Genomic DNA, 72,089 nt, shown 5'->3' with positions numbered 1-72,089 from the left:
ATAAACATTTATAAGCTTACGATAAATCTGCTTCATTGTGTGATGAATTTGGTGCTATTCGTTTGTTTGTTGACTATACAGCGGTTTGGAAGGTCATTCAGGAAGTTAACAAATCCTTTCCGTATGAAGTGATTCCTTTCAGCAAAACATCAAGCTTTGAGAAGGACTTATGCTAGCCTGTTGAGCATGTCAGGTCTACCCCCTGGAGTAAACACTTAAAGCTTGCAGGTTATATCCATTGTAATACGTAGCTTCTCGTAACTGGATCTAATACGTAGCTTCTCGTAACTGGATCTAATGCGTAGCTTCTCGTAACTGGATCTAATGCGTAGCTTCTGGTAACGTAGGCGAGAAGTATAATTTAATATATATTGTACATCTCTGATGCTGAATTTAGTGTCGCTGACTACTTTCATTCACACGTCCAAAGGTTGGAATGATGCATAAATAACTAGTGATTGAAATGAATATTTGTCTTACCCGCTTCATCGAGTCGCAAGTCAAGAAAAAAAATTTGGAAATGCGAATTGCTTTTTTGGCTCAATTTGTTATACAAACAAATTAATTTATTTAAATTTATTTGATTCGTTGTGGGAACATTAGTAAGTAAGTATACCAAGGAATGCATTTTTTATGTATGTCCGTATACCGAAAATTTTTTTCCTAACATAAAACACCTCCGTCACTAATACCAGCACAGAGCAGTGGCTGAACTGACTCCAGTGCAGTGCAGTGGCTGAACGACTCCAGTGCAGTGCAGTGGCTGAACCGATTCCAGTACAGAGCAGTGGCTTAACTGACTCCAGTGCAGTGTAGTGGCTGAACGACTCCAGTGCAGCGCAGTGGCTGAACCGATTCCAGTACAGAGCAGTAGCTGAACTAACTCCAGCACAGAGCAGTAGCTGAACTGACTCCAGTACAGAGCAGTGGCTTAACTGACTCCAGTGCAGTGTAGTGGCTGAACGACTCCAGTGCAGTGCAGTGGCTGAACCGATTCCAGTACAGAGCAGTGGATGAACTGACTCCAGTACAGAGCAGTAGCTGAACTGACTCCAGTACAGAGCAGTGGCTTAACTGACTCCAGTGCAGTGCTGTGGCTGAACTGACTCCAGTAGAGAGCAGTGGCTGAACTGACTCCAGTACAGAGCAATGGCTGAACTGACTCCAGTACAGAGCAGTGGCTGAACTGACTCCAGCACAGAGCAGTGGCAAAACTGGCTCCAGTACAGAGCAGTAGCTGAACTGACTCCAGTACAGAGCATTGGCTGAACTGACTCCAGTACAGAGCAGTAGCTGAACTGACTCCAGTACAGAGCATTGGCTGAACTGACTCCAGCACAGAGCAGTGGCTGAACTGACTCCAGTACAGAGCAGTGTCAAATTCAGTCAAATGTACAGAGGATGTGCCGTTGCGTGTTTACCGGCGCAGTTCTTTAGAGCTCGTCTGCCGGCGTAAAATGTTTAACGAAATAACACGCCAAGCATGCGACTTTGCGTGTGTAAAAAAACTTTATATTATGTACGCATTCCAGAGATTCGTTTACTGCTTTGCAGCCACTCAATAGGCTACATTGAACAACCTAATGACAAAAAATATAACTCAGTACTCACTGCAGTGAGTGACAGAGAGCGCATTTTCTCGTCGACGAAAACTTGAGGTCACGGACGGACGGACAGACGGACAGACGGACGGACAGACAGACAGACGGACATGGCGAGCACAATAGTGCATTTTTTCCATAAATGAGAAAATGCGCTAAAAATAGTCGTTTCTGCTTAATTATGTAATTTTCTCGTACGAAGACACTTGGATATTTTGCGTGGGCCGTCAACAAGCGTGAACGATTACGTCAAATTTCGAGAATTAAATTGATTTAAAACTTCATAAAGTTTTAGTGCTATAAAAATTGTCTAGATTGTCAGGTAATCGTTTCCTCCCAATTCAATTGCTAATGAAAATAGCTAGAAATTTCATCGTAAATGCATTAAAAGCGTTAATTAATTCTCGCATATTTGATTTCCGCGTTAATTCATTGGCCTTCAGAGAAGCCACTCAATTATTCAGGAATTCACACGTGGTTTCCGAAAATACGAGAAAATCCGGCTAATTATTTGAAAGCAACAAGATTCGACAGACTTTAATTATTTTATTATTATTGTTGGTTGATCATTCAACTGTGAGTGGAAAAAACGGCGAATTGATGCACGTTGCGTGAAAAAATTTAAGCATTTTACTGCGGATTAGACGTGCATATTAAGGATAGTTTCTGAATTAATGTGACTTCTTATAAAACGGTGTTTTCAATTAATTGCTTCACAATTTTTATCATCAATACCCACCCATAGTTCAGCCCAGAAGTTTCTGTTAATTTCCCACTTACTTTCTTTTTTTCTTTTTAATTACTTTCTTCATTGAGAGCACATTTACAGTTCTTCACATTAATTCAGTGGGCTCAATCAATTTAAACTTAAATCCTTGTCACTAATTTGAGACAAAACGCAATCAGTTTAATTCTAACCAGCTTTACGCAGCACTTGGCTTCATTGGCGCTCTTCCTTTTCTATTCTCACCATGAACAGTCCAGTGAGAAGCTCCAACTTCTTTCATTGGATGAACTTCCGCCCAGACTTCTTCTATCCAGCCGCTCATTTCGCATATATTTCCTCGATAATGGGATAACTGCGGCAATCACGAGTTGTTATCGATAGCGTCTTACTCGGGGTTCTTTAGATTGGGTTTTTACGACTTGCTGCTATGATATATGTCGGCTGGGTAACTCCACGGCGAGTCGGTATTTTCTTTTGCGAAGAGTGCTTCTTTGCCAGGCTCTAACCACAATTATTTTTTAGGTCTCAAGAACATTTTGTTCTTTTCACATATGCCAGTGTATTTATTTGAAATGACCATTCTTTGCCAGGCTCTAACCACAATTATTTTTTAGGTTCAAAGAATAGTTTATTATTTCACATTTGCCAATGTATTCGTTTGAAATAGCCAACTGGCCTTTACCGTGTCACGTGTCGAAGGCTGAGTTTTTAGACGGTCGTATTTCAGGCGCGTAAACTACAAGCGATTCACGGTGGTATTTCAGGCGCGTAAACTACAAGCGGCCGCTGACAGGCTTCGCCCTTCACACGCTCATGCCACGCGCGTAAAATACAATAGACGGTAATTAAAAATATAATGAGCTCCTTTCCGTGCGTGGACGAGATTTTCAGAAGCTCTTATATGTATTTCTTATGCCATTACAGACTTGGCTTTAGAACGGCTATATCACTTTGAGGTCTTTACATCAATGGGCTTGCAGGGCACCATTAAATACAACGGAGGCATAAAATCATCAAACATATCATCGTCTATCAATTTTTATTTTTGAACAGGCATGTGAACGCTATTTTATTTTCATTAGTGTTATCCAAATCGTGATTAGTTCTCATAGAGGTAGGCAGCAATCTATAAACTGATATAATATATGGATTAATAGATATCATCGCAAAGGAGAATGGACGCTAAAATTATCAGAAATTAATCTTGTGTAAATGAAGAATTGAATTTTAAAAGTGGGGTACGAAGAAATGGTAAAAATCCTTGCATTTTTGATGTTAGAGATCGAAGATTTTCACTTGGATGTCTGAGCTCATTCTCAGTCTTCTTCCCCGTGAAGAAGATTGAAGTCTCGATGCCTTGAAACAACTTCAAGGCTTCCGAAATTCGAAGGCTGATGCAATATTAAGAACATCGAGATTGCCCGAGATGGTCGGGAGCTCTTGAGGAGAATTTTGTTATCAACGAAAGCAGGCCTCAGCTCAGATATCTTGTACATTTTTATGTAGGTGAAACTGTTACATTTTCTGGTGAGAGCGACAAAGGGTATGCCAAAAATTAGCCGAGTTCAAGTTATCAAAGTTATCAATGATAATTTCGAACTCATGAAAATTAAGAAGAACTTGAAAATAAATTTTTTTAACAAAAATACTATAACAGATATAGCGTTTGGGTCCTTCTAATTTGCAGTCGTCACATGAATAATATTTTAACCTAAGAACATTCGTTTCTAGAAAGCCGGAATTTCAAAGACCTCGGAAATAATTTTTTACATAGCGAAGTAGACGATCATGAACTTCAAGAGATCAAGCGCCCACTTCGTTAATTAATAATGCAAGGCCATTACTCATCTAAGGCAGTTGGTATTAAAAGCTAGAATGTTCGACGAGCTGAATTTACCTCTAACATCAGGAGAAAATATTTAGAGGAATTCAGGAATATTTGGTCGCAAGTATCACCCGGGGCCATACTTTCAAAACTCGCTAAGTGAACGTAAGTACTTACGCTCTATTTTCTTGTCTATGATTGGTGGATTTTACTTAAAAGGCCGTCAATGATTGGCTGATGAACTTACGATCTCTTAACTTATTTTGAAAGTATAGGCCCTGGCCGCGAGGGCGGTATGATTTACGCCCGTGGAAAGAAGGCCCTCAGGGACCAAGCTCCGCCGATATGCTCAACGTACCAGGACGCTTGCCGCCGACTGAATTTTTATTCAGTTTTATTTTATTTTTTCATTTGATTATGTATAAATAATCATAATTATTTTATTCCTAAAAAATACGAGTTAAAAAATTGAATTAAATGTATAAAATTTGATTAAATTATATGTATTAAATGGAATTAAATTAAATGAATTAAATTAATTATATATTAAATTATTAAATTTATGAACCGAAAATATTAATAACAATTTAAATATTATTATTTTCGGGGCGGAAAATTATTTTCAGTGTATGGAAGGCCAGTGATGGCGGCCCTTTTAAGCTCCGGGGAAGACTGGGGAGAGTTCATCGACGATACCGGCTCATGATTTTGGGAGAAGCGCAACTCGGGAAATATTCTTGCTATTTCATATACAGTGCATTTGTTCTGTCTTTAACATTATAACAAAAATTCATGGACGGAGAAAATATGTAATTGACAGTTCACATTAAATATATAACGTTACTAGTTTCAAGCTGCAGTAGATGTCTGGCATGAGAAAGAATAATAATTATAAGCGAGATCATTCATTAATTTACAATCGATAGTGTAAATTGGCTCGACCGATCAAGATTATGGTGCTCAAACTCATCACAAAATTGCCTGCTTCACATTATCAGACATTAGCCTTACGTGGCTGATGTCTGGCATGAGAAAGAATAATAATTATAAGCGAGATCATTCATTAATTTACAATCGATAGTGTAAATTGGCTCGACCGATCAAGATTATGGCGCTCAAACTCATCACAAAATTGCCTGCTTCACATTATCAGACATTAGCCTTACGTGGCAGGCGAAATTGCCTGCCTTACATTGTGTATTATGGCTAAATCTTCACATTATCAGCCATTAGCCTTACGTGGCAGTCAAAATTGATTTCCTTACATTGTGTATTATGGCTAAATCTTCACATAATCAGACATTAGCCTTACGTGGCAGCCAAAATTGATTTCCTTACATTGTGTATTATGGCTAAATCTTCACATAATCAGACATTAGCCTTACGTGGCAGCCGAAATTGATTTCCTTACATTACACATTATGGCTGAAACACATTCATGTAGAGCAACGACCTCGGTTAAAATACTTATTCGGTTTCATCACGACGCGCAGACGGACTCATCTTCTTTAACATTGCAGCTGCTGCACGAGCTGAGACTACCTGAGCAAATGAAGCCCTCGCTGTTTTTTATTGCGCTGTTCTCTGAAAATTTTGAGGTTTAGGATTACCTTTACTTCACGTACCTGTGTTGAGTACCGCTGGGGCTTTTAGTGTGTTTATTCAAATATGTAACGGCATTTATGCCTTGTTGTTCGCTTCTTGTAATGGGTTTGGAATTGCTAAATGTTTTTGGCACAATTTATTGAAGCACGAAAGAAATATTAATTGATTTTTCATTTAAGTTTCTCTTAAAATATTGGGACATTGATGTAAATTATGATGGATAATTGTAACTTTGAGTTTTCAAAAGGTGTAACCAGCCAGCAACTTGTTATAGTTTCAATTTAGAGAAGCAAATAATTTTCAATAGAATCGCGAACCTTAAGGCGAACAATAAAATTGTTAATTTTGACTCTGTACTTATATTCATGAATCGTTAAACAGTTCAATGAATCCAAATAATGAATATCTATAATCAGTATTTCAAGATCTCATAAGACAGCAGCTTTTTCAATCAGGAATATCGGCTCGGAAACTTGATGTGTTCAATCCGAGCGTAAGACAGCGCTCCGAGTTAAGAGGTTTCTGGAAAAAATGTCTGCATAATTTTCCGGTCGACAAGCTTGTCTTACTCGCTTAATAAAAGGAGATGGTCGGCTAGCTCAAGATTCTGAGAACAACGCCTCTCAATGAATGATTTTAAAAGATTTCATTACATTGAGTTGGATTAATGACCTAAACTTTGACGAAGTCGCTAGATAAGATAGCAAAGTACATTCGCGATAAAAAAAAATAAAAAAATAAATTAAAAATATAGGACTAATCAAGAAAATCTAGTTTTCAGTAAAAGAATATGCAGCTGTTGAGTGGCCTACGAATAGTTTTATCTAAGATGAATTAAAACATTACTAACAATATTATTGTTATCAATAATCAATATATACATAATCTAAAGTATTTATCATTAATATTTATTTATATCGTTATAGCACATCTAAAAAAATTTCAACTCAGCTAAACTCTGCATTAATACATAAAAATCTTTATTTCCCAGCTCATTTCTTTAATAAAGCACCCAAAACATCGAGAAGCGAGTTCATATTGACCGAATAGAAAATATCTGAACTGGCCTGGCAAAAGATTTTAGCGGCAGCAGACAGTTTGATCATTCCAACTACTTTAAAAGTCAAAGTCTATTTCGATAAAATAGGGAGCATTTGAACTGTCTGCACAAATAGATTTAAACTCCGTTGACTTCTCAACTTTAACAGTGGTCTTGAAGAATATCTTACTTCTTCCGATGAACTGCCGTGAATACTCTTTGTAAATACTCGCGTATTGTCTAATTGATATTCGCAATATCCGAAATATTTTATATTCATTCGATATTAGATAACGTCTATAGGAGAGCAAGCTAAATCTTTACGAGACGAGAAATCAAATTTACAGCGAGTAATTATTTCAAAATTGATTTACTTCTAGAATGACGTAGAGCCTCAAATTCAGAGAAAAATTCTTATCAAGAAGATTGGCAATCATCCATCATATACGTAAAAATTGCTGAATAGCAAGTTTAAAGGAAGCGTTGCTTAAAGGTTTTATTTATTGTCACTTTCAGCGATGGTTTTCCTCGGTTGCTAGCTCGAGTCAACGAGGACCGACATGTCTATTTATTTGCAGCACTTCCGTCTATACATTTCTTGTCTCATTAAAAATAATTGACAAGCAGACTACGAGCAAAATTATTTGCGCCACAATAAAAATCTCGAGAGTTTTTATTCACGCAAAAATAGGTTAATGTTAGTTAATCAATGGACGGCAGTAGGCAGTAGAAAAAGTTACTTAGAATGGCTGAAATATCGTAAAAAAAGCTGTGAATTAATCATAAAAATCTAGTGATAGGGTTTTTAATTAAGAAGAAACCTCGTAATTTGGTCAAAATGTCTTAATGATCCACGCACATAAAGTAATCAATTCCTAATTTGAAAACTTTGGAATGGAATTATTTGGAAACTTTTAAACAGAATTATTATAAAAATAATTCTGTGGAGAGTCCACACTGACACTCAAATTCGGCCTCCAAAATGGCATTATGTCTCAAGGGTTGTGAAAATGAGTCACTTCAATAACGATTTTATTGCCAATCTGTCATATTATCATTGCTTTGAAGTGTATCATCAGACTAGTGAATAATGAAGGAAGTCGGAATCCAACTCAAACATGCCATTAAATTTTCGACGATTTGGGGTATCGACAAATCACTTCCGTGACCACGTCATAGCAACACTGTATCATTATCATCTACTGACCACGTCACAGCAACACTGTATCATAATCATCTATTGCCCACGTCACAGCAACACTATATCATTATCATCTACTGACCACGTCACAGCAACACTGTAACATTATCATCTACTGACCACGTCACAGCAACACTGTAGCATTGTCATCTACTGTCCACGTCACAGCAACACTGTATCATTATCATCTACTGACCACGTCACAGCAACATTGTAACATTATCATCTACTGACCACGTCACAGCAACACTGTATCATTATCATCTACTGCCCACGTCACAGCAACACTGTAACATTATCATCTACTGCCCACGTCAGGTCAACACTGTATCATTATCATTTACTTTAATTATCAAAAGCCAAAGAAAATACGCACGTGCCGCGCAACAATCACTATTCTTTCCAAGCCGGTGGGTTGTGAGTTTTTGCTTCCTGGCTTCAGTTGCGAGACTCGAAACTTCCCTTCGCTGATAAAAAAAACAAAAGCACATAATTTATTTAGATTTATTTTAGTGAAACAAGTATAAAGTGAAGCGATGAAATATTTCAGCCTAATCATAATCACATTATTCATAATTATAGACCTTGTAGCTCTTAATTTAAAATCTTGGCATCGCAAGAATTATTTGTTCTTAATACGAGTCTTAGCAGTTTAGAGCTCAAAGCCAATAAAAATGAATTAATTACCGAGTAACTTGCATCTATCCAATAAAATTTCACCGCAATGAAATAAAATGAAATAGCAACAAAAACTACAAAAGTAAAGAAAATGACAAGAAAATATAAAAACTATATGACTATACATAAAACTATATGACTTGTATATGACTATACAAAAGTAAAGAAAATGACAAGAAAAGGACAAGAAAATATTACAGTTTCAAATCAAAAACTACGTCCTCCACATAGAAATCATGGAATTTCAGCATCGTGATATGCCACTCAATTTATCTTCAAAATTTAAAATGACGCTGTGCAAATTTAGGCATTTTTGTGATGACAATTTCTAGTTTAAACTGGATATAATAAATTTTAGTGAGGCAGCTGGAGTCGATAAAATAAACTTGGTTAAATTGCAAACATGACAAGCAATAAGTTTTATTCATTCGGCAAATGAGTTAAAAGTAAAGTCATAAAGCAATCTAATGATTCGTAGGTTTCCAAATTGTTTTGGTCGTTAGCGTTAGCAAAGAAAATAATTTGTTATAAATTTATCAATCTTTTAGGTTTTATCGGGCACGAGTGCTCGTAATATGATTTTTAAATTTAGTTGAGCAGGATATGTTGACAATGACAAAAAGTTAACGTCTTGAAGGCATTGCTGCTTCTAATTCGTTTCTTTTACAACCATCAGCATTAAATGGATGGAAAGTTTGAAGCAAAATATATTCAAGACATACTCCAGTTGTGTTAAAAAAATAGTTTTTCGTTTTAAGATACTAATTTGTTTGGTGTTGTGGATAAAAATATGTCTGGTGACATTTTATAAAAATGTCATCACTAGCATCGTATTGTGATGCTCACTGCATTATACGACAGGTGATTGCTAAGGCTTTTTAGACCGAGACTGCAGAACTTAAATGTACTGAGGTCATTATGATATGCAAATAATCTTCAGAATAATGTTAGCGACTACTTTTTAGGCCTTATCGAATATATCCATTTTGATTCATACGCCTATTTATAAATGAAATATTAGAAATGAAAACCTTGTTATGCACTTGTTGGTGAATGTTTTTTAATCGAATGGTAGTACTGGTAAAAGGAACTTTCTTTTTCATACATATGTATACCATGAGATCCTAATTATAATTTGAATGTATAGATCCGATTGCAATTCAAATTAATTTAAAAAATAATTAAAAATTTTTAATGATTTTTGAAAACGAAATATGCAATCAAAATTTAGGCGATGAGCTCTGAAATAATCAACGGATTTGTTGAGAATTACAAACTTTCGAGAAAAATTGATTACAAATGAAAGTTAAACACAATAAAAACATCAAAACATTCCCATAAGGTTAAAAATGTTACTCCGGAAAGTTGAATTTAAAACTACGGAACAGAAAAGCTAAACTTGAAATTCCAAAGAACCGAGAATTTCTATGAATTTTTTCGTAGATTGGGTCTTTGAAGAATACTTATAGCATCCAACAAAGTTCCGGTAAACAATACAATCCGGCAAGCTAAAGGATTTTCAGAAATAATAGATAATTCCAAGTTTTAGTGGCCAATCATAATTTTATTTTGTTTTATCTTGTATTACAAATACCGGCTTCATTTCCGCACAAAAAGTCATATTTACACAAAGTAATCGGAAGTTCGTGTTTGCTCTTCAATGTAATTTCCCAATAAATAACATCAATTTAATTCTTACAGGCCAGTTACTAAATAATCAAGTACCAAAGCTCCTTCAAAAAAGGTCATGTGATAAAATATTGCTGTCCGACAGATTTAATTCGCAATACCATGCATACAAAATCCTCGTAAGAAGTACCGTCCTGAATGCTGATCTTGCTCGAGATTCGTTCAGCTTGAAATGTCAGAGCAAGACTGACAAGATCGCACCGTTGAGTGTCTTCGGTGGCCCAATGTAGGAAGGGAAACGGCCATTGGAGACTTCAGCGGTTAGTTGAGCTGAGACTTGAGTGCCGTCCGCTTTAATGCAAGGCTGGTTCTTAACTGCCCCTAGGCTATCTTAAGGTTATGCGACCAAGGCGTCAGGAGCCCTTGAATAATGGAATAGCTGCGTCACAGCCACAATGGCATAAACTCAGGGCTTCAGTTATTGGAGATGTCGTCTTGTATGAAACAGAATGTGAAGACCATGAAGATATAAATGGAACAATAAAATTGTTAGGGCAGTTTCAGCAGCAATTAATCGGAGATGCGTTGAGGTCAAAAGAGCATAGAGCATATCTATCTATTTCGAGGACCCGGTTATAAATCGCTATAATTTCAACTATAATATACCATTTCGCCATTTCGGCTTTTTTCATTGCAACACAACTTTTATTAGCCGACGTACGATCCGTGGCAGCAATTGGACTTGAATTGTAAATATTCCTTATATTTAAATAAGCATCTCTACCGTCTTTCACTTAATTTAATGAAATTAAAACTTATTAGATCATCTAAATACACAAGCATGGCAGTACAAACAGATTTTGGAGTTCGCACCTCACAGTTTCTACGCGCCATGTGGACTTGACTTTAATTTTAGGTAGAAGAAATTCAACTTTCAATCCAGGGCTCGCATGCCCGACTGTCGACACTTCAATACTAGCCGAGCCATCGTTCTACCGCCACTAAAATTGTGCTTGCACAATATTTTAATGCATTTGCCTTAAATGTTAGTAACTACATTATGTTGCCATTATTAATTCACAACACTATCTACAAAACAAACGAAGATGCTTTTAATTGAGATAACAATAGAGAAAGCTATCAGCAATTCATGATGTTCTGTAGCTTGCATACAACTTCACTCAAATTAAACCATGGTAGTAGTATTTATAACTTTTCAATCACATATTTATGTCACAAATTTAGCCAAACTAGTTTTCCTTTGTCGATAAGTACAAATTTGGGCCAAAAACCAATTCATGTAATTTTATATTATAATTTGAAAGAAAAATACAACTCTGAAATACTTGCGCTTATTTATTCTCTCTTAACCTTGTAAATATCCCCTCAAATACTTCAAACACTCGGCCGTCCTGCCCCGAATGTATGTTCAACAATACAATTATACCAATGAAATTTCCAGTTGAACAACCTGTTAAAATTTGAACAATGTATCCGTACTTCTCTCACTTCAAACAGAGATGGTCAATTAAAAAGGCAGGCAAAGATCTGGAAGGCTATTCATCTTGAAATTCAAATTCTAATTAGTGATTTGCACTGAGAAGTAATTAAGTTCAATCTATTTCTGAGTTTTTGGATCTCATAAACATTGATAAGATTCATAAATCCTAGTGCTATTAAACAGGAACTTTGCTAGGCCGATGCATTTGGTCATTCATGAACGCGTTCAGTACAAACATTGTAGAATCAAAGGGACTCAGAGCAGCGGCCTTAGAACTCACTTAATTGGATCAACGTTGTTGAAAGCAGCGAATGTGTCGTTGTTTGCCATCAAAGGAAGAAAACGTTTTCCCGGTACCTGATTGACATTGATCATGTGCTATGAATAGTTGGTCTCAATATTTGATGAATGATGTTAGGTGGCCTAATATTCTATCTATGTCATACAATGGGAAATATTATCTCAAGCCGGACACTTTATTGCGATTCCGATATTTTGTTCTCTACTTCAAAATGCACGATACTATAAAACTAAAAAAACAGTGCTTTGCGTAATTTACTATTACGTTGCTGCATAATTAATCCATTATTTCGTTTTCAACTCCAATAACACACGATGTTTCTAAATATTCGCTCTCCGTAACATTTAAAGAAAAGTAAAATTCTTTATAAATAAATATAAGCAATTTTAACACGTTTCCACAATGCAGTAAATTTGTATCTAGATGTGTAAAAAAACTGTGGTGAGAACACAAGCCACTGATTTATGGAGCCCATTCTGTGCCATATATTTATTTGGTTGATGGTTGCAGGCGACATCATATAAGTTTATAAAGATGGCGTCACAGTAGGTAAGTCGATAGCACACTCAACGTCTATACTTATTAATTTCTGAAGTAGATAACATAAGTAGATAACATCATAACAATTTTCAAATGACACGAATTAAGAATTACATCGTACACCTACTCACCTGAAGCCTATAAATTGTACAAACTATACGAAAAGACGTCGAAACAAACAAGAACAAGAACAACAACAAACAAACAAGAACAACAGAAACAAACAAGAACAAACAAACAAGAAATTATTGCCACTCTGTATACTCTGAGCATTAGTAGCAACAATTTTTCAACTCTGATTATTTAACGTTAATAAAGTTTTTAGGTGCACCAACATCTCGTGAGCAATCGCTTGCTACATTTTTACCTCGTCCCTTGCCTTGCTAAAAAGTTCGTATGAGGACAATATCAGCCCACGAATTATTGATAGAATCTGAAGAAGTTGTCAACGGATCGATGGATAAGTAGCCTAATACGTGGTCGGTCTTTCTTACCCTGCTTCAACTTCTAATCTCTAATCGCGGCGGGCGAGATCGATTTCATCGATGATAGCTTCACTGTATACCTTAGAATTAATTATTGCAAGATTTCACGCTTAACATTTGAGTTAGCGATAAAAATTTATGAAACGAGTGGTATGATAAAGAATTAAACTCTCAGCTCCTTTGTAGTATTAATAAAATTAGTGCGAAAAAATTCGAATTTTTTCAGTTTAGTGATGGGTCTCGAAAGAACTTGATTCGGAAATAATATAAAAAGAAATATGTTCTAGGTAATGGAACCAGCTGAATAGCCAGACACTACTTGCATGGGAGTTTATGTATGCTAATTGGTAGAGTAATTCAGTAACACGCATGCGGTATCCAGACGCTGCATAACTGTCGATAGCTGAAGCTATCAACTCCAGCCAGCTACCGGATTTTGTCAGGATGTTTATATTATTTTTGATTTGAAATTTTTAATTCTTTCAATTATACAATATGTTTTATAAATGTCACTTCAAAATCTCAGTTTTATGTATTTTTCAATCTTCATTTACTTAATAATGTTTATTTAAAATATCGTTTGGAAACCTGCTTTTCGATTTGCTCTCGCCAGTATGGAACATAATTCGATTGAGTGAAGATCGAGCAAGAAAACTAGTCTTGTATTCACTTGTATAAAGAATAGTAGTAATGATACTTGCTATATTGAGTCATATGTATTCAAATATGAGGTTTAAGAAGCAAGCAAAAAGCGACTAGATGACCAAAATTGAATTACATATAGAGTTAGGCTAACGGAGCATTAAATTACACTGGTAATCTCTGGGCGATAAAAATATACTTAAGCAGTAGAAACTTTAAGCGTAACTGCAAAAGTTTGCTGCAAGAAAGGCTTCGACACTTTCGAGGTGCGTTTTCAAGGAGGGGTAAAAAGTATGCTTAACCTACGCTATAACCTTCAACACTAGTACAAGAACCCGGTAATGATAACCTATCACGCAAGTCTGAACTGAAGACATGCATTGTTCTAATGAGAGCACCGGGTACTTAATAATAATACACGGTTAACCGTGAACGTACGCCCTAAAATTAGACGGTGCTACGGAATCTAATTCCTAAGTAGCAGCAGTTACGGGAATTACTAAATGAGGATTGGACGTGGATAAACATTCACCAAAGAAAAGGCGGCCCTCATAACATATAATCTGATATGGAAGAACATTCGCGTCCATCTTCCATTTAGAAATAACAAATTTCTCGCAAGAAATTTGTGTCAAAAGTCGCCAATTGCTGTATTTGCTCAAATTTATTTATTATTTCGATAACACACAGCAGCAATCATATGACTAATTAAATTGTTATTGGATGCGCATGGCCCTCACAATACACTAGGTAGGTCATCAATATTGAGGAATCGGAGAGACAGCAATCCGAGATACTAATTATTTACCACTTCAACCGGAGAACAACGGGTGCGTGGAGCGCTCACAAAGCAGTATTGCTGCTGCCTTTGTTCTATGACACACAACAATTTGCTCGCTGCATCGATCTGCTAGGAGTAGACCTTAATGATCTGCTGGGTCCTGCGGACGAAAAATAATATTTCAGGGCCTAAAAACATTATTATTACTCTTGAAGGTACTAAACCAAGTTCAAAAAATTATTTTGTCAAATACTATCCTCGAACAAGTAAAAAAGAACACGTATGTACTTCAAGTTTAAAAAGTCCAGTGTTTACTTATAATGGGAGCCAGGAGCACTTGTCTTTCAGGTTAAAGCTAATTTTCCAAATGGCCCTTGGAGAATGCCTCAAAGGACTCAAATTACTCCCATTTGTCCACTTGTAACTTCTATGGAGCTCAACAAAGTTAAACATGTAACTAGCAAAGAAAAAATCTCTCGAAATGTTGCAGTGTGGAAAACATCTTTATGCCGACCTTTTGACATCAATAACAGTTTTTCGATTACAACCGGCCACGAAAACACGAATTGTAAAATACGCGTTCATAATAATTTGGATATGTTACGTCATGTTTTACGTTTTGGATATGATGACAAGACGCTTTCAACATGGCTTGTGAACATCGTTTAATTTTTAGTTCATTAAAGGCGGCGAATAAAGTCAAGATGAAATGCATTTGATTAAATACATAAGCCAATCGAAGTTTAAAATACGATATGCGAATTGAATCAGTTATTTTAATTAGTATTTCACCTGTTTTATTTACATGACTAAGTAGAATTATCATCTCTTTTTATTAGAAAAGCGGGAATTCCACCCATGCGACAGTTCACAAGGTTGTTTTAATCGTTGATTAGTCATACCTTCGAAATAAGAGTCCTGGAGTAATAAATAATACCTATTCCATTGCATATTCAGAGGATGAATTAATGTGTCGTTGTCAAAAGCATATAGGCTTGCGGTCACGCTTTTTTCATAAATCTCATATTACTAAAACGTATTGTACTTCAATTCCATTCAAAGTGACAAGTTTGTCGCACCGACGACAAAAACTTAGGTGAAGTTTTTCAATAAGCCGTCCGCTTGGCTACGGCGAGCAGAATGACTTCAATTCCGATGCACCTGATATTTATTTGCTGTCTATAGCATTTTTTAAATACAATTTTCGAATTTTAACTCCTATCCATTTCTGCTCAACACTTAAACTCGTTACCGAAATTTCTGCGAAACTACCATAGCCTTGAATAGTTTGTATATTTTTCAAGTTGTAGCAGGGCTGAGAAAAGTTTTTCGATTTCAGTCACTCTTTACGGTAGGCTTTATAGTCCCGATGGGCTTCTCTGAGCCTAGCTTTAGCAAACAGGGAAAATGCATTTAAATTTTGGTTAGTTCGGAATCTTGTTACAAGACACGAAATAAAAAAGAGGAACTGTAATTAAACTATTCAACAGATATTTAACTTAATGTTATTTTTAACAGATCCAACTGAAAACAATTAAAGTCGTCAACATCACAAAAAATATTCGCCACATTTTATTCGTAAAAAATCCGCTAGTTCGTTTCTCGACATGTATTATTCTTTGTTTCATAACAAACATACTTTTTGCATGTTCTCGATCAATCTTGTAAAGCAAAAGGTATTTTGGACAATTAATAACACATTAAGTTTTCTGAGCTCACGAATTAGATTCCTAATGACAAAAAGTTTTTTATTTTATGGATAATCAGCTCAACAACAAATTTATTTTAGTCACTTAAATTTCATGAAGGCTGTACATCCAATTCCAAAACTTTTTATTCTTACGGTGTTTATGACTAATTTGTCAATTTGTCTCTTTTTCAGAAAGCTTGCAAAATCTGCTGCGGCAATTCTACTTAGGTACCAAATTTGAACACTGTAGCTTAGCCGCCATGCAAGGTATGAGCTCACATCAAGCGCCTATCGTCAACCCTGATGTCAACAGTTCTGACGACACAGCCTGAAATATCACATTAGGCAATGGCGCACAGCTCTAAATGGACGGCGTAATCGCTGCCGAGAACACAACAACTCATCACCAATGGCTGAACCCACCGCCAATTTTGGGCCGGATGAGCATAAAAGTGTGCGTAAATTTGGGCGGGAGAATTCGAAGATTTTCCGGAACGTGCTCGTTTGGCTCTCAGTGTATTTTCTGAGAGTTGTAGGGTACTTGAAATGTGTACTAACCGGACTCTCACAATGTTTGCCTATCGAATATTCGGTAGTGGAGCGTTGGAGATGGATACTTGATAAAGAGAAAATCCCCATGCTCTATTTCTGGGTTACGATTGAAAAGTATTTCATGAAACTTTTGAGTGTTGTCATATGCCGATTTTCAATTTATTCTATCATGTGTGAAAATATACCTGGAAACAAAAATAGAGCCATACGGTCGAAAGAACCAAGTTCCATGCGTCATTGGTGTTGCAAATACAGTCTAAACAAGCAAGAATATCTTCAGTCACGCAAGTCAAGTTTTCTTGGAAAAAAATTGAATGAAGGGTGTTTGATAATACCAACCAAAATCGAAGAAATTAAAAACTTCCTGTCAAATATTGAGACTGATAGCCATCGCAAGTGTTTACAAACTTCAAATAGAATTGGGAGTTCAAAACTTCCCCCAAATGTCCAGGGATTCGCCGAAATAACAGGGAAGCTTCGAGCATCGACCGATACCGTTCAAAATATTTCCATTTCGGCTCGCCCTTGTGCCGCTAACAGCAAATGTTGGAATTCGAGGCTGTTGCTGCTGATGCTCTTCACCACCGCTGCTTTCAGTTTCTCTTCCGCCTCAGTCGTACCGAGGAGAGTTCCAAAAGGTGAGTAGTTTAGTAGAAGGATTTATTTCCCTGTTATTTGTACTGGTTAGTCGCTAGCTTCATCCTGTAAATAATTTTTTGGAAACGAAAGTAATTTGTTATTTTTTAACTCCTACACATATTGAATACTAGTGCCATGAATAATAAACAATAAATTAATAATATAATATAACACGTAATATGGAAAACCTCATCTAAGCAGTTTTTATGTCCCAGCTGTTAAATCTGTTGTTACGTCCCATGTAATTATTTTATCATTTTTAAGTTTGACTGAAATCTCATTATCTTGTGCCTCTGGTTTGAAAACCCTTTTTGGTTAAAATGATATATTCAGTAATAATCACTATTAAATCAGTATATAATAGCTTTAGCAAAATATACTAGGGTTTATGGTTTATTCTTATGTGCATAGATATAGTATTCATGCTCAAATACAAAAACTTATGTATAATTCTGGCCTTTGACCTTTCAACACGAGTTAAGATGTTCGCCAAGTTGGAGAGGAGAAGGTTATCAGTAAGTCTCGGTATTGACATGATGACGTACTTTGTTTACCGCGCAAGAAAATCGATCAACGGACGTTGAAAATGTGAATATATCTTCCATAACTTGACCGATACGGCCTCTTATTTGAGGATCTGATTTTACTTTTATTGGGTGCAAATAATAAATTATTATTTGCGCCGAATATATGAGGATGAAAAACTGGTAATTTCCCATTTACCAACAAGCTTTTAAACAAAAGTCAGAATCAAGGTTCTCATGTTATAACAAAGAAAAATGATTTTGAATTAGATTGCATAAGATCCCTGAAAAACTTGTTTCGACATTGATCTCAAACAATATACAAATTTGTGGAGAATTATAAAGGCGTGTAGCCAAACCGTCAAGCTGATATAAGAAAAAACTAATTTTGAAACAAATTTTGAATTTTGTATAAGAAACGAATTTTGGAAACATTTTATTTGAGTTACATTACCATTAATTTCACAAAACAAACTCTTCTACAACTAACTAACGGTTCTGTGGGTCCGAGTACACGAAATCTCATTCTGTTGGTGTTGTACAAACCAGCTCAAACTTTTTAAACATTTCACCAAAATTTAAAATTATTCTTAAAAATCGATAGTAATATTTAATTCCAGTTATGCCACAGGCAGTAAACGTGCTTGCACGTCTCAGTCAGGTTGAAGAGAATCGAGCGCCTAACTCACGTGCCATAGTGATGTCGTAAGCAAACATAGTGATGTTGTGAGAAAATATTGTGATGTTGTCGTAAGCAAACATAGTGATGTTGTCGTAAGCAAACATAGTGATGCTGTCGTAAGCAAACATAGTGATGTTGTCGTAAGTAAACATAGTGATCTTGTCGTAAGTAAACATAGTGATGTTGTCGTAAGTAAACATAGTGATGTTGTCGTAAGTAAACATAGTGATGTTGTAGTAAGCAAACATAGTGATGCTGTCGTAAGCAATCATGGTGCTGTTGACGTGAGAAAACATAGTAATGTTGTCGTAAGCAAACATAGTGATGTTGTCGTAATGAAGACAGCAATGTTGTCGTAAGCAAACATAGTGATGTTGTCGTAAGTAAAGATAGCAATGTTGTCGTAAGCAAACATAGTGATGTTGTCGTAAGTAAAGATAGCACTATTGCTGTAAGTAAAGATAGCAATGTTGTCGTAAGTAAAGATCGCAATGTTGTCGTAAGTAAAGATAGCACTATTGTCGTAAACAAGCATGCTCATTTATCTCGTCTGTGGTTCCTGTACGGATGCCGATAAATTGCACCGACTCGAGTCTTGGACTGGGACGGATAGGCTGTGTGCGGAAGATTCCATTTCGTGAGGGCAAACAATGAGATCTTTCCACCCTGGCCCGTCCGCGAAAAATCCGCTTTCGATATCGAAATGTTTCCTTTTTTCTCGTTCCGAGTGAAATTTCTGAGTAATATTGGTAGGCGAAGGTGTGAACTAGCAAGCTTTTCAGTGTTTGGAATGTTACGATGGAAATTTAATGATTAGGGCCTGAACTAACGTAGGTAACTATCCTACAAGATAACAATACTCAAATTCTAAGAGTAGCTCGGCATTACAGATTTTGTGAAATTAGCATCAAAATTTTTGGATGGGTAATGAAGGGATCTCCCAGCTTAATGTACCGTTACAGTTGTGATGTCAAGAACAACAACAAAAGATACATGTTGAATAACAAAATATATACACATTTGTAATCAGACTTGCTCTATAGAAGGTTTTCTTTCGCGTCTTTAATTACCAAAGAGCCTCCCAGGTGGCCTGGTGCTACATTTTCTCCGCGGCTTGACACTCGTCGCGCGCTGTGACTGGGCCAGGGCTGGAGAACCTTATACGTGCTATAAATATTGACCTTCGAGTCAATAATCACTATTGTATTGTTTGATATTCATTAGAGAAACTGAGCGCGAATGTCATTACAGGCTCAGCCTGACATTAATCGTGTTATTGATTAGCAATAAATAGCGAAAATTTATTTGCAAAAGCTATAAGACTCTGCAAACGCCGGTCAGTGTCAGATTACTGTAATAAATATAGCCGTAAAAAATAATATATTTTCCAATATGGGACGTTTCTTATCAATTACTTCACGCTGAATAAATATTTGAATCTAAATACCTAATGAAGCATATGAACATAATTTTGAGAAAATTAAACCCTTTTGCACAGGATTTAAACTAATAAATATTAAGTACAAACTTTCGTACAGCAAAAACGGAAATATCTCCTAATAAACAACCATAAAATTATTTTCTAATGTAACAAATATTAAATTGAAGCATTTATCGTTTAGTAAAATGGAAACATCTAATAATCAACCATCAAATTATTTTCTAATGTAACAAATAATAAATTAAAGCATTTATCGTTTAGTAAAATGAAAACATCTAATAATCAACCATTAAATTATTTTCTAATGTAAAAAATATTAAATTGAAGCATTTATCGTTTACTAAAATGGAAACATCTAATAATCAACCATTAAATAATTTTCTAATATAACAAATATTAAATTGAACCATTTATCGTTTAGTAAAATGAAAACAATTAATAAACAACCATCAAATTATTTTCTAATGTAACAAATATTAAATTGAAGCATTTATCATTTAGTAAAATTAAAATATCTAATAATCAACCATCAAATTATTTTCTAATTTAACAGATACTAAATTGAAGCATTTATCGTTTAGTAAAATGAAAACATCCAATAATCAACCATCAAATTATTTTATATTGTAACAAATATTAAATTGAAGCATTTATCGTTTAGTAAAATAGAAACATCTAATAATCAACCATCAAATTCCTCACCCACATAATGTCTTTGCAAGAATTGCATGAGGAGACACAAAGACTAAAATTTACATTAGACGCGGGCAAGCCTGGCTGCTGTCGTGTTGGACGTCTAATTAGGCTTAACGATCTGCTGTTGCTGCTGCTTCTGGTTGCATCACGACACAGACTGACAGTTCCGACCCTTCTTCACAACCATGTTTACTATTCCCTGTACAACTGACAGGAAGTGGTAGCAGAACTTGGTAGCGATGAATTGCGGACGAAATACAGTGATGTTACTAAAAATTGTTTAGATTGTAGTGCTGTTTGGTATTCACGAGCCTCGAATATTCTCATAATCCTGTTCACCATTTCCTGCATAACTGACAGTAAGTGGTAGCAGAACTTCATAACGATGAAGATTAGGCGAAACACAGTGATGTTAATAGACATTGTTTCGATTGTAGTGATGTTTGGTATTCACGAACCTCGCAATATGGTAGTGCTGTTTGGTATTCACGAGCCTCGAATATTCTCACAACCATGTTCACCATTTCCTGCATAACTGACAGGAAGTGGTAGCAGAACCTCATACCCTATCAAAATTTAGAGTCGCCCCAGCTTCTGGTACCCCAAATCAGAAGCTGGGGTGACTCTAAATTTTGTTAGGGTAGCGATGAATTGCGGTCGAAATACAGTGATGTTACTAAAAATTGTTTCGATTATAGTGATGTTTGGTATTCACGAACCTCGCAATATTCTCACAACCCTGTTCACACTTTCCTGCTGCACAAGTAACAGGAAGTGGTGGCTGATGTTCATAGTGAAGAAAAGTGAACAACACCCAATGATCAAGTGACTTATGATTTCTTTATAGCGCCTGAATGGTCAGCTCACTTCAAGAATACAATAAAAGAATTTGATTATTCTGTGGAGTTGTACTCAGTGTCACTGAGTTACTTTACGTACGTTAGCATTACATTAATACGTAAGTTAGCATTAATTTGTACGTTAGCATTACAAGAGCCCCAAAAGCCAGGAATGCTCGAGTTTTTTTTAATACATGAGAGAATCGTGGGTTTTACAGCTAAGTAATGAATAAAATGCGATTATGAACAAATTCATTCAAGCCCCACTAACCAGAAGGACAAAGTTATAACAATAATCGTAAAAATTACGAATTTGTAAGATGAGTTCCCAGTTGTACTTCGTTTAAATCTTTAATTGTGAACTTGAATTAATAAATGTCGTCAAATGTACATGCGTAATTGGTAGATGTGGCCTCTTGCAGGGCATGTTTTGGTCCACTCAAACTATCGGGCAGAAAATAAAGATAAATAAATTATATCGACCCTTGGCCCCAGCGGCTCACGTCATTACTTACAAAAGTAAAAATATTATTATGGTACATATGATAGATAAATTTAATGCTATGAATTAAAATACTTCATTATCGGTTAAATACATTAATGCTTTAAGCTAAATCGCTACATGATTTTTTTGCCGTAAAAACAAAAGTCATAGCAGTATGTAAATAATATTCCAAACAGGCGTTGAATCATTAAAAAATATAGTGTACTAAATTAAACTCTCTGACCAAGTTATTTGTTGCTTTGATGTTCCTTAAAGCACTATCACTGACAATACAGCATTCCCATGAGTAATGTAGACATCCATCATGCTGCGTGGAATTTTATATTCCATTAAAAATAAAATAAATTATATACAATTGTTTGAGTCGCGTTTTCATGGCTGTCGTCAAGTGCTATATCAACAGGAAAATTATTTTTCTTTTGGTTCAACTAGAATTTTTGAAACTTTGTGGACAGTTAATCTAGAACTTTTGAAACTTGGTTAAGAGTTCAACAAAAAAATTTCAAATTTTTCTCAAATTCCATCAATCGAGTATTAATTATAGCTTTGATTTCATGGATAACCCGGGACGGATAATTTACTTCTGACTTACCATACGTCATTTTGTGGTGCGAATTGCCAAATAAGTGATAATAGTAATGATTGTAAATAACAACGATATTAATTATTTGGACATATTCCTATGATAAAAACTGATATTTGAATGGAATTATTAAATACATTAATTAATTTCATTCATATTAAATACATTAATTTAGCCCGTACATAACTTAGGCCTAATGGGCTGATGCAACAACCAGCGTTGCAAATACATCTCACTGAAACTCCAACTCTCTCTCAACACAACTCATTCTCAACACAACTCACTCTCAACACAACTCACTCCCAACACAACTCACTCTCAACACAACTCACTCTCAACACAACTCACTCTCAACACAACTCACTCTCAACACAACTCACTCTCAACACAACTCACTCTGCAACTTGATTCAGTCCAATTTCCCCGATCTGATCAAGGGATGCTGGAGTGTGGCGCAGCAATTTGATCTTAATCGAGATTTAGTAGAACAAACAACACATACAACCTTATACCATCAGATGGTGTATGTGAGTTTTATTTTCTCTCTAAGAACAACACTTGGAACTTTGAAGCAACAACTTGAATCAATTGTATTTTGAAATTGAATTCATAGTTACATTTCATAGATTCCTTATTAGTAATCAGCCTATATATAATATGATTCTACATAGATAAAAGTACAAAATCTCTCTCACGAGATCACTGATAATTCAATACACACTAACTCTGTAGTTGGAAATGCTCTTCAGAAAACAATAAGTGGAATCTTCCTGCATTAATAAAAGTCGTAACCTTCTCTTTGATATTGCCGGGTCCCTAAAAAACAGAGTGCAAACAGAACTATAATTGCAATTCGCTTGATAAAGTTTTGCAAAGACGATCCGTTCTTTCCATCCCGAGTTAAAAACTCTCATAGTCTTTGTGAGCTCGAAGTTTGTAAATAATCTTTTATCAAGGTAAAATGTGTTGAAATTGTCAGTTTTAATCCCGTGGACTTTAGTCAATGCAAAATACTGATCAAAATGGCTTTTTAGTCTTTGATTTACTCGGCTCTTATTTCGGTCAAGTTCTCTCATATGGTTTATGTTGTAAAAAAATTACATTACCAATGTATTCTAATTTGTGAGCTGAAAAAATTATTGATCAACAAATAGACAACAGTAGTTGAAATATCTTCACTTGGTATTGAAAAGATTCGATATTTATCTTTATTTCATGTTAGAATTGAAGACATCGTCTATTCGGAAAAATGACTTTCAAAAATTATGAGTGGGTGCAGGAAGTCGGACAGATAGTCGTTGTAATTTAATGATGATTTGAAAATTTGAATACATATCTTCATATATCAAGGACTAATAGATATGACCTGTCAAAATCTTTACCCAAGTCCATTCTTCAATTTCACTATTGGTATCTTGCTTACTGGACTATTAATGATAAAATTATAAAAAATCAGTTTTTTAAGCTACTGAAAAAATTTCGTGATGAATAATGTTCCATTATGATTTTTTGGTCATGTTGTATAGAGATTTTATAAATCAGTTGTTCTATAAGTACAGAAAAGGAAATTTATTTTTATTTAATTTTATTAAAAACCTACGGATACTAAGCTCAATATTTAAGTTACTCGCACCAAAATAAGTGTAATTCTATCAGCATTCTCGAAATCCCTACGTTCCGCCAAACGTGCAAATTATTAAGCATAATTATTTCAGCTTTGACTTATGATCCATGATCAATTATTGCAATAAGGCAACTCAATCTTTGTTCAAAAAAACATATCACTTTTGTTTTTCGCGCTAATAACGCTGGAGCCTTGCCTTGAGCCACTGCCATAATTAATTTCTGTCGCTAAAAAACTAACGAGCTTTTTGATTGGCCAGACTGAACGAAAAAGTGACCAATCATGAGGACATTGTCACGAACGAAGCTTACAGTCTTCGAGGAATTAATGGTTTTCAATGAGATGGGAATTACTTTGTGCGTTAGAATTCAGTGGCGATAATAATTAAGTCATAAGACGCGCATATATATCATCGAAATTTCTATCCTGCGATTAAGGTTAACTCTGTTTTAATGAAGAAATCAATTATTAATGAGATCATTACATTTATTTACACCTAAAGAAGCCCCGACTAGATTAACTCAATGACCAATAAGGATTTTAATGACTTGGTAAAAAGAAAAATGGGTCAGAGGTTTAAATGTTTCCGTTAAGCACTTCTGCCTTCAGCTGAACTGGTGACCAAAATTTGTTTTATCTTTAATTTTAGCGGTAGAAATTGACATTATTTAAAGACTTGGACAGAGTAAGAATTAGTCACATAATATTTTTTGTGAGTATGCGTCCTCTGAAAAAGCCAAAAAACTTTTAAGAACAATTTCACAATTATTATCAGAAGAATAAAAAAAAATTCGTAAAAAGTTTCTTATTTGACTAAGTCCAATTTGAAAATAACTCAGCAAAATATCAAAGGGTATATAATATTCTTAAAATCCCTAGTTCCATATTTTCTCTATAATTCTTTGGTCACGAACAGGCCGTAAACTTCAAAACATTTGTGAATAGATTAGTTATTAAACCTGAAATGTTGAGTTATGATTTTGTGTACAAGAAAGTCACAAGGCAATATTTTCAGGCACGCCAACCGCGTCAGTGCGATTGCGAATCGGAATTGAACAATTTCTGCAAGTTACGCCATAAGTTTATTCGAGTGAGCAGTCAAGTGTTTTATGGGCAACAAGAGGCTCCTCTCAACTTCAATCGCCTCGCAAGAAAATTTATGAGATTTTGCTCCTATTTTTGCCTGGCATGGACTCCGAGAGCAATTTAGACTTCAATTGCACTTATTGCGAAATGAAGTCTTATGGCTGTCAAGAGTGCGGTGAATGACGCACGGTCGTTTTCGGATTTAGGTTTATTTTCATCGAAATAGAAGCGGCAGGAGTGACGAAGATTTGCAGTCCTGGTTTTGTCATGAAAACGAATTTAACCGTGACCTCCAACTGCCATATTAATGAAAAAAAATAAAAAATAAAAATGCCATATTTATCTTATTGCTAAAATTATTTGATTCGAGGTTGTGTTCGTGTACCTAAGCGTAATAGTTAAAATTCTTCATAATTTTAAAAATGGCCATCAGTGACGAAAACGAAAAGAGATTATGATTGTTCGACATAACAATTTGCGAAAGAAATGTTTCCAATTGTGTGGCCTATCGACTGTAGGCCACATGTAGGTTCTGAATAGGCCACCACATGTGGCCTATCATGTAGGTTCTGAAATAATCGAGAAAAAATTTTCAGAAACGCTGAGAATATCTTATGATAAACATATTAACTAGAATAAAAATTTTTGGAGGAAAGCGCATTTGTTAAAAAAATAAATATACAGTAAGACTATTACTACAACATCGTCGATTATAAATCTATTATAAATTGAGCAATATTGTGAATTTCATTTTTCCCCAAGTCTTTTAAAATTAGAAAAGTGTGCGCTAATTAAGATGTTAATTTCTTCGAATTTTGAAACTATTTCAAAATATCAATTCTAGATATTAGTCATTATTTCAAATTAATATAATCATTATTTCAAATTATTCAAAAAAAGTCAACCAAAACAGCTTCTCATTGCCAAAAAACTCGTGAATAAAAATTGAGTTATGGCATTTCAATTCAGTCAAGATCAGTTTTGGAACTCTAGTATTTGGAATTCCATAAGGAAACCCGATCCCCCTTGACTGAAGTGCTCACAATTCAATTCTTTAGGGTTTGCATTCGAGAATATTTGTCTCTGTGAAAAGGAAGTCAAGGGACATTTTTCCATCCGATTGTCAACGGCAACCCTAGTTGAAAATTTAGAGTTCAGTACATTTTTGCTACGAAATTTTGAGGGTTCCATATCCTCCGTTGACTTCGAGAACGAAATAATTCACCTTTAAAATTCTCGTTCCATCATGAAATTTTGGACGGACAAAATGATTCAAGACTTCTTTTCATTCAGCCGAAACCGTTGAATACCGCAAATTTATTACAGCTTGAATCCCGAAAATGAAAGTTTCTAAAATAAAGCTGGTAAGTAATCTATCTATACCAGGATGTTTGCTCAGTTTCTCAGGTTTGTCGGTAAGGCCATAACCCAAAGTCTCGGCGCCATACAATAAATTTCATTAATTGGGGCTCAGGCTTGCTCCATTATTTTCATTACCTGCTTGACTTGGAAGTATAGTACGGTAAAATTAAATAAACATTGTCATCGCTATCTATTGTTTTAATTTGATTATCTAATTCATATTTTAAGTACCGTTTTAAGTAGTTAATTGAGATGGTGGTCAGAAATAATTCGTTTTATTATGAAATATTTGAAGGATTTCCATAATAATTATATGAATTTATAACGTAAAATCTCATTGAAATGAAAACTTTACAAGAACCGTTTAGTGGATTTTTTATAACATTTCTCATTTCATTTGAATTCTAACATCCAAGGGCTTTCATATGCGCCCTATATATACTTTTCCTTAGAGTGACACAAACCTATGGAGGATTGCCGCTTCGACTTACCTAAAAATCCTTCGAAGTTGACTCAAGAAATCCAAACACTTCAAACATTTTACGAAAACTTAGATCCGACATAACCATCTGACATAAAGGATCAACAAGTCGCCAAGCTTCAGTACCTCCATCAACAAATGGGTAAAGACTGTTGGGGATGCCAGCCTTCAAACATTCGCCGTGCAAATCGTGCGAAGTTACTTTGGAGTTTGCATTGAAATTACCGTAAAGTGATGCTCCGAACCAAGTGCCGAATTCAAAGTGGGAGTTGGAACTTTCTGCTCTTTAGTTTCCAGTCGCGGGTGCCGAAGTAGAGGGTTAGGGACCGAGCGAGCCATACCCAGGACGACGAAGCTGATAAAACCCATACACATTCCTGAGATTAAATGAGCGATGAATTGACGAATAAAAAATGTACTTCTGCAATGAATCGAAATAAATCGGAAAAAAACAGTGCTTCATACGTGCGAGATTTTTGGTCAGTCGACCTGAACATACATGCAGGGCGTTATACATATACACATACGTACATACATATGTGCAAATGTATAACATATGTGTATACATATGTTATACATATACATATATATATGTGTATATGTTGGTCAGTCGACCTGAACATACATACATATACAGGGCGTTATACATATACAAATATTATCGCTCAACTCTGATCTCATAGGAATAAGTTTACCATACACGGAGTTTACCAGCTCAAGGTCGGAATTTATTTCGATATTACTTAAAAACATGAACAGGATTTCCGCATCCCCACTCAGCTCAAATCCCTTACCTAATTACGGTGATCTAAGATTCAGTAAGAATTTGTAGCATTGGTTGTGCACTACAAGCTCCTTGATTGACTTCGTAATGCAATGACGCTATCAGAAAAAAATTATTAAGATAAAAATGTTCAATGAGGTTGAAGCACGTGAGGAATACGGCAGAAAATTAGGCAAAATATTCTGAAATTAATCGTATTGTCATTAATAGAAACACGAATTATACATTAGAATATTTTGGAGCCATCAAGGGCAACAAAAATAATTCGAAAACTATTTTAAAAAATTTTCACGAGGAAATTATAACACTTTTGTGTCAATCTGAGAGAGGGTTAAAAGCCTACGCCTCCATAATGTCACTTTTTTGAGTAATTAACATTTATTTGCATTAATCCAATTGACTTTAATTCGGATTCAAATTACGATGATTTAAATTCTATTAGAATTCAATTAGGTCCCATTCTATGGACAACTACAATGTCGAATTACAAGCGCCTAAATGAAATTGAATCAATGTTTTTCTCAGTAAACTAAAAACACATTAGTCTATTATTTTTTTAATTAATCTAATGATTAAAGATGTAATAAAACTTTAAGTTTTTGCAAGTTAATCCCCCTGGAGCCACTAACACGATCACAAATCTATCGTTTTTTTTTTAAATTCATTTGAACTTCGTTGCTAGGACAACAAATTCCGTCCTCGATGGCCCTCTACCACGCGCGAGGACACTTCAGACTTTACCCTCAGTAATTCTCACTTGCTCAGGACTGGAGTATAAAATTACTCAGGTTTGAAATTTCGGAGCGGAAACTCATCTAACTCTCATAAAAAGTTAAAAAGTTTTCTTCAGGAGATTTGAGTGGACGACAAGTTGCTCTGAAGTCGAAGATGAGCCTTCAGATTGCACCTCTGAGCAAAATAAAGTGTTTCTGGCAGCTGATTTACGAATGAAGGTTCACGAGATGAATAAATATATGAACTAGACAAGTTTTGTTACCGAAAAGTTTTGTTACTTGAAAAGTTTTGTTGTCAGGGGTTGGTGGAACAGTCACACTGAAGTCCAAAAAGTACTGGAACGGCAATCATTTTGCTTGCTTTGATGTCGCACTGAAATAAAAAGAAGTTACTGTAACAGCAATTATTCTGCTTTGATTCGTTGTTGTGGAGCTTCCCGTGCATCGTTCAATGTCAAAATAATGTCAGTTTGCAGTTGCGCAGCGCCCAGGCGATAGCAACATAGACATAACTTCACATAACATATCGCCACTCGCCGCCTACGTGAGTTGCATGAACATAACATCCATTCGAAGCGAGCGCATTCGCTGCCCGTCCATCACTGGTGCACGGTGTGGAAAAAATTGCAGAGCATAACATCCATTTATCGTCGTTAGAGTTGCGTCATTACAAGAATTTTTTTCCAGTACGCAAAAACTTTTCAAAATTCGAAAGATGAGTCAGAATTTTTCCTCAGTAAACGCACGTTTTTCCAGAAATTTAATCTATGGCGTTGATCCCTGCAGTACAGTCATGTGGCAAATTTCATGTTCCTTCGACCGTCTTGTCAGATTTATGACGTCCATCTCCTCGTTCCTGCGCTTATTCACATTTATCATCCGGCGCGAGATGTACTATGGAAAATTTACTGAGAATCCATAAAGCCGCAAGAAATTTTATGGCTCGAGGGACTTGCGAAACTTAGATTAAATAAAAATATTATGCTTGAAGATGGAATGGAAAATTACAGGAGTAAAAATAAATAATTTGCTACCTTGACTGTCTAGTGCAACGGTGGAAATCCATATTGTCCGGTCAGGGGCAAATTTTACGAAAGCTCAAAAATTCGAAACATTTTTAGATAAACACTTGCAATCATCGCTTTCTTTCTTATCTTTCATCGCTGTTTTCAACCGTATAACTTTAAAATTTAGTTTGATTGATAGGTTTCCCAATTAGATAATAGGTTCAATAGGAGTTTAATAAGCCTATTAGTACTTATAAGTAAATTAAACTAAATTTGCCTGCAATATTTTTTAGTAATATCTCGCAAACTTTCACACTTTTCCGAAGCTGAACCACGGCCGTCTACTTCAAAGTCCAGTCATGCGCACGTGTGGTGATTAGGAAGATTATTTTAAGACTTTGCTTCCTAAAATTACGCAGAATATCAAGCCTGATTATGTCAGGTCTACTAGCGAACTTGCTGCCCTATACCAACCGTGCAACGAACCTTACGGCTCAATCAGATAAATGAATGAGACTATGTCCATATACCGCTACATTTTTTTGCCTTTGTGCATGTCATCCTAACTGAGTTTGACCCGGCAAAAGAGTGTTTCTCTTAATAAAAAACAGCAGGTTTCCTGATTGTCTGAGCTTGTAGCGCCAATTGTAAACATTCATTTACGCTAAAAGAGCGTAAAGGTCGCTATCATTCCTGAAATTAAACGATGTTGCTTCCACAATATTGTAGTTATTTTTCCAAATCTGAAAAAATGAATATCAAGTTTTTTCGTCTGTCCACAGACTTGCAAAGAAAGTCTGTGCAAGTCCAGTAAGTGCAAAAGATTGGTGTTGATCTCAATTGACCAATTGACACTACAGATTATTTGTTTTTCAAAAGCCAATAATTCAACTTGAAAATTACCCTCATAGCAATAACATAATTTTCGTTTCGCCTTGAGTTTCTAGAAATCCTTCCGATTTGGTTTTTAAAATCCATTTCATAAAAAAACTATCCCCTCATCCGTTTCTATAGTAAAGGCGTCTTTTTGCCTCTTTCATTCAATGGTCCCCATATAGTAACCATTGTATACAGTGACAATATAAACAATAGAAAATCAACACTATATTCATCTCTTGAGGCAGTAAATAAATGCTGTTTCCAGTGAAAACTTTCTCTTATCGCACGAAGCCTTCAGCATAATTCCAGTTCTATTTCTCTTGGCCATTCCATGCATGTATGTAGTCGAGCTCTGTCTGTCCGTCGCGCCTTCGAGTTTACAAAGATCGGGGAGCCCGATAGCCGACCGCGACATGCATGTGGACCAAGGGACTACTATATTTACGCCCTAGAATAGTGAGTTGGTTTTACAAATCGCAGAACGCATAGTTTGAAAGTGCTCAAATTGTACACATTTCAGTACGTCGAGAAATAACGAATATAATAGATGTTATCACATATTATTTTAATTTTAGATGTAAGCGTCGAGAGAGAACGAATATAATAGATGTTATCCCAAATTATTTTAATTGCAGAAGAAAGCGTTCCTGATGTATCTCAGAATTCGCGTTATGAATAATCGATGAGCTTTCCAGAATTTCTTCTGTTTTCGAGTATCGCAAAGCGGAACTTCGCATTGAGCGATGACTGCGCTCTACCTAAAAAAGCACACGTTCAGTAAAGGGAATTGAAATGGATGAATCCTGACTGGTGCTCTTTCTTAGCGGGGATTGAGATATACGTCTGAAAATATCCCAGGGAAATCACTGGAGGACGTACGAAACTTCACTGGAAATTGGAAGGATGGAATTCATGCGTTGAGCATTGCGTCCGGCGATTCCCTTGCACTAACTAAAGATATGAAACGGCTGCTGTGTCGAATCGAAGCTGCTGAGAAATTGAATAAGCTAAAACCTCTGAATGTCTAGGAATTGTACTCACGAACTGCGCTTTAGGAAAGAAATGTTATTTCGAAATTTACGATTTCTTATTTCACAACTGAAAAAAGTTCTGTGAATATGTCAAACTTCAAAGTTAATTTTTTATGCATTTTTAGGATTGAAAAAATGTACGTATTTTCAGGCTTGTTCACTGTTGGATCAGAATTTCGGAATAGAACTGCATGTTTTAGTCGCCGGAAAATTCTTCAGACGTTGATAAAATTTTCAGCATTTATAATGTTGAATCTATTCCATCAGAAATGCTTTAACATGAAAAAATGTAAGCGCATAGAATATTTCCCTGAAATACGCTAATTCTAATTTTGCATACGTTATCAATGATCTGACCGGTAATTGAATTTCAGTCTCATTCATGTCCAATCGTACAGAGTGTTGACCAAGTCAAATGAATATAAGCTAACACTTTTTTTCGTGCGCAGAGTCGGAAATTGGCCAAGTGGAAGTGGTGGAAGGACTGAACGCAACTCTGCCGTGTGCAGTTGACTTCCCGCCAAATGACGTCCCGGTTTTGACATTGTGGTACATTGGGCCCGAAGAAACTCCAGTATACAGGTCAGTAGATATATGAATGCCGACTTTGTAGTGCTTTGGTCTTAGAGTTACCCCAGTCTACAGGTCAGTACTAGAACTCGTTCCGTGCAAAGGCTTGAATTTCACGGAGCAGTGCTCTGGATGGCTGCAATTAGAATGGAAATCCTCTGCTTCGCAGAATAAATAAAGAATGAAATAGTTTACCTTTACCAAGGAAACTGTATTTATGGCTCTGATGAGATTTGTCATATCCTGCTACCCGTGTGTGTTGTAATGGGAGATTATTATGAATTAACTATCCATTCTTAATAAGTCCATTATGAATGGATTTGAATATTCTGTTAATTAGGAAAACATTACAATACTGATGCACAAGTAGGAACTACTATTTTTGACTCGAAAGTAGCTCAACAAATATGTTACGGAACCAATACGAAAAATTAAACACAAAATTCGATTAAAATTAATTAATTGATTAATTAAAAATTAAGCAAACACAAAATCGTTAATAATAAACCGTTACATGCTACTCATGACAGTGCATATGCATTCTTTGCGTCACACCACGCAAGTATATTACAGAATATTCTCGTTTCACACGATAAAACGCAAATTTCAAAAAATTTCCCGAAATTTGCATGACGTCCAACAAGATTGTTTTCCACATATCACACATTGCTATGAAGGGAACAGCCCCTCCAAGTAAATTGAGGCGGGAGCTTTTGTTGTTTGCGAGCGTACCTGCAGGTGAAGGGACAGCCGTTAATTGCTCAAATTTTACCAAATTATTAATTAAAACATAGGAGCATGCAAAGTTTATTATTAAGAGGCTCGTTTCCCACGTTTATTTCTCAGATTTTCATGTATGATAGGCCCTTTCGTTATGCAAAGTGGAAAGAATCGAAATTGAATTTTTTCTGCAAAATTTAGCTTGAAAAATAGCTTTCAAACCATAGTTCAAAGAGTAACTTAATTCAACAAAGGCCGTAAAAATATTGAGTTTCCAGTTTTCATTTTCCCTGAGTTTTCTCAGTCGTTTATCGAAATTGCAGTAAAGTGCCCTATTCTTGCTGATGCTAATCGACAAGCGGGAAGAGCGGCAACTGAATGCCTCGAATTCGTCTCGGGAGCCTCTTGAGGTTCTCCAATGGATTTCTATCAGTAAATTGACAATCTAATTTAAAGAACTTGGTGAGCCGCATCCGAATTGTGGCAAGTTTCTTAGTGAATTTCTTCATCTTTTTGAAAGCCCGGCAATTGAGAAAGACGTGATCTGCTCTTATGAACTGCCCAGCGGAGTGGCCATGAACATTTAAAGTAAGAAAATAATAAGTAAGAAAATAATCTTTTGGGTAATATCACCTTTTTCTAGCATGACCTTAAAGTTTATATTTTCAGTTGTATGAAGGTCTGATAAGAAGAGAAATGACCTATTTTACCACGTTTTTCTTAGCTCTTTAGAGAAATTTGAACACGTATACGTGTTCAAATAAGAAGAGAAATGACCTATTTTTGATAGTCATCTCTTTTAACCACTGAAAAAAACTGAGTGATTTCAACGGGAATTTTAAAGTTATCGCACCTTGAACGTAGACATGTAAGAAACCTTCACAAAGATTACGTGTAAAGAAAAAAATGGCTGTAAGATCATTTTGCGCACTTAAGAGACCAACTTGCTCCAAGATGATTTTTAGTATAGAGATTACTCACGTAATTTAAGTGAGTAATCATTAAAAAAAATTAAGTTCAACAGATGAATGGGAAGTGACTCTACTACGAAGATTGGATCAACGTAAAACTTGGCGAAAACTTGATCAAGCATCTACTAAGTGCAATGTTCTAACGTGAACGGCATTGGAATCGTTAAATATTTTTTATTTCTGAATTATTTCGGCCAATGAAACAACTCCCAATAATTGTAATAATGATATGTTGATTACCACAATCTTGTAAAGTAGAATTCATTGGGAAAAAGTGAAGGTGCAGTTTTGCTCAGGGCTTCATTTATTCTATCTTTTGCTTTTTGATGAATTCTTGGCACATTATTTAACTGAGCTTACAAGGTCATGAGGTCAATGAATGGGAATATAATTGCTCTGAAGCCCTATTTTTTGCCATAATAACTTTCTTCCTCGATTACTATTATTTCATAATAAATTGTTAACAAGCTAAAGAACAGCAAAGACGTTGAATGAACAGCCTTATATATTTATATACACATTGAGCAATAACATATTAACAAAATATATGTAACTTGGCAACAGGCAATGCCGTAACATTTCTCATATATAAAACGCAAAATCAGCTTCATATATTGGTTGTCAACGAAACAGTCAATGATCAGTGAAGTTAGCAATAGGAACATGAACTCGCAAGTTCATTCAATCAGTGTGAGCTCTCGAATCTAATTGCGATTGAATATTCCATTAGGCTGCCTGATTGGCTTCACTCGGCGTGCTGTTTGTCGCACAGTTATGACCAGAGGCCGAGAGATGCACAGTTCAGACTTGGCCAACGCTGCTTTTCGATTAGAGCGAAGTACGATTCGTGCCGAGCTGTTAGCCTCCAGCACTGCGCTCTATTTGTGTTATACATTGTATGCATTCTATTAGTAATTTTCCCAGATAAGTGGGGAGACAAATTTTCCTTCGACACAGTTGACTAGCACCAACACTAGCACCAAGTGATTAGTATTAATCACTTGAGTTCGACAGAAACCTAATTTTTCGCAGTAACTTCAAAACTTTGCAAGTGTAACGTCACTGTTGCCTTTTTAGCGCATTTTCTAATTTATGGAAAAAATTCTCTTTTGTGCTCGCCATGTCCGTCCGTCCGTCTGTCCGTGACTCCACCTTTTCGTCGATTTTGAGGAAATGCGCTCTCTAGCTGTCACTCACTGCAGTGAGGAATGAGTTACATTTTTTTACTACGTCATTATTAATTTTTCATAATATAACGTCACTATTTCTCACAGTTACGACCAGCGGCCTCGAAGCAACAGTTCAGGCTGGGCAGACCCGACAGTGTTCGGTTACAACAGAGTGCGCTTCATGCCGCACTGGCGCCCTCCAGCTTTACACTTCAGTAATGTACGGCGCGGGGACAGTCGAGTTTATCGTTGCAGGGTCGACTTCCAGCACGCCAACTCTCGCATGGCCTGGATCAGGCTACTAGTTATCGGTGAGTTAGTCTATAGGATATTAATTCCTATTATTTTACAGGACGTGGATAAATGTGAAGATTCATATTGTAGTCTCAAAGCCTTTGAGAGGAAATAATTTAGTTCCGAACATCGAAGTTTTCGACTAAATCGTTAAATCATTTTTGGTGATATAATTTTTAGGTGTTTAGTAATCACATAGCAGAGTTTCAGATGATACAATTTTTAGAAGATGCTTTCGCAACTTAAGGGTATATTGATCGTTCTCAATGAGCACTTAATGCTAACATAAGTTCGAATAAAAGTTATCATTTTACGAGTCTAAAATAAAAGAAATAGTAGATATGTTTTTGGTTTATTATTATTGACCAAGACCCGTGCTCTTCATTGCACTCTCAATGAGATCAATAATTATCTATACCAATGCATTTATTTGTTGCAAACTATAGACTGTAATTAATTACAGTTAATTACGGGCAATACTAACAAATTCACAATGAATCACCCTGGTTCAGGTTACTTGCGAGCGGTCGGTACTTGTTTGGGTCGTTCAATTTTTAATGCGCTCATAATATTTTATTCATGAATATATTATAGATAGAATAATTGTGAACCTATTTATTAGATCTAATTCTAGGCGTGAATTGTGTGAAGATAAAATATGCTACCATACATGTTGAGCATAGACTTGAAATGTTCAAGCTAAGTGTTCTTCAATATGGCGATTCATTACTAAGTTAATTTCTGTTCTCCGCATTCAAACTTTAATTTTTAGTTATACATATGCGTCAAGTAAATTAAAGTTATCTATTTTGGTGTTAGTTCCGACGTCACGTCTGGACTTGACCGTACACCAGTCGCCTGTGATGCCGGGATCTCGAGAAGACGTCACCTGTACGGCGTCTGGAGGTAATGTAAAATCTGATGTTCCCTTTAAAGTTTATGTCCCTCCAGGCAAATGACGCTGAAACCACGTTGATTATGAGTTGATAGTGTTGAAAAAATTTATTATCAACGTTGTTTCAACATCACATGCCTGGTGGGATGGTCCTTAGGTGGTGAAGATGCAGCCCAATATCAAATATTTGTATAGGGGTAAATGAACGTAAAATTGGCTACACGAAAATGGATAAATTCATGGCGAGCGTGAAAGGAAAAACATTCTTAGTAGGAAATTGTGCTACGGTTAAAAATGAAAAATAAAGCGTACGAGTTGAGAAAAAATGAAACTTAAATGTGCATAAATTTTTTTCCCTATGATGCATCAAACCTGGGAAATAAACAAGAATTTAGTTTATAAATACACGTACCATTGCTCGTCAAAAGCCAAAAAATCTAACGAACAAAAATATCAAGCATCTTTTGTTAAGGAAATCGTATTATGACATCTAAATGGTGAAAACTTATTTTCAAGAGATAAAGGTGTGGCTTTCACAATACACAACATTTTATTTCCCCTGTCCTTTGAAAATACTCGGCAGTTTCTCGACTCCATCTCACAAGTGTGAACCACTGCGAGTTTTTCGCCAGTGACTTTCATTACAGTAATTTAGTCCCTCACTTTCCGCCTCACTTCCAAACTTCGCCGAGGGGATCATCCGAGACCAGCGTAACGAGCGCCATCAATTTTCCTTCGAAGAAAGTCCCTCAAAATCCCAATATTGTGGAACAGAATATGTTCGTGAATTGCACCGCTGGGAGAACCGGCTTTTCCAGGTTCCCTCTTTAGTCGCTTTTAGGAAAATGTCAATACAATTTTATAGATTATCGACAAGTGGTCTTAGCACCTCGTTAGGATGTTGGTTTAGAACTCAATGAACCGAAAAATTCAACGATCCCAGTGATTTCTATGGATGAAATTCTTGAATGTAGTTAACTAATTGTTGAAAGAATCTGTAAAAGTGCAATGGAACGTTAAGCAGTCCATGTCTTCATTTTTATGTAAATAGATGCTATAATTTAGCTGGCTGTGCATTAAATAATGAGATAAAATCATTTGGATAAAAAGATTGCTATTATGGACACTGGTTTGAAAATAAAACCAGTTAGGTCCACGGATATAAATTACCTTGAACTAGCAAAACCAATTAATTTACAGTATCTCCAAAATATGTGAATAATGATGCGGGGTTCGAGTTATTTAAAAATGCACGATATAATTCCACTGTAAATAGTAATTCTCATTATATTTCGTACTGCTCATATTAACGAAATCGTACTGCTCGTATTTACGAAATTGTACTACTAGTATTTACGAAATAGTACAGCTCGTATTCACGAAATCGTACTGCTCGCATTTACGAAATCGCACTATTCGCATTTACGAAATCGTATTATTCACAGTTACGAAATTGTACTGTTCGTATGTACGAAATAGTACTGCTCGTATTTACGAAATTGTACTACTGATTTGTACGAAATCGTACTGCTCGTATGTACGAAATCGTACTGCTCGCATTTACGAAATCGCACTGTTCGCATTTACGAAATCGCACTATTCGCATTTACGAAATAGTACTGCTCGTATGTACGATATCGGCCATGAAATTATAACGTATTCTAAATTTCACCAAATGGCCCCATAAAAAATGTCATAAATATTGATACTCCAGCGATAACCTCTTACTGGATGTCATTATTATTCATATATCACCTTTATTAGATCAAAAGCTCATTTCCTGTAGTCGAAACTCATACAAGAAAGTACGCTTTCATGAAAAATGTAAATTAATCAATACTATTTATTCTGAACTGACATATACCATAATCAGATGTGTAAGGACTTAATTTCTACGATTAGTTAATATATTTAAATGATGAAATTAATACTTACATAGATTACAATAGCAATAATACATGACAATACATTGCATCTTCATTTACAGTTGATGAAATTATAGATGGAAGGTAAATTGGATAATTTCTGATTTTTGCGGCGAACGGGAGGTGAAACGCTCCTATCGTGACATTTCTTTCAATATATACTCTCTTCCTACTTAAACCTATATAATATCATCGCATCGTGTACATTTGACGCCAAAATGACGCTATTTCAGGATTGAATTTTCTATAATTAGTTTAGCTACGAGATTCCGTGTAAATATTTATTCATAGTTTCTGAAATTCCGAGCACAAGTTTCGTTTACACAAACACATTCATAATGCACCCAATTTTTTCTCAGGGGTGTAGTGCCGACTGCGTGAGTTTTTCGCCTGTGTCAGTTTTCCGTCAGTTCAAACTTGCATTTCCAACTCATCTTTCAAAATATTGACTTTCGATGTTCCGTGAAATCAAAAGTTTAGCAGGAATCATAAAATTTATGTTTTATCAAAAAGAAGAAGATGCCAGATCAAACGAGGGAAGTTTTTTGTGTGTGAATTACAGAAGTGTGTGTGCTGAACACCGGTAAAAATCCTTGCAAACCCTTGTGTCTTATTATTATGCCAATAATTTCAGTTTAGAATTAAATTCACAAATCGACAAAATTGCATAGCTACTTATTTATTTCTCGAAGAATAAAATTTCCGAAGGGTTGAACAAACAAACGGGTTATTTTCTCCAATTTGGTTCACGGTTACAGTTATAACATGGAAGCATACTAAGCTCAAGTCAGGTTATGAGCCTTTGGTTGAAATGGTTCAACATACTAAATACCAAAGAACAATGCAATATCGAAATAGCACAGGAATTGGAAAAAAATTCTTTATTATTGTGCTGTCACTCGTGGAGTGCATGACCTCAAATATAGCATAAATTGTGGTCAAATGCGTTTCGTTTAATGTTTTTCTCGAATACAATTTCTGTAATCTCATAGCATTTGCAGGCATCTATATATCATAGTGCGTGGCACAATTTGTCCAAATTTTTTGCTTCTACTACATTTTTTACCAACAGACCAGGAAATTAATAAAATAATGAATATTATCCCAGTTTTTGCATGCTATTTTTATTTCCTAGCATCCAGGGTCTGTACTGATCGAGCAATGATTTTATCATGCCACCTACCATGTTTCTAGCATTTTCCCGACATTTCATTTATAATTCTTGACTGATATGAATTTTTAGGCTGGCCTCCGGCCCGCATAATCTGGCTACAAGAAGGGCAAGTGGTTGACGCTAACTACCACATCAACAAAAATAAAGGCATCTCCTACAACGCTCTGGAGGCTGGAGCGTCCAGTGGAGACCTACTCTCACCCTTCGTGTGCCAGGCCTCCAACAACGACATCATGACGCCACTGACGACGACCTACACCCGCAACGTTACATGTGAGTGCTGAAGAGTTATGTTGTTGATCACACTATGCCCCACACCCGCAAGGTGACGTGTGCGTGGAGAAAAGTTATGCTGTTGTTCACACTATGCTGAACACCGGCAATGTGACGTGTGAGTGCAGAAGAGTTATGCTGTTGTTCACACTATGCCCCACACCGGCAATGTGACGTGTGAGTGGAGAAAAGTTATGCTGTTGTTCACACTATGCTGAACACCGGCAATGTGACGTGTGAGTGCAGAAGAGTTATGCTGTTGTTCACACTATGCCGAACACCCGCAATGTGACGTGTGAGTGGAGAAGAGTTATGCTGTTGTTCACACTATGCCGAACATCGGCAATGTGACATGTGAGTGGAGAAAAGTTATGCTGTTGTTCACCCTATGACGTTACAGGTGGCTACCTAAATGTTGAAATATATGCTGCAGGGTAAAATTTGTCGTGTGTGGATTTGTGTACTCCGGTGCCCAACTAGAAATCGTGTCTGGGATTTGTCTGTTTCATCTTTAAAACTAAGTGATACAGAAGTTCTTGTAATGTCTTTTTCATTAAAATTAATGTAGTAATGAAATCATTACTAGTTCTTTTTTATTAAGCTTTCTAATAAGTAGGTTTCCGTGAATCATCATGCATAATTATATCAAGGTGCAATTGTGATGTTGAAAATATCAATATGGACCGTCTCTGAGCAGGAGAACAAAATTCACCATATACCGATACCTGCAATCGACTTTGTAGTGCTTTGGTCTTAGAGTTACCCCAGTCTACAGGTCAGTACGAATGAATGTGCAACCTTATGTTGCCTTGGTCCTGAAGCAACCGCAGTCTACAGGTCAGTAAATATATGAATGACGGCATAATGTTGCTCTGGTCCTGAAGAAACCCCAGCCAAGAGGTCAGTAGATATTTGAATGACTAAATTTTAGTGCCAAGGTCTCAAAGAGTTCTCAATCTATAAGGTCAGTATGTACGACTTTGAATGACGACTTTGAATGACGACCATGAATGACGACTTTGTGACTATATGAATGACGACTTTGTGGTAAATAAGTCAGGAAAAATCCTGGTCTACATGTCCGCATACATCACAAGACTTTGAGGTTCGACTTGCCACTATTCATGATTAACAGTTGCAAAAGTATGTTCTAGCATTCTGACAAATTTTTTTAAGAGTAATTGACGCGGAGCGATTGCTCTTAAAGGTTATTAACATGCAACGCAAATTTTGGCAACAAAGCCCGTCTTCTCTGATAATATTTGCATCATACATCGGCTTCGTTACTGATATTATAGAAATAAGTAACAAACTTACAAAAAGTGCGTTAGAATCATTTTCTGCAAACACTTGAACATTTTAATCTAATTTTCACAAGGCGTCAAACATTTTTTTCTTCGCAAATTTCGGCTAAAAAACATTAATTCATCATGCCATCATTTTTAATAAACCTGGTTTATTGGACAAACAAGCTGGATAGACAATAGCAAAGGTTTTGCCAAGTTTTTTATTTTTCCTGTTCGATGATTTAAGAATTTGGTCCTTATGGAAGAGCGCAGCGGCTTTTTCGAGGATGAAATTCAAGTCAAACTCTATTCGATATTCTAAGTCTTGTAATGCATAAATTAAGCACGATAGATAAAATAAGCTAAAAAGATACAGAAAAAAATACATTTTAGAACTTTTGTATGAGAAGTAAAATCGTGTGTTAGCAGCCGATATTTTATTGTATTTAACATTAATCCGGTCGAAAGATGCTAAGTGAATTTTTTGTTCATATTCTAGTCAAACTCTTGAATTTATTCCATCGAATAATTGTTCCTGAGTTGCGAATAATGTACCGAATACAACGAATCGTTCCTCCTCGCTGCTTTAACGACATGTTTATACAACGAACTGGGTCAATTTATAGAGATTCTCCCTTCATGTTGACCGTAACGCTGGAAATAATTCTATTTTCAGGATTATAATTCTCAGAACTCGTTCCGTGCAAAGGCTTGAATTTCACGGAGCAGTGCTCTGGATGGCTGCAATTAGAATGGAAATCCTCTGCTTCGCAGAATAAATAAAGAATGAAATAGTTTACCTTTACCAAGGAAACTGTATTTATGGCTCTGATGAGATTTGTCATATCCTGCTACCCGTGTGTGTTGTAATGGGAGATTATTATGAATTAACTATCCATTCTTAATAAGTCCATTATGAATGGATTTGAATATTCTGTTAATTAGGAAAACATTACAATACTGATGCACAAGTAGGAACTACTATTTTTGACTCGAAAGTAGCTCAACAAATATGTTACGGAACCAATACGGAACATTATACGCTAAATAGTTCTTTTTAGCGCATTTTCTAATTTATGGAAAAAATTCTCTTTTGTGCTCGCCATGTCCGTCCGTCCGTCTGTCCGTGACTCCACCTTTTCGTCGATTTTGAGGAAATGCGCTCTCTAGCTGTCACTCACTGCAGTGAGGAATGAGTTACATTTTTTTACTACGTCATTATTAATTTTTCATAATATAACGTCACTATTTCTCACAGTTACGACCAGCGGCCTCGAAGCAACAGTTCAGGCTGGGCAGACCCGACAGTGTTCGGTTACAACAGAGTGCGCTTCATGCCGCACTGGCGCCCTCCAGCTTTACACTTCAGTAATGTACGGCGCGGGGACAGTCGAGTTTATCGTTGCAGGGTCGACTTCCAGCACGCCAACTCCCGCATGGCTTGGATCAGGCTACTAGTTATCGGTGAGTTAGTCTATAGGATATTAATTCCTATTATTGTACAGGACGTGGATAAATGTGAAGATTCATATCTAATAAATTATTTCAATTTATATATCGTCATTATTATAATAATGCTATTGCGTGGATTGACATTTCAGTACCTGCTTATTAAATTGGAAATAACGGAGGAAACATAAAATTTACGATTGAATATCTTTTATAGCAGATCAATCATAAACATCACTTTTCTCCTGATAGTAAAGACAGCTAAAATCAGATTGAAATTACGTGCGAAGACTCCATATTGCATTCTTTTATGTAATCGTTGATTTATGATAATAAATGATCTTATGCTGTTTAAAAAGACAAGGAAAAAATAGGGAACATTGTTTTCCTAAGATAAAGGATAACTATGTTTTTTATACGATGGGAAAAGTCAATCCGAATATTAGTTGGAGTAAATTCTCTTGATTATCAATTATTCAGGATTAATCGAGCCAAAGATGATTGCTTGCGCGCCGTTGGCTGTCTCTTATGTGCATAAAATTGCCAATAATTTTCAATGAGTGCCCACGTAATGCCTTGCTGCTGCCAAAAATTTTAAGTAGTCTCAAAGCCTTTGAGAGGAAATAATTTAGATCCGAACACCTAATTTTGTTATTAAATCATTATATCATATTTGCTGATATAATTTTTAGACTTTATCTCTATAGGTGTTTAGTAATCACAGAGGAGGGTTTCAAATAGTCAAATTTTCAGATGAAACTTGCGCAATTTCTGGTTTATTGATCGTTCTCACTGAGAACTTAATCTTAACATAAGTTCAACCAGAAGTTATCATTTACACGTGTCTAAAATAAAAAACATCGTGGATATGTTTTTGCTTTATTATCTTTGACCAAGACCCTTGCTATTCATTGTGCTCTCAGTGAGATTAATGATTATCTATACCAATACATTTATTTATTGCAAACTATAGACTGTAATTAACTGTAATTAATAAGAGTTAATTACGGGCAATACTAACAAATTCAAAATGAAACGTCCAGGTCCAGGTTAATTGCGAGCGATAGGTACTTGTTTGGGTGGTTCAATTTGCAATGCGCTCATAACAAAATTATTCATGTAAGTGTAGGGGTGGAATAAATTACCTACACCCGCAACGTTACATGTGAGTGCTGAAGAGTTATGTTGTTGATCACACTATGCCCCACACCCGCAAGGTGACGTGTGCGTGGAGAAAAGTTATGCTGTTGTTCACACTATGCTGAACACCGGCAATGTGACGTGTGAGTGCAGAAGAGTTATGCTGTTGTTCACACTATGCCCCACACCGGCAATGTGACGTGTGAGTGGAGAAAAGTTATGCTGTTGTTCACACTATGCTGAACACCGGCAATGTGACGTGTGAGTGCAGAAGAGTTATGCTGTTGTTCACACTATGCCGAACACCCGCAATGTGACGTGTGAGTGGAGAAGAGTTATGCTGTTGTTCACACTATGCCGAACATCGGCAATGTGACATGTGAGTGGAGAAAAGTTATGCTGTTGTTCACCCTATGACGTTACAGGTGGCTACCTAAATGTTGAAATATATGCTGCAGGGTAAAATTTGTCGTGTGTGGATTTGTGTACTCCGGTGCCCAACTAGAAATCGTGTCTGGGATTTGTCTGTTTCATCTTTAAAACTAAGTGATACAGAAGTTCTTGTAATGTCTTTTTCATTAAAATTAATGTAGTAATGAAATCATTACTAGTTCTTTTTTATTAAGCTTTCTAATAAGTAGGTTTCCGTGAATCATCATGCATAATTATATCAAGGTGCAATTGTGATGTTGAAAATATCAATATGGACCGTCTCTGAGCAGGAGAACAAAATTCACCATATACCGATACCTGCAAATTTTGAATGAACACTTATGAAATACTATCTTCATCACTTTCATCACTTTTTGCTTAGTTCTTCTCTGTCTAAATAATCTTATCTACAATTTCTCAAAAACATGTTTATATATTTAGCATGTAAGATTTACGCGGAAACGTACATCGGCCCGTCATTGTGGTATGAAAAATGTAGCACTGAACGCTGTTACTGTAAATTGTTTGGACAGCTTTACGTCAAAAACGAGTACATATATAGGTAATAGCAGGTGATTTCATGTTGCTTTTTAAAGGAAATGAAAAAATATTGTATGGATTTTGGTTCCGTGAGTAGCTTGTTAAGCTTGTTTCTTGGTATAGTCTATTCTCTGAAAAGCTATCATTCTCCTGTACACTGATTATACAGGAAGCCTCCCTGATCTCGCATGCAAATCTCATCCTGATCTTGCCTCTGTATCCGTGATACATAACGCTAGAGTAAGACGCGTATGAACGACCTGAGTGCCATTCCTGGGATGATACCCAAGGAATGACTGCCGGCAAGAGACAGGAAAATTATTATATCTTTCGATATTCAAGCGAGATTGTCGAGTCGGAAATCCTGTGTCTACTTCCTTTGATAAAATGATTAAATTTGTCGGGAAGGAGATGGAATTTGCGAGATTATGTCTTACAAATAATCTGTCAGAATGAAACGGCTCATATGTATTGATAATTAAATTTTAAGATCTTAAGGAATATTTGTTTGGTCGATTCCGCAATTCTACGAATTTATTAAATTAATGAATACTTTTGATGCTATTCAGCATAAATAGCATTGCTTTGCTTGCAATGCACAAATTATTTTGTCATTAATTGGAAAAATTTTCATTTCAACAAAACAAAAACATATACCATAATATAAAACCTTGATTTCCCTGTTTCTAGTTATATACGAAAATACCAGAGTGAACTCTTTTTGCTAACCAGCCATAGTATATCAATTCATTTTTCTCGAATGTAAAATACGCGAGCGACTCTTCTGCATCCAAAGTTACATGGATAACACATGCAAATATTTCCAGTATTTGCTAGAAGTTCTTATTGCGTATTCATAATTGAATATCGAATTTCATAATAGAAATTTTTTCGAATATCATAATCGAATTTTTCGAAAATCTAATTTCAAGAGAATGAATACAAAGAGTATTCATTTTTTGCTGTTTTTTTAATAAAATTAATAAGATATCATACGCACTGAAAGTGAGTAAACGAGATTTTTTACCCAGACTACCACAGTTGCCCTTGCTCAGTTGAGCGCAATAATTAAGTTGCTGATTGGTAAACTGAACTTCATCTTTCTTGTTGACGTAAGCTAACCTTTCTACGTTTTTTATTGCCGATCGGAGTATACGAGTATTTTCATCAAATTGCCGATTGGAGATTGATTGCAAGAAATTGGCGTACTTCGCATGTTTAACCAACGTTATTTTATAATAATTTCAGCAACTGAGTGACACAGATAAATTTTCTTTGTTCTGAAACCCGCTCATTTATTCAACTAAATGAAGAGGAATTCAAATAAAGTGGTGAGAAATCGCGAAGATGCTAATTTTTTATATTTAGAATCACACATATATTGAATAACGTCATAATAAGGGTTATTATTAACGTTATCTTTATTAAATATTATTATTAACGTTATTAGTTATTATTAATGTTATATTAATAACGTTCATAAAAACTGCGTTCTTCTTAACGTCATCGCAATAACGCAGTTATTGCGATTAGAAGGCGATTAATTCAATCATTAACACATAATGTTCCTATTCGTTATGAAATAGTAAAGTTTCTACTTGGCGTTAATTTGTATGCTAGTTTACTGCATGAAATTTTGTATTTACTAGCAAGCAGAGAAATAGAATTTGAAAGACATAGTTTGTTTCCATGTCAGATTTTGAAATACTGAGTAATTTTATTTTGAATACGACTAAACAGTATTGCCGTGAATTTTCAAAGTGGTTTGAAATTTAAAAAGTCCATTTCTTTACATGCTCAATTTTTTTTTATCGCAGAATCATCAGTAAAACCCAGAATATTTAAGGCCAGACTAATGAAGACAAGCAGTCAAATAGAATATTTATGGAAAGCAATTCTAGGTGATGGAAAATTAATAATATTTTTTTCTCGACTTGATATTTACCAATTTTATTAAGTAACTAGCAATCATATGAAAATATATTAGACTAATCATCACCTACAATATTAATTTTCATAATAATCAATTTAAAAATTATTAAAAATTTTAATAATTTTTAGCACAAAATTTTCAGACCAAGCGGTGAAAAAAGTTACACGTACAGGAACACTTTTTCGCAAAACGTGCACGGCAGCGACAGCGGACACAAAGTAAAGTATTTCATTTTCAAACTTCACGACTTCCGCTATCATTTTTAAGCAAGTTCCCTGAAGGATCTTCGAGGCTTTCAGCGGCAGCGCTAAATTAAATTCATGGCACTTTGTGAGCCGCCATGGAGTTTATCTATCTACTGACTGATATATCTGATGATATATATCTGATGATATATATCTACTGACCTGTAGATTGGGGTTGCTTCAAGACCAATGTACCACAAAGTCGCCATTCATATATTTACTAACCTGTAGACTGGAGTTTCTTCAGGACCAATGTACCACAATGTCAAAACTGGGACGTCATTTGGCGGGAAGTCAACTGCACACGGCAGAGTTGCGTTCAGTCCTTCCACCACTTCCACTTGGCCAATTTCCGATTCTGCACACGAAAAAATGTTTGCTTATATTTATTTGATCTGGTCAATCTTCTGTACGATTGGACATCAATGAAACTGAAATTCACGGTCATTTATTCAAATAACGATCTTTGATAAATAACCGTATGTATACCGTAAATAAATAACGTATGTAGAATTAGAATTAGGGTATTTCAGGGAAATATGTTGTGTACATATATGTTTTTCAGGTCCAATAATTTCTGATGGTATGGATTCAACATTATAAATGCTGAAAAATTTATCAACGATTGACGAATTTTTCGGTGACTAAAATGTGCATTTCTATTCCGATATTCAGATTCAACTATGAACAGTCCTATAATACGTATATTTTTGTTAAATTTTCCAATACTAAAAATGCATTATTAAGTAGTTTGTAAGTTTGACAGATTTACAGAACTTTTTTTTCGGTGGGGAAATGGGAAATCGGCCATTTCACAATAACATGTTTCATTCCTAAAGCGCAGTAAGTAAGTACAATCCCTAGACATTGAGAGGTTTTAGCTTATTCAATTTATCAGCAGCTTTGATTAGACACAGCAGCCGTATCATATCTTTAGTTAGTGCAAGGGAATCGCCGGACGCAATGCTCAACGCATGAATTCCATCCTTCCAATTTCCACTGAAGTTCGTACGTCCTCCAGTGATTTCCCTGGGATATTTTCAGGTGTATATCTCAATCCCAGCTAAGAAAGAGCACCAGTCAGGATTCATCCATTTCAATTCCCTTTACTGAACGTGTGCTTTTTTAGGTAGAGCGCAGTCAGCGCTCAATGCGAAGTTCCGCTCTGCGATATTCGAAAACAGAAGAAATTCTGGAAAGCTCATCGATTATTCATAACGCGAATTCTGAGATACATCAGGAACACTTACATCTAAAATTAAAATAATATGAGATAACATCTATAATGTTCGTTCTTTCTCGGCGTACTGAAATGTGAACAATTTGAGCACTTTCAAACTACGCGTTTGCGATTGGCAAAACCAACTCACTATTCTTGGGCGTAAATATAGTAGTCCCTTGGTCCACATGCATGTCGCGGTCGGCTATCGGGCTCCCCGATCTTTGTAAACTTGAAGCCGTGACGGACAGACAGAGCTCAACTACATACATGGGAATGACCATGAGAAATAGAACTGGAATTATGCTGAAGGCTTCGTGAGATAAGAGATAGTTTTCGCTGGAAAGCATTTATTTACTGCCTAGAGAGATGCTGATAGTGTATATTTTCCATTGTTTATATTGTCATTATATACAATGGTTATATGGGGTCCATTGAATGAAAAAGGCAAAAAGACGCCTTTGCTATAGAAACGGATGATAGGATAGTTTTTTTTATGAAATGGATTTTAAAAATAAAATCGGTAGGACTTCTGGAAACGCAGGGTGAAACGAAAATTATGCTATTGCTATGAGGTTAATTATAAATTTGAATTATTGGCTGTTGAAAAATAAATTGATTATAACCTGTAGTGCCAATTGATCAACTGAGATCAACGCCAATCTTTTGCACTTATTCGAAACCTGAACAATTCTTTGCAAGTCTGTGCTCAGACAAAAAAAACTTGATATTAATTTTGCAGATTTAGAAAAATAACTACAATATTGTGGAAGCAACATTGTTTAATTCCAGGAATGATAGCGACCTTTACGCACTTTTAGCGTAAATGAATGTTTAAAATTGGCGCTACAAGCCCAGGCAATCAGGAAACCTGCTGTTTTATGAAAAGAAACACACTTTATGCGTGTAGCATAGATATGCCCATTTGCCGGGTCAAACTCAGTTAGGATGACATGCACACGGGCAAAAAATTCAGTGGTATATGGACATAGTCTCATTCATTTATCTGATTGAGCCGTGAGGTTCGCTGCACGGTTGGTATAGGGCAGCAAGTTCGCGAGTAAACATGACATAATCAGGCTTGATATTCTGCGTAACTTTAGGAAGAAAAGTCCTAAAATAATCTTCCTAATCACCACACGTGCGCATGACTGGACTTTGAAGTAGACGGCCGTGGTTCAGCTTCGGAAAAGTGTGAAAGTTTGCGATTTATTACTGGAAAATATTGCAGGCAAATTTAGTTTAATTTACTTTTAAGTACTAATAGGTTTGGTCAACTCCTATTGAACCTATTATCTAATTGGGAAACCTGTCAGTCACACTGAATTTTAAATTTATACGGTTGAAGATAGCGATTAAAGATAAGAAAGATAGCGATGATTGCCAGTGTTTATCTAAAAATGTTTCGAATTTTTGAGCTTTCGTAAAATTTGCCCCTGACCGGACAATATGGATTTCCACCGTTGCACTAGACAGTCAAGGTAGCAAATTATTTATTTTTACTCCTGTAATTTTCCATTCCATCTTCAAGCATAATATTTTTATTTAATCTAAGTTTAGCAAGTTCCTCGAGCCATAAAATTTCTTGCGGCTTTATGGATTCTCAGTAAATTTCCGCAGTACATCTCGCGCCAGATGATAGATGTGAATAAGCGCAGGAACGAGGAGATGGATGTCATAAATCTGGCAAGACGGTCGAAGGAACATGAAATTTACCACATGACTGTACTGCAGGGGCACGGTGTCGTCTGACAAGTCACATTCTCAACGCCATGAAATTTGCCACATGACTGTACTGCAGAGACAAGGTGTCGTCTGACAAGTCACTTTCTCAACGCCATGAAATTTGCCACATGACTGTACTGCAGAGACAAGGTGTCGTCTGACAAGTCACTTCCTCAACGCCATGAAATTTGTCATATGAGCAGTGCTCTGGATGGCTGCAATTAGAATGGAAATCCTCTGCTTCGCAGAATAAATAAACACTGAAATAGTTTACCTTAACCAAGGAAATTGTATTTATTGCTTGATGAGATTTGTCATTTCCTGCTACTCGTGTGTTTTGTAATGGAAGATTATTATGAATTATCCATTCACAATAAATCCATTATGAATGGATTTGTAAATTCTGTTAATCAAGAAACCAGTACAATGCTGATGAAGAAGTGGGAACTTTGGTTCTTGACTAGTAAGTAGCTCAATAAATATGTTACGGAACCAATACGGAACATTATACGCTAAATAGTTATTTTTAGCGCATTTTCTCATTTATGGAAAAAATGCACTATTGTGCTCGCCATGTCCGTCTGTCTGTCTGTCCGTCCGTCCGTCCGCCCGTCCGTCCGTCTGTCCGTGACTTCACCTTTTCGTCGATTTTGAGGAAATGCGCTCTCTGTCATTCACTGCAATGAGGAATGAGTTTCATTTTTTTATTACGTCATTATTAATTTCATAATATAACGTCACTATTTCTCACAGTTACGACCAGCGACCTCGAAGCAACAGTTCAGGTTGGGCAGACCCGACAGTGTTCGGTTACAACAGAGTGCGCTTCATGCCGCACTGGCGCCCTCCAGCTTTACACTTCAGTAATGTACGGCGCGGGGATTGTAAAATAGTTATATTTTTCACATTTCACAGCGTGAATAATTATACGTATAATATTTTCATTCACAACTCAGAGCGTGAATATGTTTATTATTTTCGTACTATTCGTGATATTCTTTAGTTATATAATTTTTGTTAGTTAATTGAAGATTATTTCGCTAGTCGGTCCGCTGAGCGTGCTGGTAGAGGTGTCGACGTGGCCACAAGTGGAGGGCGTTTGTCGTCAATACGTTTATTATTTTCATACTTTTCGTGATATTCTCTAGTTACATAATTTTAGTTAGTTAATTGAAGATTATTTCGCTAGTCGGTCCGCTGAGTGTGCTGGTCGAGGTGTCGACGTGGCCACAAGTGGAGGGCGTGGAGGTGTCCCTGCGGTGCACCGTCGTCGGCAGCAACCCTCCGGCCAGGGTGCAGTGGTACCAGCACAGCCGTCCTCTCACGCGCGGCAGTGTTAACGTGAGAAATATTGCATCATCATCAAATCAACATCATCAAATACATCATCATAATCATCATCATCATCAAATACATCATCATCAAATAATCCTCGTCAAATACATAATCATCAAGTACATCATCATCAAATAATCCTCGTCAAATACATAATCATCAAGTACATCATCATCAAATACATCATCATCAAGTACCTCATCATCAAATACATCCTCGTCAAATACATTATAATCGTCATCAAATACATCATCAAAAGTTGAAAACGATGCACTGGAATTTAGAGTTATTTCTTCACTTGGGTCAAGTATTACTGAAACGTGAAAAATGGAACGCAACGATATGGTGAATTCTTTCACCTTGAAATTTGAAGTGCAGATAAATCATATCAGCATCAGCGCAAACAAAAAATGATATAAATTCAAAATAAACATGCAGTTCAACCCAATAACAAAAGCTTAATCAACATATTTTTCGTCTCCATTTTCTCATTGGTTTAACAACAATACCGTACCTTATCCAGAATAAGTGTAACTAAGAATATGAAATTGAAAACGATATAAAGAAATCCTGAATAATTGAAATATTACATATACATTACACGACATATACACGTCCAAGGCGGTTAACATTGCACGCAAACAATGAAGATAAAACGTTTTTTATTCTACGCGACATGTTCAGCACAGGTGATTGTAGAGCTTCCTTCAGAGGGTCGAAATTAATAATATTTTTTATGTATCTTCGTCAAAAGTTTCTAATTACGGTAAAGAATAACAGTAAATCCTAACTTGGGTTGTTAGGCTTGTGACTGAGAATTTCGTACAACGTAACTCGCGAAAACGAATAGTTAGCAACATATGACTATAAGGACTGAAAAATAAAATATGGCATTACTCATTCTCTTGAAATAAAACCACAATATCTGAAAATAGCTCTCCAGTTTAGAAAATGCCTGCTCCCGGAAATGCACCAGCACAAACAGATGTTTTAGCGTGTAGACAGCCATGCAGTTACTGTATCATTAGCGCCTATTAACCTTTTCCTTCGCTATTTACCAGTATATCTTTAAATAAAATTAAAATGTTATGGAATGATCTTCGGGAACCCCTTAAAAAGGTATAAAATTTTGATATTGCTGTAATTCTGATCAAGCTCCGGACTGCTCGAGCTTCAAGATCTATGCTAAGTTGCGGCAAGAAATTTCGTCGCCTTGAAACTTTTAGAATGCAATCGCACCGAGCAAAACTTTCTTACCGCTGCAGGAACTGAAAAATTCTTCATGTCCAACTTTCCGAATTTTTTTAATAAAGTCCCATCATCAGAATCAAATTAGAAGAAATTCGAGGTATGGATACATATGAAGTTTCTTAAAATGATAATTTTTTTCTCGATTTCGACGCGTCACTATTTATAAAATTCGAGCGTTTTTCAGTGTGCGATGGTTTGTATGCATTACAAGCTCGGCGTTATGAATAAATGATGGGTTAAATCCTTACAATATCATTTAATAATACAAATGTTCGTTTCACCTTGATTTTGAAAGCTGAGTCTTCCAATTTCTGATGATAGTTTTCACTGATTAAGTTGTTAGCAATTTCCGTTAACCACATAAAAGATCTTGGAATTTTAAGCCACGTTCAATTCTTTTTGTAGACAGAATAAGCTGTATATTTGAAAATTTGGATAATTCTTATTGTAGATAGACTGAACTGTCTACTTTAATAGATGACGCTTTCATAAGCCATCAATGCGCAACGACCTTTGACAAAATCTTTCATCTTTTAAAAACTATTAATTTCGATCTAGAAAATAAATTAATCAATGAAGGTTCTCAATTGCAATCAAATAATGGTTTCAGGTGACGCGAGTCGGAGTCATGAAGTTCAAAAATTATTAATTTCTATCTAGAAAACTAATAAATCAATCATTCTTAACTGCAATCAAATAATGGTTTCAGGTGACGCGTGTCGGGGACGCTACGGTGAGCGTGCTGAGGCTGATCCCGATGCGGGAGCTGCACGGCAGACAAATTGTGTGTCGTGCAGAGAACCCTATGGTCATACGGCCCGCTGTTGAAGACATCGTCACTCTCGACGTGTCGTGTGAGATTCAATATTTATAAGCATTATTTATCTTTATCAAGAATAAAATAAGTGATTGTGGATATTTTTGAATTTGGATTTATTTCGATCTTATTGAACGTTAATTCCTAGGATATATTTTTAATTTGGCGTCTTTCAGTTACGTGAAAGTACATAAAAAAAAGTTTCAATGATTCCATGGCACGGATTATGGATGAGCACTAGGATTTATGGCTCGATTGACGAGATTCAAATTTTATTTGTCGTTCATTTATTATTGTGTTATCTTTCTAAAATAAGATTTTCTTGAAACATCGCTTTCTAACGTAAACATTAATTTTTCTTAAGTTAATGAATGACTCCTCTGACATCCTCCAACGTCGAAAACTTATGGCTTTCTAGTGTTGTTATTTTTTCAGATTACTCTTTTGAAAGTTTTCTTTCTGTTTTTTTAATGCGTAGTTTTCTATAAATGTTTAGAAAATTGATAGATTGTTCTTATTTGATGTTATGTTTCGCTACTCCAATCACTCGCCGAAGTTAATAAACTTCGTGGCACTTTTTTCAAACTTTTCTTCGAGTCCACTAACTGCATTTGTGGTTTGAAAACTTATGTTGAGCAAAAATAAAATTAAATTTGGCTTAGAGTGGATGAATTGTGCAAATAAGTTTTCGCGAATTTGTACCCTTGAGATTTTCTAGGTTCTAATGGTGAAAAAGTATCTCGGCCAGAAATTCTTCGTGGGATTGCTGATTTTGTCAGAAAGTTTTTCAACAGTCTCTTAAGAAGCAAAGTATAAGCCCAACAATTGAAGTTACCTTGATGTGATTTTTATCAAATTAAAATCTTTTTGCATTTAGATGCTGGCATTTCTTGCTGAGACGCCATGCAGCAAACAAATAAAAGTCTTGATTCTTACTTTGTATCCGTAGATACTTAATTAATCCTAGAATCAGCAACATCCCGAAGTTACGTCAACCATAAATAATATTACCGTAAAATTTCAAAGTGGTTGGAAATTACAAAGTCCATTTCTTTGCATGCCAAATTTAGCTTTATCTTTGTTAGCGACTCAAGGTTACCTTAATTTGTAAAATAAATAAAAATATGGATAATTCTAACTTTTCATCCGTCGTTACTACATAAATCCTGTAATCAGCCACCTTCCGAAGTTACGGTGAAACTTGCCGCACTTAAATTTGCAAAGAAAAAATAATAATCCAGATAATTTTACTTTTCATCAATGGTTACTACATAAATCCTGTAATCAGCCACATTCCGAAGTTACGATGAAATTTGCCTCACTTAAATTTGTAGAGAAAAAATAAAAATCTAGCCAATTTTACTTTTNATGCTTACTACATAAATCCTGTAATCAGCCACATTCCGAAGTTACGATGAAACTTGCCTCACTTAAATTGGTACGGAAGCTTCCACTCAGTTGGAATTTGAGTCACTTTTGGCACCAGGGCCTTTCTGATCTCGTGGAAACTTGATTTCAGAAACTAATGGCCGTTCAGCAAAAATTGTGGGACGCTAGAGGCCAATTATGGCCAAGCTTTTGAGAGAATTAAAGCGCATAGATTAGGACAATGCCAGCCTGAAAGCGCTGCTATACCGCCATACAATCTCCTGAGCTCACAATTGATCCTGTGCTATAGGGAGGAAAGCTTCATGAATAGCTAATGCATTAGAGTTATTATCAATTTAAAAATAATATGAACATTTTATCAACGCTTGGATCAGGCTATTAATCTCCACTATATAATTAATTTAAAAGCTATACCGCCATACAATCTCCTGAGCTCACAATTGATCCTGTGCTATAGGGAGGAAAGCTTCATGAATAGCTTGTGCATTAAAGTTATTATAAATTGAAATATAATATGAACATTTTATCAACGCTTAGATCAGGCTATTAATCTCCACTATATAATTAATTTAAAAGCTATACCGCCATACAATCTCCTGAGTTCACAATTGATCCTGTGCTATAGGGAGGAAAGCTTCATGAATAGCTAATGCATTAAAGTTATTATAAATTTAAAAATAATATGAACATTTTATCAACGCTTCGATCAGTCGATTAAATTCTACTATATAATTAATTAAATGCATTTCAAATGCATTAAATAACTTTTATTCGCGCAGGGAATTAATATTCAGAGCTTGTGACAGTACGAAAAAACTATCATGAATGAGTTCTAAAAAGTAGCTCAGTCTTTGAGAAATGTTGAGTAACAAAACATTTATAGTCCAGAGATATTAGACGAACGATAGCACTTTGTGGCGAAGAGCGTAGCAAACAAAGCTGCATTTGAATTTTTAATTCACTTGCAGCTATTAATACTACGTTAAAACAAGTGACAAGGTCCGAGTTTCGTCTAGCACTTACATCAAATTAGAGGATCTTTCCAACCATCTTCCAAATGCATAAACTATGATATCAAGAATAAACTATGGAATTCTGTACTTATTTGCGCAATATTTATTTTCATCTATATATACGCGCTAAGATTTACTAGTGAAATATCATTTTTCATTCTTTCAGTATCGTTTTTTTAAATTTTCGTGATTTTTGAAAACTCGAATAGCAATAAGTCAGCAAGAACAATTTCTTTGTTATTCCGTTTCTCACGCTGCATTTTAAATACTTAATTAACTTCTCCAGGATCCAGTCTTTATGGGACATGTATGCAGCCATAATTAATTAATTCAATGTACACAATGAAGGCCAAGCTCAACCGCTTATTGACGGTCATGCAGTGTTGGTAACTCATTCGACGAAGGCGTAACAAGCTTTACGCTGATCGATGAACTGATTACCCCTTGACTTTATTGTACGAAAATTTTACCCCAAGACTTTATTGTATGGAAATTTTACATGAGACGCCAGCGAAAGTAACCGCAGTAACGTAGACATTTGTCGCGCTTATTTTGAATCTTTTACCAGTAGACATAGAAATGTTGGGGTTATTATAAATAATTATTCCGGATTTACTTACGAAGAACTATTGAATGAACTTCCTGCATTATAATTTACAGTTGTTTTAACAATCTGAATTGTGTTGCCTTCGAGTACACGTAGACTGAAAGTTTATCGTTAATTATCTTTCAGACGTAGTCTGAAAGTTTATTATTAATTATCTTATTCTTTTCTGGAACACTTCGCCGTTTCAGACCGACCCAACGCGACGGTAACTCTCGTGTGGCCGCAAATCTCCCGCAATCTCCAGGAGGGCACCAAACTTTTGCTGCAGTGTCATGTCGATGCCAACCCACCGCCTCAGTCGTTCGCCTGGCTACATAACGTGAGGATTACAAAAATGTACAGAATATGTTTATGATCAACACGGGAAAGCTTGGTATTATATAACATGCTGAAGAATAACAAATATTGACTTGAATGATTTAATTAAAACACTGTACTTTCTGCCAGATGGAGTAGCATACGGGTGACGACCGTTAGTTGGAAACTACTGTAAAATGAAATTTCGTGCTACTTTTTTTCATCACTACTAATTAGCTTCAAGAAATGATTTCATTCATTCATGAAATTTTCAGAATAATAATTTTGTAAACTTTAGTAATTTTTACTCACACTTGCTCCAATAAACAACTTCTGAGAAATGAACTAATGCTGAAGTCGTGACTCCAAACTGTCCCCTCCATGCTAGTAGCCTTTGAAGTCATTCATCGGATATAACATTCAAGGTCTTGTTTTCAGTGAGCAAACCATGGCTCGTTGCTCAGGGGGACCAAAGCAAAGTCGGCTTAGCAGGCATAGCGAGTTCCGACATCGCGTGTGCCATGAATAGTAAAATGTCTGCAAACGACGCCTGCGCTGGCACGAATATTCCTAACACATCCTTACTCAACGCAGGACGTTACAGCGTCCCTGCCTATCATTAAGGAACTATAGCTGCTCCTACCCTGGTCGCGATGCCATAAAAGAAATGACCAGTAAGCGGGCATCGTGTCAGAATTTTGGGAGCACAGAAACACGTTGTTGCGGTTAATTAAATCGGTGGGTTTCACGAAGGGTAATTATTTTTTATGTGTATTTTTTGTTGAACAAGAAAGTTCAGCAATGTTGAGCATTTTCCACGAATGGAGAATATGAAGATATTTTTGTGACAGTTCTTTCGTCGTAAACATTTTGAATATAGTTTTTAGTAAAGAAGGCGAGACATTTCTTAAAGCAAAGCCTCCACTATGGGCAAAGCCATGAAAGTGCATTGCGAATTTTGCCTGATGCGAAATGGAGACCTGAGAATATATGTATATGGCCCATGTATAGTAAGCCTCACTTGCCTCTACGGACGCGAATTGGCAATCCTAACCATTTGTTTGTGACTCAAGTTTCAACAACAATTTCTGAGAAAACCTGCAGTGCAAACAATGTTATTATTCATCATATAACATGCAATTGTAAAAATAAACCATCCTGCGCTGCTTAAAGATATTTTTTCCCCTTTCCAAAACCTTTTATATCTCTCATTTTTTCACAAGAAGCTTAGCACAATCTAACGAAATACTGAAGTAAAACCTTCCCTAGACTTCAGCAATAGTGGTTATGAATATTGAACAATAACAGAGTTGTTATTGATGACCGCAAGCGATCGCGTTCCGCGAAAAGAAATAATAGGTACTTTATTTACTTATTATTTATATATAATAATAGGTACTTAATATAATATATAATATAATAATAGGTACTTATTACTTTACTTATTTTTACATAATAAATTAAGTAAATAATAATTACCTGTCAATTAAATATCGTAATATAATAATTGTAATTCAATTAAATAGGTACCTGTATTTGAAGCAAAATTTTTCGCTTCAATTTTTTTCATCATGAATAAATTCTGTGTTCTGATGGAATATTGGAAGAAAATAGTATAAATAATGGTTTTGTACAGAAAAAGACTAGTCTGAGTTTGGAAAATTACCTGATCTACAGTCAATAATGAGACTGGTTAATATTATTTTTATCGAGTCATAAATTTTTTCAAGTCACAACAGGCCAACTTGTGATATGGGAAATGATTTCGTTGTATTCTCTTTCGCAAAACCAAACAAATAACTGGAGTCTGAATCTCTTTAACTATCACGTAATAAACATCCATCCTTTGATAACCAGCAACCAAATTTTAACTTCAAGTAAGAATTATTATTTTTCGTTATTTATGATATATTTAAGCTAATTATCATTGCCTGGAGTCTAAATCTCTTTAAATATCAAGTAATAAACTTTCATCCCTTGATAACCAACAACCAAATTTTTGTAGTTATTTATGATTACTTTAATCTAATTAACATTGCATAGCAGGGCCGTAAGTTGACCTCGAACGAGACTGTGGGACTGTCTTTGACGTGGTCGCACTTGACGCTGCAGCGCGCGACCAGCGACTGGTCAGGCGCCTACCAGTGCACCGCTGCAAATGTTGAGGGAGAAGCCATCAGCAACACTGTCTTTGTCAACATTAAATGTGGGTGAAAAAGATACTAACAAGGTCTTTGTCAATGTCAAGTGTAGGTGATAAATATACTAACATGGTCTATGTTAATATCAAATGTAGGTTATAGATATACTAACAACATCGTCTTTGTCAATATCAAGTGTAGATTAAAAATATACTAACAACACCGTGTTTGGCAATATCAAGTGTAGGTGAAAAATATACTATCAACATCGTCTTTGTCAACATTAAATGGAGGTGAAAATATACTAACAACACCGTGTTTGGCAATATCAAGTGTAGGTGAAAAATATACTATCAACATCGTCTTTGTCAACATTAAATGTAGGTGAAAAATATACTAACAAGGTCTTTGTCAATATCAAATGTAGGTGAAAAATATACTACACTGTTAGAAAAATTACCGTTAACGGTATTAACGGCGTTTCAGTGGCCGGTCGGCACGTGAAAAGAAACACAGTGTCGCCGTTTTTATTCTAATTTAACACTAGAAATCCGTGTAATATCAGATAAAAACGGCGAAACAGTTTATTTTCACGGGGCGACCGGCCACTAGAACGCCAGTGGGACCGTTTTTCACAGTTTTTTTCTAACAGTGTAACAACACCGTCTTTGTCAATATCAAGTGTGGGTGAAAAATATACTATCAAGGTCTTTGTCAATGTCAAGTGTAGGTGAAAAATATACTATCAACACCGTTTTTGTCAACATCAAGTGTAGGTGAAAAATATACTAACTTCTTTTTCAAAGAAATAATTTAAAAAGTGCAGTCTTCTTCTATTAATCAAAATAATTTTATTTAAACGTGCGACAAAGTTTAATTTTACTTCTCTTGATTTGTTGATAACATCTTTGTCAAAATCAAGTTTGAGTGAGATAGAACAAAGGAAAGCCAATCGCTATTGTAAAGAAAATTGGTAGTTACTCTGAAAATCAACCGAATTGCTTTCTTAGTGCAGAAAATTTCAATTTCCAGTCTTTTCCAATGTTCAACACATCTTTTTTTGTCACATCAAGTGTGTGGGAAAAACAGCAATTCGCTATTCTAAGGAAATGAAAGAGCTTTGACACTTATCTGAAAATAGAATTTTCTTTGTGATAAGTTCATGAAAGTTCAGTTTAAATTGCCTTCTGATCTTAAAATCATCTCTGACAACTTCAATTGTGATTGTGATGTATCGTATGATATTTTCGCTGATAAATAACTAAACTGTAAAATCTTCCTATGGAAATCAACTGAATAAACATTTTTTGCTGCCATCTTACCTTTAATTATTGTCATCTCTTAATTTTCTTCGCGCCTTGCGAGCATAGGGCCAATGAGGAAAGTAATGCAAAATCAAAAACTTTATGTCTTTTCTAGCCCCAATTTTTCGATGTAAATCACAATTTCATAAATTAAATAAGTGCAAAATGTTACAGTATTTGATTACTGTTTTATAGGAACATGATCTATCCACCATCTCAGTGAATGCTTAGATAATAAAATATTTCTGGTCTTTTGTTAAGATTCTGCGTTACAAAATCGGTATTGACAATTGACAATCTTTGATATAAGGATAACATATATGTATTGTTTTTTTTGTTATCAGATGCTCCTCGGTGCACGCTTCCTCCCTCTTTCCGCGGCCTCGCTCTTTTCGACCAAGTCATCATAAACTGCGCAGTCGATGCGGATCCCGACAATGTTACTTTCCGCTGGACTTTCACCAAATCTACGGGCAATGATCGATTCCGGCTGATATCAAACGACTGGTGGGCACTCAGCTGATGCGAGCCTAGAAATGTTTGCGGCAGACTCGGGTAATCGAATGCCGCAAAAGTGGCGCTGAAATCCACGAGTAAAGAAATCGTTTTGGGTAAAAGTTCAGTTACTTGCATTGTCGGGTACTTTGGGTGGGGTTCAGAAGCCCGAGAGAACCGTTTTTTGCCTTATGAAATTCGACTTGTCATTCGATCGGGTTATTCAAATTCTGCGCAGAAACTGCGTAGAGCATAGGATAGGTAGTTTTTAATATAAGTTATTAGCCGAGGAGAGCACATAATAATATATTTTTGGTGCAGATTTATTTTTTTATGACAGATTTATTTGCAATTAATTATCTGAAATGCGCAGGTATTCATCAGAAGGACTGCGTTCAACACTCAAGTACGTTGTTGAGAGCCCGGAAGATTTCGGAGTAATCAATTGCGAAGCCACGAACGCAGTCGGTCCTCAGGCTGTGCCATGCAAGACAACACTTGTTTCTGTTGGTCAGTAAAATAAAACTCGTGTCTGAAAGAAATTATTTACGTCTGTGATGAATTTTGCTCATAAATTATAATGATGAATAAAAGTTTTACGCTTCGCATTCCTGCGAGAGAAAAAAATTTCATTTCAGATTGCATGTAAAAATTCAACCCCAGGCTCAGTCCATATTGCTTTATTAAAGTTGAGTTTAATATATTGGAATTTAGAAAAAAATATGGCTAAATTTAAATTCCCGTTCCCAAGTTATTAAATTCTCCATGAGTAACTAAATTAATTTCTGGAATCAACTTCGGTGTTTCGATCGAGTTCGCTACTTAGGATGCAAGTAGTTTTCTAATAATTGTTTATAAGCCTAAAAATGGGCTATCGCTTTGTTTAATAAAACGTGTGAACCAAGGATTTCTGCTGTACACTTTGCGTAATTCTGGTAAATGTTCATCATTCAAGGAAATTTCCAAAAGTTTAAAAAATTCCATTCCAGTTTTGGGTAACCCGATTAAAATTATATATCATGATCCCTATTTTCGAGTTAATTCATTGTTTCTTTACAAAAAATTAAAGTCTGAAAAATCAAAATCTTATATCAAAGTCTGAAAGAATTAATTTAGTGTTACATAGAAAAGTTTTATGCAATGTTCATCGTACGTATTGAAGGCATCCCAGAAGAGGTCAGAGGCTGCATGGTCACCAACGTCACTGCCACCACCGCCACCGTCAACTGCATGGCTGGCTATGATGGGGGACTAAAACAAAGTTTCAGAATTCAGGTAACCATCGCCAAATACCCTGAATATCTTATTATTAGAATAGAATACAATAAATAAACAAATAATTTTGGCAAAGAATATTTATGTATAGTGTAAATTAATTTCTTAATTGAAGCATAAGTTACTTTTATTTATGGGTACTGCTTTGGCTTCTATACAAGACAACACAGATATAATTTTTGTAAAAAATATTTCTGTAAAGGTCTAAATTAATTTCTTATTTGAATCATAAGTTGTGTTTGTTTAGAAGTACTGCTTTGGTTTCTATAGAAGACAACAAACATATAATTTTTGTAAAAAATCTGACTGTAAACGTCTAAATTAATTTCTTATTTGAATCATTGCTTGCTTTTGTTTATAGGGTAGGCATACTGCTTCGGTTTCTGTAGAAGACAACAAAGATATAATTTTTATAAAAAATCTTTCTGTAAAGGTCTAAATTAATTTCTTATTTGAATCATAAGTTGCATTTGTTTATTTATATACACCGTTCGTTCTTCTACGATTACGTTGTATTTATTACAGGTATGGCAGACGCAGGACGAGGGGCTGGTGTACTCAGACATCTTAGAGTCTGGGACAGCGACTCGCTACAGCAACACCTCCACATCCGTCGCTCCTTCAGCCGGTTTCGCTCCTGCAATGCACGCGGGAAATCCGGCCTCTGGAGCGGATGACGTTGAAGGAGAAAGGATTCCTGTGTTTCATGACAGAGAAACTTTTATGCCCGAAAGAATACAGTTCTTCGTGCCTGTACTGAAGCCAAACGTGAGATAAAATACTAGCAGAGATATACCCATATTATAGTAATACAATTAAATTAAATGCCTAATACTAAATTACGCATATTCTTTTGTTACCGTTTCATAGTAGGAGGGCTGTTTTTCACATTCTTATTCACGCCGAATATGATTTTGTTTCAAAATTTTAGATGCTGCTCATCAGTTTTTTTCTATCAGTCGTATCATATTTTCTCGTGTTTTCCAGCATTAACTATTTAGCTGTCAAATGAATATTTATTGTAACTCTTATTCTTTTCGCACATGCCTCACCGATCCACAATTTGAGTATGCTGCTATGCTATCATGAATTTGTTCGTCATCAATCGTCTGCCTATCATAATTTATTCAACACTCTCTCCACCCTCACCACTACTTAGAATATCAAAAGAATATTGAAAATATTTAATAGCTCCAATTTTAAAATTTACGATTAATCTCTATTTATCATAGTACAGTAGACAGTTTTTATATTTCAGTATTTTCTATACGTATCTGTACCAACGGGAAAAATTATTTTTTTATCGATCTATCAGTCCAAAAACGAAAAGTCTAATTTTTAATTCTTCAGGATAATTATTGTATTATTACTATTTTTTGATTAATTGTTTTCCTTACAGACACACCATTTTGCTGCTGTTACCGCCATGAACTCACGTGGTCAAGCGAAGCCTAAAAAATTTTACATACGGACTCTGAGCGACGGAACTGAAACTCCTTCATCGCCCAAACCGCGGCCAAAAAGTGTCCAGCCAAAGCGGGTCAAACATCCGCCTTCACTGCCGGCCACTCCGGCGTACGAAGCTCATACAACGCATTCGTATGTTCAAGGTGCGTGCAGTTAAAGAAAACTGTTGGTAATAAGTGCGTGATTATCATAGCAAAATGTTTGTAAGGAATTTTATGCGATATTTTCGCTTTTAAATGTTATTGAAACGTTTGTTCTGCAGTCTAGGAACAATCTCCGTTCATATTTCAAGCTGATAATATGATATTTAAATTTTAAACCCCCTTAACTCGATAACTGTTCATATTATCAGTTTCTCCAATGGCGACAGCTTTACGGTGGAAATATTTCTCTCAATCTGCATATTCTGACAAAATACGTATGTCTCTGAATTACGGTACAAAAAATGTGTTGGTATTCACAATTGCAGAATTGATTCACAGAACCACACAAAATCTTTGTTAAAGTCTCAATGGTCTCTGGCATATAACTATATTTGCCAGGTTTAACTATATATGGTTGAATCTGCCACAATACGGTATAATTCTTTAAAAATTTCCAGAATTTTATTTCAAAATCTGATATGATGTATTTTGCAGTTAATTAATGTTTGTAACTTTATTTATACCTATTGCTTACACGAGGCAAAGCCTAGAGATTAGGAATATATCCGAAATAATAGTGGTGTTAATTAGATTTAAAAAATCGCTGAATTTAGAGAGGTATGCAGATTTGAATTCAGATTAGATTAGTTTCGACTGGACCTCGGTGCATGTTCCTCACTTATGACACTACAATGCTTCACTGAAAACAGAAACATTTTATTATCCTGGACTGAAGACAGAGACATATTATTATCTTGAACTGAAGACAGAGACATATTATTTTCCTGGACTGAAGACAGAGACATATTATTATCCTCGACTGAAGACAGAGACATATTATTATCCTGGACTGAAGACAGAGACATATTATTATCCTCTACTGAAGACAGAGACATATTATTATCCTGGACTGAAGACAGAGACATTTTATTATCCTGGACTGAAGACAGAGACATTATTATCCTGGACTGAAGACAGAGCCATATTATTATCCTGGACTGAAGACAGAGACATTATTATCCTGGACTGAAGACAGAGCCATATTATTATCCTGGACTGAAGACAGAAACATATTATTATCCTGGACTGAAGACAGAGACATATTATTATCCTGGACTGAAGACAGAGACATATTATTATCCTGGTTACACTGCAGGCCTCTCCACTCAAGTAGAAACTCCAAAGTCTCGGATCTTCTTGTGGGTCATCGCCATCATTCTCGGCGTGGGGTTTGCTATTTTTGGTGTTGGATTTGGCGTTTACATGGGCAAGCGCCAGATCATCACGTGCTGGTATCTGTCGTGCGGCAGGCTGTGTCGCGATGGATGCTGCAGCGGAATGAGATCAGGTAACGAGAAAATTAAGAAGATTTTTCCCCAAACATGAACGCTGCAGGCAGGTCAAATAATATCAAAATGTTTTTTTCAAATAAATTCCAACCTTTTATATAATTTAAAAATACAGGTAAAAATATAATGAAGAAATATGTAGGGTCGTAAGTTAATTAAATTAGAAATTTTCCGTATCACAAGAATTGCGATGTCTGCGCCTCCATGAGTGATGAAAACGCCAGATTTACTTAAGCATTATATGCTGTTCAGTATATTTAGTTGTAGCATATTAGTTTAGTATATGCTGTTCTTTCTTAACATGTACATGTCGTCCTTATTGCTAAGTTTAATATATGCTCGACAAGAATAACTCCGAGTAAATTTGATAATGAAATTTTCTGAATGCCTGGCAAAAGGGAATAAGGAAAACATTTGATTTTTGATTGTTTTATTGGTAAGGTATCGTGCAGTGAAATTCTTCGATCGCCTTGTAGAGACAGATGTTTTATTCAATTGATAAATAATTTTTTTATGCAATATTCTGTTCACGTATATATGCTTTTATTTCTGTACATTTTTGATTTGTGTCTTGTGATTTTTTTCGCGTGATGAGATATTTCTAATTTAAAATTTCTGACGACCAACGCTACAAAGTTTAATTCTCAAAATGTATTATTTCTTCCTATAACTTAAGTTTGATGGTTATACATTGTCATGCTCAGCTCATCCAAATTATTATTATTGTACCTACCAATTAATTGAGTTTTAGAGGTTATAGTTTGTGAAGGAATCAGCCCAATTATTATTCCTTTGATTGCAGGAACGTGTTCTGGTCGATGCATAGGATGCTGGAAGCGTTGCAAAGCTCGATGCGAAGATTGCATCATGCGCAAAAAGAATGCGTGTTCTGCGGACAACTGCAAGGAACAACTAACAGGCTGCAAGTGTATTAGAACTTGCTGCTTAAGACTCAAGCCCAGGGGGATCCCCAAGTTTTGTCAAGCTGAAATTAAAGGCGAGGATGGTGAGAGCAAGACAGTTTCCTGCTGCATGGAGCTGTCGTCATGCCATAAAGGCGTGGACGACGGGGAGCCAGCCATGGACATGGCAACAGGACTGCGTGGGCCGGCGCTGCAGCTGCATAGAGGGGGAACTCTGTTACTGCGTCGGGCGCTGTCCAATAATGACTCGACATCTGGCAGCATAAAGCGCGGTAAAGATGCAGGTAGGCTTATCATCATAGATGATTTTTCTTTGTTCAATAATAATACACAGGGCAAAGAAAATGTTTCTTTTTTATTTGGTTACGGCGAGGGGATCTTTAAGATGCGGGTTAAATTCCAAACAGGTGGCACAGAGCCCACGCAAGTGCATGATGAATTGCCAAGGTTGAATCTTAAATAATTAAAAAAAATTGAACTCAGATATTTTAATTAAATATCAAAAGGCTTAAAGACAGAAAATATTATTCTCCAAGAATAGCCTACCTGAAACTCTTTAAAAATGTATGGCAGTTTCACCAGTGATATACATAGGTATATTACTTGCGCCTGGTAGCTTAGCTTGCAATGTAGCGTAACTAAACCCAGAGAAAAATCTTCCATCTTTATTTATAGATTTATTGAAGTCATAATTTTTGCATCTTATTTCTCAAGAACAATTAAAACTTGTTTGAAATGAGTCTTTTGATGTTGTCATTTATTTAGTAGCATATCATCTAAAAGTCGTTTAAATATATTCTTTTAGAAACATTACTTCAGATATTTGAGGTGACGAAACGAGAGTTTGTTTGAGCCTAGGGGTTATTCGGCTTTTATTATGCAATGTAGTACAAGCCATGTCGAAATTACCTATAATTATTTATGCACGTTATTGTACTCAAAATTTACAGCAGAAATACCCGACATCCTCATTAATTATCTCTGTTGGAACTTAACGTTCTATTTTCCTTTCTAAATTTCGTAAGAGTAAGAAATACTATTCAAATAAACACATAAATTTCCTCGCAAAACTCCATTTGGGAACCCAGTAAAATGTGAGTGTTTTTTTCACCCACAATGTTTAATTTACAGATGGAGAAGGCAGCTACATGAATGGGATGCTGGAACAAACAATATATGATTCGTCTGGAAAGTACAGAGGTTTTGCACATATTCCTTCACAACACCAAGTCGGAGTTCGGAGGGTGAGTTGGGAAATTACTTAAGCTAATGAGTTCAGGTTTATATTTTAGGGTGCACCTGAATTTTTTTTATTAAATTTAAATTTTTCATATTATAATATTAAATTTGATTTTTTACTCTATCATGGACGTGAATGGTCTGTTGTGAACGATTAATTATTAATCTCAAAATTTTGCATTCAAATTTTCCAATTGATGAAATTAGTATATTTTTTACAATCAGACAAAAGACTTAACGGTCATTGAGCTAAATTGAGGCAAATACAAGTTCGATATTTGAAATTTTAAGGAGAACAATTATTGTTTCCAAAAGATTGGCTCTTTGCAAATATCTAACGTATGGCATGGTGTATATATGGAAATTGCTGCATGAAAAATTACTACAAATTTTGATGTATACAATGAAATATTTTACTGAATTTTTTGAGAACATAACACCTTTTCACTAATTTACTAGCTAAATATATCTAAAATTCTTCATTCTTTTAATTCATATTAAACAAGCATATTTGATACAAAATTGTCGGAGAGTTATCCACTTAATCTTTTAATATTGTAGCCGTTCTTGAATTTCACAACTATGCAGTCTAGGCAAAGCTGTCGTTTTTTGTCGCTCCAATCAATAGGCTTTCTTGCCACAGAAAACAGTTTTGTCCAGGAATAGCGGTAGACTGAAGTAGAATATATTCGGAGGCCTTGTTAGGATATGTTTCTTTTATATGTGAAGGTGATCAATTTATAGCGTGAATTGATGAAAAGTAATTTGAAATGTTAGGGGGAACAAGCTCATGACCACGATCATGAGCTTCTTTAAATACTTTTCCCGATTTATTTATGATACAATCAACCAACACGATCAAGCCATGCGCTTGGCAGTAAGCGAAATCAAGATCTGTGGTATGAAGAACAATAATTCCCATTACCCCAATACAGATGGAATTTAAGGAATCCCACTCCAACAATTTGCAAGTATCATTTGGCTCTGTAATGATTTACATGTTGATAATTAGAATGCACCTGGTGATCATTTTCGATACGCACCATCGTATCAATCTTAATAAAATTTATTTAAGATACAAATAGAAAGAGGACGGACGACTGGTGGAAAATTTTATTTGATAAAAATTGAGACGTCGGTTTGCAATAATTGTCCCTACTTAAATATTATAAACACAGGGCGCAGAAGGAATAAATCTTTGACTATTCCAAAAAAGCATTCCATTCCCGAATGATCGTTATTCGCAATTAAGTAAAGATTTGTCTCATTTTTGTGATGTGTCTACATTAAGACACTGTGAAGTGTCTATAGAAAGACACTGTGATGTGTCTAATGTGATTATGCAATGTGTCAGTAGGTAGACTGCAAGGTGTCTGTAAGAAGACAACTTTATTTTTCAGTCTGATTTTTTGCTCACTATTTGTAAAATTAATAATTGAATTATTATCCTTATAATAATTTTTTTGGGGTAGCTTTTCCGACTTTGTAAAGTTCATACAATGCAATATTGATGTGATAGCCTATAATTTAACAAAATGTTAAGACAGAGAATCGGTTCTGTAACCAGCATCAATTTAAAAGCTTAACGTCAACACGTTACCGTCAAAATAACTCGTTCAGATGTGCGATCGTGAAGTTTATAGAAATTCGTTAGTCAATGTCTCTACTCAAAAAGTTTTGAAATAAACAACAACAAAAATCATTCTAAAACGAAACATGACAAATTTGACCTAGAATAGCCTAGTATATGTATTTTGTTATTCAAACTATCTAATTTATTGTGACAATCATATGCTTGAAATGGAAGAAAATTCGAGTAGGTTGATCATGTCCGAGGTCTGTTTCGATTTATTTTGCAATAAAAACACGTGGCCACTGGCAATATATATTTAATATCTAGATTCAGTATACATTTAAAAGCTAGGAACTGTCGGCGCGAGTTTTAAAAAAAAATGGTAAGCCGCTTCAGTGGCCTAACGCACAACCAATGTAGCGAAAAAATCACTTCGTTATGTCTAATAATGTTTTCTCGTTACAATTCCATTCAATGGTTCTTTGATAGAATGCAAACTTAAACGAGAGTCGCGCAATGTGAGAATGAATAAAAATTGTATGATCTTTTTCAGACTCCCGAGCCAATCAGTGAAGCGGCCCCAAACTCCACCTCGCCATCAGATCCATTGCTGGTCAACGGGAAAAAACTCAGTTTCATAGAACCAAAGCCTGCGTTTTCTGTCAAGGACCGGGATGACTCAAGCGCGAAAAAAGACCCAGACAGAAGCGGCGGTTTCGAGGTCGAAGACCGAACTGTCACGGACCTCACAGATCCTGAAGAGCAAAGAGAAACTGAAGGTGCAAATAGAGATTCAGGAGAGGGCGAAGGTGACAGAAGCAGGCCCGGTGCTCCGAAGTTTAGCGCCGTGCTCAGAAACTTTCGTCCTCCGAGTTTAGCCAAGTTTGTTCCTAAAGCCAAGGCGGCAACGAATTCCGGCTGTGACGTCTGATTGATTGTGCAACAGGGGACGTAAGCTGAAAATAACGCCATATTTAGGCCGGAAAACAAAACCAGGCAGCTACCTTATAGATTCATCGAAATATACGATTTTTACCCTATTTCTGATTGTTGAAAATGTTTGATGGGACTGATTTACGATCTAGATAACCATAAGCATCAAAACCGGAGTTGCCATTCAATGTTTAGCATTAATCTGTTCTCACTGTAACTGAAATTTTTGAAAGTTTATTGAGATTTTCGTGTTAAATTGTGCCCCAGCCATTTAAATAAGATGTTCCCTAACCAGGCTTCCAACATAGTCGAGCTCAGTGTGTAAAGACCCGTTGTGTCAGCCTGTTGCACTTGAATTGCTTGAATTTTAAGCTGTTTGTTTGTGATGCATGAGTTCATGTTGAGTTTAAACAATAATGTGGCTGTGATATGATATCATGATGAACGTCATATCAATAACGGTTTTATAACAACATTTTGACCATGTTGACTTTTTTGTAGATTTAAGGGATATTGTCCTGCTTCACTAGAGAATCGAGTTAATTCTTTAGAAAAATTGTTGAGATTTGAGCTTTTGGAGATATTGGCAGACTCGTTCGTATATATCGCTTTCCTCTAACTTCTAAAAAAGCTTCCGTCCTTTTCCGATACTACTTTGTTTTTAGTCAATATAAAAATCTATATCAACTAGAATCTTTGTAATGCAAGTATGGAAAATGTTGTCACTGACACAATAAAGAAAGCCACACAAGCGAAAATTTATAATGAGCAGAATTTTAGAATTCAATAAGTGTTTATAATATAAATTTGAATGATATTCATACTTTCTGTAATAAATTGGGATGAATTATTGTTCTTCAGCAAAGAAATACAAGCAAGTTTTAAGATACGGAACCATAAACTACGACTTTGAATTACGCAGTATATTATCTAAATAATAATTTTGGATTTAGTGCTCGTGCTTGTGAGTGTGAATTTTTTCATTGGAGAATTTTTTTATTGATTGAGAATTTTTGTCAATTCCTGCTGTTCGAATTTTTTCTTACCAGTCACACTTTAATTTTGTAATTTTATCTGATATTCTTGAGAGGGCAAAGATGAACAGGTAAATAAATTTAATTGTAATTCGTTCTAATCCATTAAAACTTGACTGAAGTGTACACGTTTGTTGTTCCAGTGCAACTCGACATTTTTTTCAGGGGGTCCTTGCATTATCAATGTTCTGAAGATAATATAATGGTTTTTATACATTTATTCCCAACGTCTTTCGTAATGGAAAAACGTTGGAACATTTTCGGAACTTCAATGATAATAATTGCAATCAAAATGCAATTTTTAATTTTAAAAATATACAAATTCGTAGGTAACATCAGAAGCTAACAGGGAACAGCTATTCAAATCTTCCAAACTCAATTCTGTGTTTATTTTAATTTGCCCACTGAATGCTTAGTGTTTTTTTAGTGGATTTTTTTAGATGACTTGCAAAATGATGTTCAAAATTGGTGTGCAAATTTCATCTCAAGTGCATGAACTAATTTATCGGCATTCAGATATCAGTTGTATAGTGAATTCAATTGACTCAGGCACTGAATTGTGAATGTTGGAATTCGAAACATTTTACAATGGTTCGAACATGGAAATTATGTAAGCTGTTTTGAACTTATAAGGTTGCATTATCAAACTATATATAATATGGGCATCAGAAAACAATATAGTTTATTGCATCACAAGAGTATCCTTACTGGTGGATAATAAAGAGTTTTATATCTATTCATACAGTAAGTTTCGAGCTCCAGCATCTGCTGTACGTGTAATTATCATACAATTTTGAAAATCGTTTATCTTTATCATCGTTATAAGCAAAGTTTTAAAATAGTATAAAATAAGAATTGACGTCCACGTCCATTAATGCACTTGATTCGGCCATCATTGATCATTTCCGCACATCAATTATTGAATTCATATCTTTTACAGCATTTCTCGCCTCCAAATCCAAAATTTCATTAAAATCGTGCATGTTAAATCTGTTTTGTCTGCAGAAGCAATAACATAATTAGTTTCATATACTTTAGCACCTATAAAGTATTTCTGAATCGATAATTTTGGTCTTCGATTAGCTTTAATTAGTAAAGTCTCTCTCAACTTTAAAAATTCAATAAAGTCTCTCTTCTATATTAGAGACTTAACTTAATCACTTTTTGACAGAAAAAATTAAAGGAGTTTTTTATTAGTAATTGTTCAGATGATCTTTATTGTTTGTTTTTGTTCATATGAGTAATTATTCAGATGATCTTTTTTATTTACATAACTCAGGTCTCAGTAACGAACAAAAATGACGAATAAGGTAAGAGTTCGCACTGTTCACCAATTGTTCCTGTAATATAAGGCTTTAATAATATATAATATTGTGAAAAATTACACACTGCCAGCGTCAATCAAGATTTTGCAACGGTGTCTCCAAAACGCGGAATGAGGGCTGAGGACCTTAGGAATTTGTTGAAAGGTTAGAAAAAATTATTGTGCTAGATTATTCCAAAGAAGTAGCGAAAACCTAATGGTTACGATTGGGACTTTTGGACATGAGGTTTAATCCAGGATTTAAGTATTTTATTTCAGTCCTATCTTCACTCAGCAGTTTGCCCTATCTTTCGTAGAACAAATATAAGTATGCTATCGGTCGATTCTTTAAAAGACTTTAAATGCTACCAGGTAATACGGTGGCGATGTCATGCTTAAAAAATATAATTAATTAGATTTTAACTTTTGACATGATGTAATATATATATAAGATCAGTTTTCCATGGATGAAATGATTGTATTGAAAAGGAACATGAAGATTTCAGACGCTGAATGAGGTTCCTTCGTCAGGGTTCGGACAACGCTG

At 35.6% G+C, this 72,089-nt stretch overlaps 1 protein-coding gene across 1 annotated transcript; it reads left to right on the top strand.

The window, feature by feature from the left end:
- Window positions 1–16,457: 16,457 nt before the first annotated feature.
- Window positions 16,458–70,176, top strand: LOC108678382. Its single transcript, XM_047883013.1, has 22 exons — window positions 16,458–17,435; window positions 32,144–32,276; window positions 35,230–35,435; window positions 36,238–36,324; window positions 39,482–39,685; window positions 40,086–40,119; window positions 42,230–42,435; window positions 43,638–43,701; window positions 50,408–50,538; window positions 50,844–50,995; window positions 52,950–53,094; window positions 56,255–56,385; window positions 58,410–58,569; window positions 60,153–60,315; window positions 60,677–60,813; window positions 61,466–61,578; window positions 62,104–62,346; window positions 62,978–63,188; window positions 64,345–64,536; window positions 65,340–65,744; window positions 66,592–66,704; window positions 68,826–70,176. The coding sequence occupies exons 1-22, from the start codon at window positions 16,655–16,657 to the stop codon at window positions 69,201–69,203; spliced, it is 4,389 nt and encodes a 1,462-aa protein (XP_047738969.1). The 5' UTR covers window positions 16,458–16,654; the 3' UTR covers window positions 69,204–70,176.
- Window positions 70,177–72,089: the final 1,913 nt, after the last annotated feature.

This window comes from Hyalella azteca, unplaced genomic scaffold, assembly GCF_000764305.2.
Source record: "Hyalella azteca isolate HAZT.00-mixed unplaced genomic scaffold, Hazt_2.0.2 contig11800, whole genome shotgun sequence".
Classification (NCBI taxonomy): domain Eukaryota; kingdom Metazoa; phylum Arthropoda; class Malacostraca; order Amphipoda; family Hyalellidae; genus Hyalella; species Hyalella azteca.
This window is presented reverse-complemented; position numbering and strand designations above follow the sequence as displayed.

Excerpts from the sequence above, each read along its gene's own strand:
- LOC108678382 (XM_047883013.1), top strand. The coding sequence starts at position 16,655 with ATGGCTGAACCCACCGCCAATTTTGGGCCGGATGAGCATAAAAGTGTG. Across the intron at positions 35,436-36,237 it reads GATCAGGCTACTAGTTATCG|TTCCGACGTCACGTCTGGAC; the intron begins GTGAGTTAGTCT and ends TTTTGGTGTTAG. Across the intron at positions 60,814-61,465 it reads GACAACACTTGTTTCTGTTG|GCATCCCAGAAGAGGTCAGA; the intron begins GTCAGTAAAATA and ends TACGTATTGAAG.